The sequence below is a fragment of the Kryptolebias marmoratus genome, linkage group LG24, assembly GCF_001649575.2.
Source record: "Kryptolebias marmoratus isolate JLee-2015 linkage group LG24, ASM164957v2, whole genome shotgun sequence".
NCBI classification, from domain to species: domain Eukaryota; kingdom Metazoa; phylum Chordata; class Actinopteri; order Cyprinodontiformes; family Rivulidae; genus Kryptolebias; species Kryptolebias marmoratus.
Window position 1 is genome coordinate 1,375,583 of NC_051453.1, and position 72,089 is coordinate 1,447,671.

Consider the following 72,089-nt stretch of genomic DNA (forward strand, 5'->3'; position numbering starts at 1 on the left):
ATGCAAATCTAATGTAAATATATGTCAGTCAATTCTACAAACTAAGCACATAGAAACAAACAAAAACAAACAAAAAAACAACTGCAGCCACTGGTTGACATCCGATACTGAGTACATTAAGTATTTGCTGATCCCCATGTTTAGCCTAAAAACTTTCCTATTCATGTTGAACACAATGTAGGACACAAACAAAAAAATGTAAAATCTTCCTGACAAATGTCCCGAAAGGCTATTTGAAAGCACATTTGAACTAGTAACTAAATTTCAATCAGAACCTGCAAACATTTGTTTTTGTTCAGGCCAAATGCTTATTCAAACGCAAAACAACTTATGTTCTCTCCACCAAACACTTTATTGGGACATGAATTAGCATGGGCTTCTTCAGGCAAAGTGGTTTGTCACAATGCAGCCTGATTGGGTGTTGATTGTGTTTGCTAGTTCAACCTTAATTATCGCTGCTGTTTGGTCCGAATCTTTCCTCCTGATTACTGACATACATCACCATAAGGTTGGGAGTAGGAGCATCCTCAACAACGAGTGAAGTGCCACTGAGGTTCCTAATGATCATTTCTTTGCAGGCTGGTCAAAGTTTGATTTGATGTGTGTTTAGGGGTGTGTGTGTGGGTGGGCAGGTGGTGTGGAGGGTGTTTGTGCATGTGTAATGGAGGCATTATTGACAAACACATTTTCAGTGATGCCTTAGCATGAACCTTCCTGCTTTTGAATCAATCTTCTTAAGAATAAGAAAAACCTTTTATGTTCTGAAGTGATTGAACTGCCACCCTTTTCTCTTTTTTTTCCCCCTTGCATACAAACTGAACCTTTCTCTTTATTTCCCTCTTCTTTCTTTTATCTTTTGTAATATTACTATGCAATTTATTTTAATTTTTAAAAACTATGTGGTATATTTTTTGTCTAATGCTTAAATTCTGTGTCGTATTATTGTGGTATAAATTATCAACACGAGATACTTAAGACAGTATAATTGCCTTATAAGGCAATAGAAGATGTAGCTGTTCATTAGTAACACACTTTAAAGCTATTAATACAAATCTATTATACAACTTATCTAACATGAAAAAATGGCATTACATAAATGGACAATAGCAGGAGAAGCAAGAGGCCTTGATGTGACAATAAATGTTCCTATTTACAAGCTGCAAGCAAACAAAGAGCCTTTTCTGTCTTCAATTTTCTATGAGCTACTGTGCATGATGACATTGTGATTCTACTGTTACATAGACCCCACAACGGCAGCCTTCAGTGCTTCAGTGCTTAGTAGTCATTGCTAAATTAAATGCAAACACTAAAGTAGTTGAAATGATTTCTTTCTATTTTTTTAGTAAATGCATGACATACCTGGTTAATGCTTTTGTTCATTACCTAGTTAATTTCAGCTTGTTAGCTTTCATTAATCATCAGTAATATCCATAAACTAGTTGTCTTCTTTAAGTAAAAACTTGGTGATTAATGCAGCAATACTGTTGAGTCATTTGTTTACCTTGAAACTGCAGACACTCAGTCTCTTGTGTCTCTTCCACAGATGCTTTCATTGCCTGGCTGTACTCCACAGTCTTTAAATGATAAAACAAGTTTGTTGTGTTTCCACTTTTAGCAGTAATAGTTTACTTGCACATATTATAAGATGTGCTTCAATACAGATCTGACCTCTTATTGGCAAACATTTTACTGAGAAGCTTCGGTTTTTATGTACTGAACTGTCTATGGTGTCATGCTTGGTGGAGACGGAAACAAACCCACAATGCACACTCATACTTAAAATGAAAAAACTAATTTATTAAATAAAGAAAATAAGCAAAACAAAAGCTGACGTGACAGCAACTCAAACATAACAAAGAATCCAAGTACGTGGCAAGGCAAGTCATCAAGAAAACTAAGCACAGACGACGAACAAACAATGAACCGACAGATTGTGGGAGAAGTGACCAGGTTTTTGTATACTGAGGGTGACGAGGTAAGTGGAAACAGGTGAGTGGGGATAATGACAGACAGGTGGAGATGGGCGTGGCAAGGAAGGCAAAAGAGTGACGGAGGAGGAGTGAATACTGAGCACAAACAGGAAAAACCAAACTGAAACACTAACTAAAAACCACAACAAAACAATAAAGAAAACAAAACAGAAAACACAAAAATCCAAATCCTCACATATGGAGGCCAACGAGCTTCTCTCGCTCTCAGACACGTTTGAGCATGTTAAGTCTCATTGTTTTGCATGCTAGGGAACATAAGTGTGTATCATAAATACCATGATATCACCTCCTATCATGCAAAAAATATTGGGGATACTAGTCAGTGAACTAGTGTAAAAATTTATTTTAGGTCTGATGATCAAATTAAACAAAACAAAAAACCTGGCGCCTAGGCTGAAAAATTGCAATCACTTACTCAGTTTCTGTACCTGCCAAATCCTTTTCAGAGTCAGAGTCAGAGTCTGGGTCTGTTAATTATCACAGTAGTCAAAAGGCTAGAGACAGGGGCACACTCTGGACAGGTTGCCATTCCACTGCAAGACTAAACCAGAAAAAGACACAAGACAACCAACCACACATACACACACACTAACACACACTACCAATTTAAAATCTCCTATTACCTTAGCATGTCTGTGGACTGAGAGGGGTGATATTTAAACTTGGTTAGTTGTAACAACAGCACCAGTATGTTGAGCAAAATCCTGTTCATATTATTAAACTTTTAAGATTTGAGTAGATACCAAGTGCAATAACCCTACAATAAAAAAAACTGTAAAAGCCATGTTAATAAATCTTTTTTGTCTGAAATTTGTGATTACAAATTAAAGTATACTTTAATTATTCACTCTAGGACTGCACACAATAATCGACAGACTTGGGTTGTAAAAATTATCTCAATGACAAACGCCTTTCACAGTAAAAGCTGTAGACTAAGGTCAGAATTGTATGATACATATAAAAAGCTTGGAAAAAAAAAATATATATATATACACTCCCTTAACACAGACTCAGACATTGACAGTGGAGGAGCACATTTGTAAAAATCTAACATAAATCCCAATAATTCATAAATGACCTTGTCTTGTGCCTGTGCCTCAATCCTCTGATGAGTACATGTCACAGCAAAGGAGAGTCTAATAAGAGAAGCAATGGAAAGCCTGGCCACAGTATCCCTAAAGCAATTCTTTTGTAATTGATGTTGCAGCATAAAATGGCCCTCAGTGGGACCGGCTGATTAGGTCGGTTTTTTTGTTGCCGTCAAGCCTCTTGTCTCACACAGACAGTCACTCACCAGGTGGAATGACAGTTTCACATCCAATTATCCCATTAAGGATCATCAGATCCGTGTGTGTCCTGTTGTGTGGCTTTCATCGCCTCTGTAAATTTGTATTTGCAGATCCTTCAGGTCTGCAAGCTCATTTTAAAGTCTGATAATTGGCTATCACTTCAATTGATAAAGGTGAAACCAAACACAAAATACTGTTCATTCCTGACTATTGACTTCAGAGTCATGTGTGTTTTATTTATTTATTTATATTTTTTGTTTCTGTATTAGCTCATAGCGTTGTCTCTGGGGACTCAATGCAAACGTCTGATGCTTTAGTTACGTCTCAAACTGTGTTTAATGAGTTTAATATGATGTGTTCAGTTTATCTTTTGATAATTCAAGAAAGAAAAGCAAAAGCAATTATTTTGTTGATGCAAAAAACAACAACAAAAAAAAAACAACAATAACAAGAAAAAAACTTTACATGTTTGATATTTACGTTCACAGTATTGTTAGAAAATGTGATATAATTCAAAGAAAAACACAACATACTTAGTAAAGTTAGGTGACTGCTCATAATCCAGTGATCCTTGCTTTGGGGTTGGGTAACACTCTAAAATGGGTTCGCAGTGTGCTGTGGGTGCTTTGTGAGCAGCATTTCCATTCAAGCGTGGAACATTTGTGTTCTGTTGGGGTGTTTGAGCAGTCTTATTACCAACGTGTTGTGTGAGAGACTCTTGAAAGAATATTTCCATAATGACAAGAGAGGCAGTGTCCAATTCATTCTCTCATCCCCCATGCTGATTGTTTCATGCAGTTTCCTCCACAGTGGGTGACAAGACTTACAAGGACACATCATCCCAGCATTTTCTAAATGCACATGTGCAGCTTACATTACTGAAAGGGTGTATTATATATATATATATCCATCTTAAAATGGATGTACAAGACTGAGTTTTGATTAAAAACAGTTTTCCAGGACATTTTACTCTTCTAATTCTCTTTCACATTATTTATAAAGGGTATTACACATTTTACAATATATTTGACATTACCTAAGAATTTAACCTATGATGCATATTTAATGTCAAAACACTGAGAAACAAAACTTAGCAAGCATGAGCAGTAAATAGACAGATTTTGACAAAAACACGCTGCTGGTTCCTCCCTTTTCTTTTTGCTGTGCTGCTTGCCTGTTTGCAAAGGTCTTCCCTGCAGAGGAGGCTGTCAAGCTCACACAGTCAAGTAACCACAGCCAGTGTAGAAGTGGCAGTGATTGGCACTGGAGACTCCTCTTGGCTCTGCCTGATTGTTTTCACTCAAGCACTAAAATGAGTCAGAAGAACTTGATTTGTTTCCCCAATTTGAAAACTGACTCTTGTATTATAGCATATTACAAAAGCTACAGTTTAAAAAATCTATCAGTGTTACAGAGTATATCTTTAACATATTAGGGAGTAAACAATAAATCTCTATTTTATCAGCTAGTTCCCTCCAATAATCTGTAATCTTGTTTGTACAAATCTTTTTGGTTTTCCCCCTATTTTTGTGCTTGTATCCATAAAATTCTCCTGAAAGCTACACAGTGCTAATTAGAATTCTGCTGTCCAAATTGGCTGTAGCTAGGCAGCAGAGATAGTGCAGTTTAGTCGACACTTAACACAATTCCCTGTAATGAAAGCCTTCCTTGCTTCCCTGACAGTCAGTGTGTGTAAGTCCTATAAAAAAAAACATTTTTACTGACTGACTTTTGAAAGAGAGCCAGTCAAACTGTGGGACATTGTCTCAATTTCTGAGATGAGGGACAAGATGTTTTGAAGTCCCACGCAAGGCAGGACACCTGCTCTCCATAAGTGTGGTATCGCTCACCAGCTTTCACATGACAGCACAGAAATCTGTCACAAACAATGTGCGTGGTTTTTCTGACTGTTTCCCTAAATGTTAAGAATAAAAAGACCTTGGTATTTCAACATTTTGCCTAATCTGTATCTCAATGACAAAAAATGAAAATACTTATAGTACCACAGTTGTTCCATCTGTTATCACATGTTAAACACAGATTTTGTTATGTTTAACCCAAAGAATGAAATGGTTTTCATTCGTCACCTCTTTCATTCTTTGTCTCTTATTCTCAGCACATCCACAGTCGATGCAGTCCACCCTTCTAATGAATGGCATTCATCTAGCACAGTGAGTAATGTCATTTTACAATGCATCATAGCGGCTAATAAACTCAAGATTGATTTGTGCTTATACAAAAACACATCAGGCGGAAACCATCACATCAGTAATAAATTGATGCTGATCTGGTCGTGGGGACGGAGCAGTCAAATGCCAGAAGAGTTTTATTTATTTATTTTTCATATCGGAGGCTCCTCGGAGGAGCAATCGATCTCAGTGCAGAGCCTTTTGTTCTCCGAAGTAATAAAGCAGCGTATTGATTTATTGGCGGGCGACAGTTACCTTTTGCCTTCTCCTCCTGTTCACTGTTTCATTCCCCTGTCGGTTCTCAAGGGAGGAAAAGTTTTGTCTGTACAAAAGCCGCAGGACTACACTTTAAGTAAAAGCACATTCATTCTGACATTGAGATTTAAAATCTCTGCAAAACTACAACACACAAGGTATTGATCTGAATCAGTACATATCTTTGGAATGGGTGTTTGTCAAACTGGGGGCTTTGTCATTGTTCACAAAATACGTTGGCTGATTTTCAGTCTCTCAAATGATAAAAATGGGCCCCATACTAATTTCCACTCAGTGATAAATGATCTACTCCAGTTGTGATTTATCTTTGATTGTGTAAGTGTGAGCAGGATTTATTTGCAGGAAATGAAAGTGGCACATGTGAGAGCAGAGTAAACTGACTCAGCTCGCCTGCTCCTCCATCAATCGTTCTTCACTGCAGCCCTTTGGTTTGTTATATAAATGTTATTTAAATGTGGAGCTAAGCCATTTTATATTTGTTCATTTAGTTAGATTGTATCACCCTTGACAATTTAATATCCAAGTTATCACATTACTTTATTTGCATTCATTCAGAATGTATTTAAATTATTATCATGTGGTGATACAACAGAAAGACATTCAGCAGAATAAAGAAACTGAACATGGGAGCATTTCTCAGAAAGGTTTGCCTCATGTCTACCATAAAATTAAAGTCAATGAATGTTTTTTTTTTTTCGTTTTTGCTAAGTTTAGAGAAAGGCCACTGTCCCAATAACCAATAAGCTCCACATGATTGCAGTTTTCCAGTTACTTTCTTTACTTATTATTAGCTTCCTGATTGAACCGGAGACTTGGTTTATTTAAAATTAAAATTTTATTTTAGAAAATAAACATTTTTGATGTCCTTTTTGAAATTATATTGGTTTAAACTGCAGGCTGTATGCTAGCAATAACAAAAAAACAGTGTTCAAGCAGCTACTTTGGGCGTTCATAGATACGCAAATTCAATCAAGACAATAATTTATCAGTTTGTTATCTACTAGTTTTATTACCATCAAAAAATTAATGTGAAGAAACCTCCAGGACAAATTGAACCAAATAATGGACTTGCTCTTGAGAGTTCATTTTACTTTGGAAAAAATAACAATTTTATTTATTTTGTCTCTTTTTTAATTTGACCAACATTAGCAACGATATGCAGGTTTTCATTCTTAATCTCTAAATGCTCTGATACCCGACAGCCTTGTGAACTACTGCAGTATTATCTACTCCCCTGCAGACCATGCTGGACTTTTCATTTTGATAACCAAGTCTTTCTGAGAAAAAAATAAACAGAGTGCAGTAGTCATCTCTACACAGTGCATCTAAAGAGGCTGAATTGCCAGCTGCCATGCAGACTGTTTAAAAAGATCAATTGCATCTCTTTTTATCCATCTGTTGGAAAACTTGTCAGTTCTGTAGCCTCTATGTGAGACACTGAGTTTGATAAATGTGCGCCTTAAGTAAGCGTTTTGGGGTTTTCTTATTTTTGCAGCCTCAAGCTCAGCAATTTAAGAGAAAAACAGTGTCCACCCAAGTGTCATATTTTCAGAGCTGGAGAAGATAAATACCAACAACTACTTTAAAATTATATAATCTGCAACTGATTGTCAGCTCTGCCCTTTTCTCTCTGAAGACAAAAGCTGGATTTTTGTCTGCACTTATTATTCATATTTTTTTACTGCCCATCGAGAAAAGAACTTAACAAGTTCATGCCATCCAATATTTTAAAATCTCTGCTCTGGGGCTGAGTCAGTCAAAAAAAGAACTAAAACTCCTCTTCTTATAAGATATAAGTAATCAAAAGATGCCTTGTTTTTACAAGCTGACCTGATTCCCATGAGGTCCTTTGGAAATTCTTTATGGTAATCCAAACACAAAAGTTATTACAGTGCCATGGCTTTGGTATGTACAGCTTCTTTAAAGCTCTTTATTTTTAGATGAATTGGGCGCATAATGAAAAACACCCACCCCTTCTTTTTCACAAAGCAAGATTTTATGGACACAAATTACACTGATTAACCCTTAAAGAGAACCTCCCAGGCCTGACAGTCCACAGTCACACACAGAGCATCAAACTCAAAACACTTCATAGCAAGAATTTGCCTGACAGCTGTATTATTAAGTGATTGACATTTGCCTTGTCTGCATTTTGGATAAAGATAATTGCTAATTATCTATTATGTATAGATCGTGTCATCTGTCATGCAGTGAACTGAATCAAGTTTTTAAAAACACTACAGCAATTATGATAATTGTACTGTCTTTTCTGAGGTACAGTATATGTAGGAGTGGTGCATTCTTTTTCTCTTTTCTTTTGCTTTAGTTGATTGAGCTTGCAAATATATATATATATATATATATATATATATATATATATATATATATATAATCTCCAGCACTGCAAAAAGTGATTTATAAAAAATGTCACGGAAATGCTTTTCAAAACAAATTACAGGAAAAAAAAGAAAAAACAAAAAGATCTACAAGCAATAAATATTGACCCACCAGATCTCTGAGTTCCAATTACTTTGATTAGTTGGTTTTAATACCCCAATAATAAGGAAATAAAGACTAAATATTGTTTTGGCATCCTTTGGTATTTATGTCAGCTACATAGATTTATATGTTTGCTTTTCATAACTCTCTGGCTTCCAGTTTTGTTTGAGAGTTTTTTTTTTTTCTGATTGTTGAACTAACTTCACCAAGGTCAGCATTTGTATAAATGTTCAGCCTTGAGGACAATTTCCCCTGAAAATCAGTCAAACAGAAAATAAGTGGACCAAATAAACCTGAGTAAATCTCAAACTGAGATTTTAATTTAGCATGAATAATTGGAACTGGATATGTATTCCTCGTCTAAGATGTCTTTGAGTGACATACTACAAAGGGTCAGAGCTTCCTCATTCAGACTCTTTCTTTTGCCTCAGACTGTCATGAAAGAGGCTGGAGGCACTGCTGGAAAAAAGGAGCTATTTACAAGCAGTCATAAATTATGGCTTGATGCCTCGGCAGGAAACGTTTTTAGGGACCAGTCTGGTAATTGCACAATGAGCAGAGTGCAGTTAAACATCGTAATTATAGGCAAACTACCTTGGGATTTTTTACTTTGCAGGAGGAGGAACTGAATATGTTTTTAGACCTGCATTTTATTATTGTCTTTGAATTCTCTGTAATTACTTACACTGGGGATTTTCCTTCCCCTGGTCAAGATGTCTAAAACACTGCTGAAATGCTTTTACATAACTTGACCTTAACACATTTTTTTCTGAACAGACATAGACATTTTTTGGACAGTTAATAACTTTGGTGTTGACAGAAAGACACGACAAACTCACAAACAAAACCAAAGCTGGTGTCTCTCCATATTCCATACCTGCTCTTCTCATTCTTCTGTTAAGCACTCATTTCCTCTTTGTAATTGACACTGCTGCATTCAGGAAAAGAAAAGATGGGCTGACATTTGGTAATACATTCCAGCACTCACATCTCATCAAACGCAGCTCATCCATATACAGCCCTTGTCCTGCCTAGCTTTTGACATGAGTTGGACTTGATAGGAGGAGCAGAAAAATTGAGGTGATGACTGTTAACCTTCATAGGTGCTTGACTTCCCTGTGGTCTATAGTGTCACTAACACTGATACAAGCACCTAGATTAGATATGGCATCTTGTACCTGACATTAATAATGCTGATAGAATCTTTGACCTACTGTGCAAAGGCACAGCATTTGATGACTGACTGCACTAAAAGCCCTGAAGGTTTATGTATCTCTTTAACATTAGTAAAACATTATTTTTAAACAGAGACAAGTGTATAATTTCTGTTTTGTTATTTCTGTTTTTGTTGATTCAACTTGTTCAACCCCCTCGGCAACAGGACTTTAAGGCCTAAAGTATAAATTCTTACATGGCTTCACTGAATTTGAAATTAAATGTAAAATGAAAATCAAAATGCTCTTTTAAACCATTAATGTGACTCTCTGAGTTAAAGGTTTTAAAATTGCCTCATTGGTCTGACATCTGACATCTGCAGATAATTGGTTAAAAGTCTGCAGTTATTTGACTTGTTGCATGCTTGTAAAGACCTGTCCAAAAATAATTAAATAAAAACTGTTGACTATCCACATAGTATATACACCGAGACATTGTTTATTTATTTAATAACTAACTGAACCAAAAAACAAAAGCCTTTCATGAGAAAAAAGTACTAGATATTGCTTGTATGACCATTTTTAGAAGCAATATTGTAGTAAATATTAAGTAATTACAAACCTATTGTGCTTCAGACATTATTATAGAGGAATTTTCATAATTTGTTTTTTTTATTATTATTATTATTATTATTGCAATATTGCATCAGTTAGTGTATGCACAGCTCATTTATAGTCACACCACAGCATTTCAGGTCTATGACTTTGTCATTACAACATCTTGTTTACTTTGCTCTCCTGTTTTAACTTCAACCAATCAGATCACAAAACCCTTCAAATCCCTCTGTGCTAAGAGGAGAACACACCAATCCACTTGTGTAGGAGCTGAGTGATCCAAGCCAACTTATAGAATATATACAAAATTGAGGACTTTTTTTTTTATTATTATTTATTTATTTTAGCCTGACCAGATAGCTGTGATGGTGACTGTGTTAGAACTGCAAGAATCTCACAAAATTTATAAAAAAGACTACTACTGTGTAGATAATAAATCTACAATTATAATAAACAGATTAAAAATTGTTAAACAAATCAGACTTTTTAAAGAAATAATTTGCAAAATTGTCTTTTTTTCATTTCTCGGGAAATATATAGGCGAGTTTAAAATATTACAAAAAAAAAAGAGTGTCGAAGAATACTGCGGATTAAAAATAAAGCTCTTGTTAGCTCTTGCTTCCTTCAGTTGTTTGACATGCTGACACAGCCACACAGACATTTCTTGGAGGAACAGTTTACTAATGGTTGGTTATGTGTTTGAGTGAAACAGAAAGCTGTGTGCTGTCTGAGCTAATTTGTATTTGTTCTAAAACTGGCCTTGCTGCAGAAAGCAGCATGTCAGCAGCACAATAGCAGCAGCTTCTGTCCTCTGTCAGAGGCTGTACAGGATCTGTTCAACCACAGTTCACCGTTGTGCACTCAATGATTGTTTGACAGAGCTCAAAGCACAATACACAAGCATATATGTTTGTGTATGATAAGTGTTTACAAAGGCTTTATCTTGTAGATGTGTGTGTGAAACAGCAGATAACCAATACACATCTGCAACTACAGTGTACCTTACATGACACAGGGTAGTGCATTGACAAGAAATTAACTAAACTGAAATCAGTGTCTTTAAAATAGAAATAAGCATTTTTTCATTGAACGACAGAAATAATTGATACAAACAAAAATAAACTAAAACACCTGTCCCTAGAGGTTTAAATAATCTTGACAGCTGCGTTAAGCTCGGCTAGACTGAACTAAGTTAGGTACTGTCAAGGAAATTTCATCAAAACTCATTTGTATGTTGCAGCTGACAATCAGCACTTAGTTTGTTTTTTTGCTTTGACTGTATTTTTAAGTGTTTCTTTTTAATACATTTAAAGTGTTGAGACATTTAAAAACAATCACAACAAACTAAAAAAAACTGACAAACCTCAGATCTGTTATACCATGATGTTTTAATATCAATTTATCTACAAAATCTTGTTTTACACCACTATAATCTGGTATTTATGGAAAGTGCACTGTCACTGAAGCAAAGGAACATATAAAAATTACAAACAAACAGACAGTACCATTTTAATCAGAAAATGTCCATTCATTTGGCATTGGTACTTACAGTATAAATGAGCAGTCATATTGAAACAGGATGGTTCAACTTGATGTGGTGGTTTCTGAATTCCTACATCAGAGTTATTTTGAAATAGTTTTGAAGAAGCAGTTATGGATTTCCTCACTAAGTCAGCCCATTTTTGTATGTATCACTGAAGGTTCAGCTTCCACAAAGAACCAATGAAACTGGACGAGTACATTCTTCAGCTGTCCACAGCTGGTTGTCTCTTGATTAACCAGAGAGTTTGGTAATCCACAGAGACCAGACATATGTGTATGCTTCTGCACCACAATAATTACAGACATTCTCATCGTGGCCATTTTTTTTCTCTCTTTGAAGGACTGTTAACTGCACAGTTTGGTGGTCTCATAATCCACTGTATTGGGCAGACGTGAGCTGAAAGCCTGTAAAGAAGCATGAATGCGAACCACTTCACTGGGAGTTAGTTTGAGTCTGTGGCGGAGGAGACAGGCAAACAGGTCCAGCTTTGGTTGGCCTGGAGGAGACAGCCTATTCACCCGGTCTCGTATTTCCAAGAGTTGAAGCATGGCTGTGTCTTGTGAGCCCTGGGTATATGGGTAGTCCAGCTGCAGAATCAAGTCACGGATTGCCTCTGGGTCAAAGTGCATGCTGTAGCCAAAGACCTGGATGCTGTTGATCTTCATGTAGCCCAGGCTTTGAGCAGGATCTGTCATTTCAATGGGCTCATAATAAACACTGTCATTCACTCCATCGTGAGTCTTTATCCTACTGCGAAGGTAAATGTGGATGGTTTCAAAGAAGGTTTTCCACTTGTTGCCCAATGTCAAAGTCCAGTTATAACATTCAAAAGGAAGGTCCAGCTTGGTTGCCTGCCAGTCTGGAAAACTGTTCTCATTGACAGGGATGTACCAGCTCTCAGAGTGGCTCCCTCCAAAAGGGTTGATGTAGAGAGTAAGAGCAGGCTCCAGGGTGCTGTTTTTTGTAAGGCAGATCTGGAGGGATATTCCGAGCAGCATGTGAACCATGTTGGACTTATACTTGTTGCTCTTCAGCGTCAGCAGCATCCTTTTTCTCCACGACGGGTCAAACCAACTATTTAGTCGCATGTCGTTGCTGATAAAAATTGCATGGACCTACATGACACACATACACAAAGAAACAGTAAATACACAAGGTTTTAAGAAAAACTATAGTTATGAAATAGAACACATTCATGTCAGAGTTTTTAGTGTGATGTGTTGATAAAAAAAATAATGTAAAATGTTATACTGCTTTATCAGGCCCTTAAAAAACATTTAAAATAAAGCATATGCAAACTCACATGAACAATATAATTGTATACACAAACCTTTCACACATAAACAATGCAACTTCTTACACTGTGTGATTTATTTAACAAACTAAGCCAAAGAAGGAAAAATCAAAGTCCACAACATGATTAAGTACCTTTAAGATCCACACCTAACAACAATAACTTTAAGTCATTGCCTTTTGAGTGAACTTACTAGTGTCTCACAGCATTTTAAGCCCACTTTTCTTTACAGCAGAGCTTTTGTGTCCTGAGCTTTTCAGACGTGTGTTTATTCATAGCTGACTTCAGGTCACATCACAGCTTTTCAATCAGGCTGAGGTCTGGACTTTAACTTAGCAACTACAACAATTTGATTCTTTTCTTTACTGTGTTGTACAACTGCTGCTGTGTTTGGGACATTTTTCCTGCTGCATGACCCAATTTCACTCAAGCTTCATCTGAAAAACAGACGGCTGCACATTTGTCTAGAGAATAGTTTGGTGCATTGAGGAGCTCAAGATGCCCTGGTCTTAAAATGCAAAGCAAGTCCAAATCATCAGCTGCCCAGAAAAAGAAGAAGCTTTCTCTAACAGATGTCTAGAAGTGTACTGTTAGGAACTTTATTATTTAACATGAAACCTGTAGAGTCTTAAATGTTGTATATTTTACTGAGAATTGCAAATAATTCTGATGGAAATTAGATGGAATGTCCTGACAACTGACTTCATTTGTATTAATTTCCAAACAACCTTTATTACTGTAGAATGAGAGATTAGAAATGTTTGTGAAAAAAAATCTTAAAACTTTATTAGATTGATGAGAAACAATAATACCTTTTATTTTTTCATTCTTGGCGTAGTGTTAACATGTGTTAGTTAACCATTTTTCAGAGCAGCAAAGTGCCAGAACTGCTGTTTTACTAAATGATCACATTTGTTGATGACCAGTTAAACAATGCATTTGATTAGTAGCACCTGGCTGCTGTTTATTTACTTATTTTCTATAAAAGCAGTTGTGGTGGAGTGAGTTTTCTACACATTTTACAGGTTCTTTTATTTGATACAGACAAAAAATAGAATAGCATGAGCTCTTGTTAATATGTTCTCTCTCTCGCTCTACCTTTTAGGAGATAGTATGAACCCCATTAATTTATTGTTTTGTCTTTACATGTAAAATCTGAGATCTGAAGGTTTGTTTGTCTTTTTCTTTTTATCATGATTGTATAAAACATGATTGTGAGCATACTTCAGAAAGCTTTATGGTACTGTTTTTGTAAAGTGTATAGTATTATGAAAATGTTTCTAGCATCCTCTCAAATGTGCTAACACAGTTTTTATTCTGCACAGTGAGTTTATGAAGGAAATCTGCACAGACTCTCTTATGCATTGAAATACAACAACATTTATAAAGCACAATTAATTGTCAAGGTTAAACACATAAATTAGGTATTATTATTATTATGTTGTAGCAAAAGTTGCTAAAAACAACAAATGGTGTCTAATAAAATATAGCACAGTAAATTGCAAAACAGATACGTGGGGAAGCTATAAAGTTCTTCATTTGCCAGAAGGGTAACACTATACAATGCTGAGTGGCTCCCCAGAGCCTATCTATCTTTTTCCAAGCTACTGTTTTAAGACAGCTCAAGTCTCAGTGAGCCTGACATCATTAAAGAAAGAATAACAAAGAGATACCTCTAGCCTGCGGTCTGCTCTTTGGAGCAGGTAGCCCAGCTCCAAATCCTGGAGGTCCGTCTCAAAGCCAAGGTAGTTCTCTGTAGAGTCTGCCACCACAGGTCTGCAAACCCCCTGTGTCAGAGCAAAGCCTGGGTTGCAGCTCCCACATCTGGTGTGGTTGTCTGATGCACACGTTGCGCAGGCTGAGCCTTCCCCAGTCGAGCAGGGTGGAGGCAGCTGACATGGGTTGTGCTCATATCGGCAGCTGCAGCTGTGAAGCTCCTCGGAGAATACTCCTAGTTGGTTGTTCTCTGAGCAATACAGGAGTGACTGGAAATGACCCAGCCAGTAGGACTGAGGCCTGTAGCAGGGAATGAAAAGAGACAGAGGGAGATCAGAAGACACCTTTAGGACGAGCTGCTTTATTAGGGAGAGGCTTGGTAAAACACCTGCCTGAGTAGGCAGACAGCTGGCTCATTAAAATATAAGAAATACAAGATAGGGATCACTTCACTAATACCAATCTAGGTTATTTGCAGGTCAAAAAATATGTGGACAAATTATCTTTCATATAACCAATTTTGAATAGGTTGAATGCTTAAATAAAATAAAATAAAAAACCATCAAGTTAAACTGTTAAAGTGCCCGACTTTTTAAATAAATAAATAGAGTAAAAATATTACAGAATGTCTTTTTACTGCCTTTCTGAGATTTTATAGGTTCTTATAGGATTTTATAGTTATACACAGATTATTAGCACAGTGTTATGAAAATGAAAAGTGAAACAAAAGTGAAAAAGTGAAAAAAAAAAAGAAACAAAACGAAGCAAAAGTCTTACGAGAAAAAGAAAGTTCCCTGTGATCAGTTTGTGACATGAATATTGGAAATGTGCTGCAGCTGTAAGGTTACTTAGTTTCAGACATGCACATAATTTCCCCATGTGAGTTGTAGTTTGATTCCCTTTTGTTGCAATTTTTCTGCAATGATCCCTTTACGCTGTTATCTTCTTAACTCACTGAAAAAAAAATGCTAAGCATATACTGCTGGCTTTCTATTAGAAAGAAAACGTCTTTGATGACGCCCTATTGAGGAAACTTTATGCTAATCTAAAAATGCTTGCTGAATCACGTTTTGGGCATCTTTCCAATCTTATTGTGTGCTTGGCAGTGGGAAGAAAGCCCTAGTTCATAAAACCACTGATTTGAATAAAAAGCATTTTAATGGAAAAAAAGGGGGGGAAGCATCAATTGAACTGAAAGGATGACTCCTCTCCATCAACCATTACCTGTGGGTAAAGCATTTCACCCCCAACAGCTTCAGCAGAGCAAAGCTGTTGTCAGGACAAAAGTGCAGTTGTGCTGTTAGTTCCCTGGTGTGATTATGTACAGCCTACATGCCCCCTGCAACTCTGCTTCTGACATGCTGTCATGTCCTCTAACTTCGGCATTAAATTTGAAGAGGCAGATTAAAAATACTATTAATAAACAGTAATCATTCAGCAAATTGCAGACTGGTATTGTTTCCATAAAAATATATCAGCAGCTAATAAATGAATACTCAAGATTTGAAACTACCAATTAATTTTAGTCGTTGATTTTCTCTTGGTTTGTAAAATTACTTCTCTGTTTCATGAACACTTGGCTCTTAATCAATGAAGCAGAATTGATCATCATCAATCAGAGCAAATTGCATGTCATTTAGATTTCTGTCCCACTCAATCCCAATTTGCTTAAATATTGCTCATCCCCAAATAACAAATATTTTTGTATGGGTTTGCAAATACTAAATGCATAAATAAATGAATAAAATATAAAGAAAGAGTTGGATCTAAAGTAAAGAGTTCTTCTGTGACTAAAGGCTGCTGGAAACTTTCAGCCTGCTGCTGTTTGTCATACTCCACTTTCCTGGTGAGACATGTTGAAATTTCAGTGAGTATATTTTGATTTATTGGTTTTACCTGCATGTTGTCCTCAGTCTTCATGTAATTATAACCTTGTCTTTCTCTCCTTTAGCTGTCAGTTTACCTGTGTTCTCCAGCTGTGTTTGTGCCCAGGTTGCTTTTGTTCGTCTTTGCTGTTGAGTCGACGTTTGCTTTTCCTAGATTTTATTGTTTGATGTGTTTCCAACCATAGATTCTGTCTCAGCTTGTGAGTTTAGCCTGCCAAGATGTTTTGTATTTTTTTAGACTGTCAATTATGTGGGCTTTTTGTCTCAGAGCATTGTTTTCAATATCCTCTTTGTCTTTCAAAAGATGTGTTGGTATTTGGTCCAATAAGAATTAAATAAGTTATAATGCTGGGCCAAGATAAATATGTGAAATTAGAAGAATTTATTATCAACAAATTATATAAAGATGGCACAAAATGTGTTTAAAATTATTTGCCAATGCCATTACCTATTTTACTTTACATAAATCCTTGGGATTACCTGCCTTGGTTACGAGTGTTGAGTCTGTTCCCAGGAACTGAGACAACACTGCAGGCTTCTGGTGCCTAAACCAAGACAAGTCATTGTTTTCTTTTTGTTGTTGTTGTTTTTGTTTGTTTTTTACAACTTTGAACAAACATGAAATAAAGATTATATAGCAATTTTAATCTGTGTTTTGATTTTAATAAATCCTATTCTAAGGTTTGTTTGGGTTATCTTCAGCTAACCTGTAGTTATGCTACTATAGGCTCTTTTACAAAACAGTTCCACAAAATGGCCACAAAGTCTATTCTGTCTTTATGCTGCCTCTGGTCGGTGTTTTACTTTGTTTTTTAGTTAAGTAGGAACTACACCTGGACTGCCTGCTGTTAGTCAGTGTTTTTTCTGTAATCTCAACCCCCAGTTGGCCAAAGCAGATGGCTGCTTATCCTGAGCTTGGTTCTGAGGTTTTGTCCTGTCAAAAGGAGGTTTTTTCTTTCCCCCGTCTTCAGCGTGCGGCTCAGAATGGGACATCATGCTGAACTGAAGATCCAACACAATCTGCTGAGTTTCTTAAATAACTTTTTATTAACTGGCATTTCATAATGAACTGTACTTCAAATGGACTGAACTTTAATTGGAATGGAATCTGATTTTATTTTATTTTATTTTTTCCCCTTTGGTATGGTGCCCTGAAATGACTTCAGTTGTCAAAATTGTCTCTATATAAACAAACTGAATTAAATTAAGAAATTAGAAACCTTTCAAAGCTTAAAAGGATAATTTCAGCACAAACTATATTTACCTCAATCTGCACATTAAAATGGTAAAAATAAATGTTATGCTGGAAGTGAAAATTGTGTTTATAAATCATTACTTAAAAAACACATCTGGTATTTTAAAAAGTAAAATATTTTCTTTATTGTCATGTTAGTGAAATTACTGTTTCACTAACATAACAAGTTTCACTAGTTTTCAGTGTTGCATCTGCAGTACAGTCCTAAAAAAGTTAAAATGTTTTTTTCACTTTTATTTAGTTTTATAACTGTTTTTATGCATTTATACTAAAACAGTCAGCCAGTTCATAAAAAAATAGACATTTCAAAGCAATTAATATGAATGAAAGCAGTTAAACAAGTAAACACAAACTTAACAATACAAATTAAACTATTAAAAAGTACCAGACAACAAATGCAATATTTATTTATTTAATAATAAAAATTTCCACTCTGACATTACCAATAAAACTATTTAAACAATCTAGAGTTGAAGATTTCCTACTCTTAACACATATGAGTAGTTTCATCACTTCTTTTAAAAAATGCCTATGCATAGGAAAAATAAAATGCTTTCCTGGTTGCAGAAGAAAAAAGTAAATAAATAAAAAAGTTGTGAAACTGTGATTTGAATAACAATGTGAATCAATATGCCTAATGGTCAAATCCTATCTTATCCTATCTTTTCCTACCAACAAAAGCCGAGCTGTCTGCTGCTTCGGCTGTCTTATTTGCTCATAATTGTCACCACAGAAGAGAATCAACCCCGAGGAAGCAAAATCAATCATATATCTCTCATCAATCTCAAGTGCTGAGAACAGGATGTTAAAGGAAAAGCTTCCGTTTCTCTTCGAGGCAAACTTATAAATATTCTACTTCGATCTCTTTCCATTGTGAATCAAGATTTCCATAAAGAGAACAAAGAAATGGAAAGCATCGAAGTTGATATGACTGCAATAACAGAGATAAACACTGCTTACAAGCCGGGAATGAAACTTCCTGGCAAGTGGATGGAAAAAATCAGCTGCGTAGATCAGTGATTAATGTGTGTTTTGGCATTGTGATGCAGAGAACAATTAGGAAGCGGGGACACAGTGAGAAAAGATTGTGAAGCTGGACATCAAGAAATCTCTGTAGATTAATCTGGCAGACGATCTACACGCTGTTGCCACAGTTGCTGATGCCATTACTGCGCTGGCTGAAATAAACTGAGGCAATGTGACTGACAGCAATGGCGAGACGCATCGCCTTCTGCAAACACCCCTTCCCTAACATTACATTGCCAGGTCTACAGTTTTTCTGACAAGTGACTGTTTTCTGGCTTGAAAATCATGACCACGCAGCAACAAAGACTGAAGGAATGGTTAATTAATGGCTAATGAGGTTTTTTGTAGCGTGATGTCTTGTTATGGAAGAGGTTGAAGTAAACTAGTTATACAAATCTAACTTTAAAAAGTTTTTTTTGTTTTGTTTTTGTTCCTAACATTTTAAAACTAAATTCAGAGGTCATTTTTAGCATTATACTGAATTATATTTAGCTGCCTAAAGTAGAACAGGTTCCCCTCCCCCCTGGGGTGATTTTGTGTGGAGTTTGCATGTTTTCCCCCTGTATGTGTGGGTTTTCTCCAGGTACTCCGGTTTCTTCCCACAAACCTAAACCATGCATGTTAGTTTATTTGGTAACTAAATTGTCACGAGGTGTGAGTGAGACCTGCAACCTGTTTGAAGTATATCCCACCTCTTGACTGCTGGGGATTACCCCACAACCTTGTATGGAAAAGCAGGCAAAAGAAAAAATAATGGATAAATGCATTCTAAAGCCCCTTAGAGATGTCACGAATCTGAAAAGCCCCCACTGTTGCACAACCTCTAGGTGTGTTGTAGCCTTTTCTTGAAAGGCAAAGCTGACAATAATGTTTTGCCTGTGTCTGTGTGTGTTTATTACCAAAATCTTTCATGAACTACCAAACAAATTTTAATAAAACTTGCAGAAAGTAATCATTGGCTGTACATGTACAGCTGATTCATTTTGGGAGTCAACTGAATTTACTAAACACAGAACAGAGCTATAGTTTATTGATTTTACCAATACTGACCTAAAACCAGGTGTAGCTGTGGCTGAATGATAACAAACTGCAAACAATCTTTGTTTAACATTTTGCTGCTTGCCTGTTTTCAAATTATCTCTTGAACCATTGTTCAGTTTTTATTGAAACACTCACAGATTTTAAAATTTAATATACTTTATAACTGATTAATGTTTGGAGTCAATCCAATCCAAGATGGCCACCACAGCTAAAATTGGTCAACACAATTAATATTTAATAAATAAAATTCAGGGTGACAGGTATGTTTCAATAAATAAAGTTTCATATATATATATATTTTTTTTTTTTTTCCTTTATTATCCATTTATTTATTTCTTCGGCAGGTGAATTTAGACATAAACTTGACATAAACTGTATTCACAGGAAGGAGAAAATGTGATGAGTGAAATGCCACTGCAGCTTTGGCAGCTTTTTTTTATTTCCAACTGTCATGGATACTCTTTTTATTTATTTATTTTTGAGAAAGAATTGCAAGTTGTGACTTCATATACAATAGGTGTAGGTGAGAAATGCCAAAATCTTGCAATTCCTCAAGAGGTTGATAACAAATAAAGAACACAGTTTGCAGAACGACACACGGTTTAACTATATTAGGTTTGAAACTAAATTAAGCTATCTGACTGGCACATATAAAAGGCTTATGAAAAGAGGATATATAAAATTACAAATTTATCCCATATATGAATTAAAAGTAAATATACCAACTAGAGGGAATGAAGACATTCTCACCGCTCTCTTGGAATGTGGACTTGGGGTTGTCGATGACATCTTTTACTGAGACTAAAGAGCTTGAAGATGACTCTCTGGGCTCGTTTGGAGAGGATGTGCATACTGTTCTCCAGCTGCTCATATCGCCACTGGAACAGGCTGTCCAGGGACCATAAGTGTTGTATTGCTGACACGTTCAAAAAGTAGCTCTGGGTCAGCCTTGCATAGAAGGCTTTGAATTCTTCTGAAATTGCAAAGAAAGACTTATTTAGCATCAGTGTCAGCATCAATACAGCATGTCTAAGAACATCCAATTCTTCAGAAGAAACAGCACGGGTGGTTTCAGAGACCACACACACACACACATATATATATGCGTGTGTGTGTATGACTGAAAGAATGAAACAGGCTGTTAAAATATATTTTTGAAACAGGTTGTAAAGATAATTTTACAAGCTATCAACTCTGATGGTGATTCTGAAAAAGAAAAAAAAAGCTACACACTGGGTTAATCTTGAAGATAGATTTAGACACAAGTCTAAAAATGTAAGGCAGCAAAAGAATTCAAGCAAGATCTGCAGTAAAAAAGACAAGTATCATAATAGTTACCCTGACCTTGCTCTGCACTACTTCAAACATCAAGTATTAGAACAGCAAATATCACATCCATATTTTTTGCAAGTCTTTTCATCTGTGCTTTCAGGGAGCCTTGCATAAACATGTGTTGTTGGTTTGTTTATCGTCTGGAAACCAAGTTTACATACCAGGGCTGGAAAACTGGGACAAGTTTGTAGTGTGAGCTGTTAGAATTTGCATCTGCACATATACAAAACTTTGAAAAGAAGTGTATCCTCCACACTGATATTTCCATCTTGTGTATACAACATGTCAAGGTTGCCACATAGAGTGCACAAATCTTTAAGGCATCCATTTCCAAATCACAGAGCAGCTTTTCAATGCATTGTTCATGTGACACATTCACCAGTAAATGATAAAGATTACCTTTCAAACACCTGATCAACATATGAGCAGGTGTGCTATACTAAAGTATGCACTGAATGTAACCTTGTTTTTGTTTTATTTGCCTGTAGATGAGAGTAAAGGGGCCACAGTAGCTCAGTGGTCAGTGCTGTTGTCTCATCATCTTTAGACTGTGGGTTTGAGTCCAGATTAGATCAGGAAGAGCATCAGGCATCAAATAATTGCCAAATCTCTCATGTGAGTTTGCTTGCTGCGACAACTCCCTGCTGAGGGAAGTGGCCAAAACAACAACAACATTTAGATGAGTGTGGCATCTTTTTCTGTCAAAATGATAATTGTGAAATCTGATTTCAAACTTGAATACTTGATTGTTGCCTACAATCCAAGAACTGAGATATGACAAGGAAAGACAACTTTGAAACACAACATGTCAATATTTCTGTCTTTAAAAGAAAAAAAAAGATTTATATATATATAAATCTTATATATATATATATATATGGCCATATGTTGGCCAATATATATAGATATACACCTATTAGACGAGATCTCGCTGGGCCCTCTGTAACCACTCAGACACACAAGGAAGCTCATCAATAACCACTATATCTTCACAAAAAGCCTTTTTGCTACTGTATTAGGGTTGTAAATACTATATATTGGCAGTTGAACAATAAAATCCACTATAGCCTTGACCTCTCTCTCTTTTAGTGGTAAAACTAGCTTGCATCTTCTGCTGATAAAGCAGTAAGTTGTGACTTCTCTTGCTGAAGGACACATTTATGACGTTTTTCGGTGTCTGCAGTCTGGACACATTCCTGGCCTTGCTTCACAGGCAGCAATTAAAACATAAACTTTGAAGGTAATTGCACTTGGTAATAATTCAGGATAATGCAAATCTGAAAAGTTGGGCAAAAGAGCATCCATTTTGGTTTCACCTGAGTAATAATCACCAAGTCAGTGTGACCGAGCACAGCGATAATAGCCAAACATTGTGCTAAGAGCTTCCATTCAACCTCTGTTTCCCTGGTGATATGAAAAGCTGGACTGGCAATAAATGGGTTTTATAGGTGATTAATCTGCTCCAGACTTATTGTGAACTGCCTGAGCTGAAAGCTGGAAGGTATTTTTTTTTTTTTCAAATCTAGTTATACCATGTTGATAATTTGCTATATGCAAATAGTGATCTTGAATTCATCACTCTAACTTAGCCATTACAGATCAACAGTAAATCACTGAGTACGGAGATATATACATATAGGATTCTCAATCAGGTTTAATGGTGCAGATAAAAGACTTGAATTCATCCCAACCTTCTCTCATATAAATGATTTACATTTTAAAGACTGATTTTTCTGCATTGGGGGTGATGGGTGCAACGCAAGAGGAAGAAAGAAATCATTACACTTTTACCAGGGCTTCCTCACCTGATTCTTCAAATTCTTTATAGAGAATCCCCCACGTCTCTGTGATCCGCTCCAAACTCTCCTCCATCGCTTGGATGTCCATGTAAGGGCAGTTGCACTCTGGGAACTTGAGGTCACAGCTGCACCAGCAGTCATTGTCTTGGCAGACAAACTCCCCCTCTCCATTGCAGGCTATATAGCTCAAAGCAGCCTGCACAAAACTTTCCCTCAAGTAGTCTGGGAGGATCACTTGCAAGCCTGTAAAATCAAGCTGGGTTTAGTACTGTCATCAAAATGTGCACTTAGGGAGTGACAGTGAAGGTATAGAAGCAATATATTGTTGACTGGGCTGATAACATACTTAATAAAAACTATAAATCGGTGTGTTTGTATGCCTAACAGTTACTTTTATTTCCTTTATCCATATAAACTTTGAACAGGAACATTCATTCTTTAAGAAAAAAAACGAACAAACAAACAAAAAAAACATTATGAATAACAAAAAAGTGGTAACAATCACACAAACCTTGCAGCTGGACTTTGTTTTCAGGGCTCTGGACGAGCACAGAGCTAACAGAGTCGAGGTTGTCATAGTTACTACACCCCAGTGGTCCAGTCCGGGTCTCTGTCACCTGAACAACAATAAAAAAATAATTTTGAAATTGTTCACTGTATCTGTGTTCAGAGAATAAAATTGTGCACAGCTATAAGCTAAATTGTTTTTTGGCCAGATGAGCCAAAGGAGATTTCTTTGTAAAATGTAAATGGTTTCTTCTGTTCTGTTAGAATAAAGTAGTTTTTTTTTTACATAATCAATTCTACTTGCGAATGTAAAAGGCATTTAAAATAGAGTAAGCTCATTTTGATTCTGCTAAATAGCTTTAAAGTACTTTGCTGCACTCATTTTCAGGCATGAATGTGCTTTTTTTTAGCCACTGATTGAAGAAATTTCAATTGACTTTTGCCACAAAGACACTTTTCCACTTCATTTGCAAAAAGAGATCTTTTTTCAGCGCTCCCCATTTTCTTACAGTGACAGAGTGAGGAGCACCTAATCAGATCCCATTTTTCTCTCTTTGTGGTTGTGAGATGCCATATTTTGTTCAGTAATTTGTCCTGGTCAGGCTTGTCAGAAGCCAGTTGGTGGAAAGTGACAGATGGATGAGGCGAAACAATGAGGGTCACTTGATCAGTAAGACCATCAGAAAGGAGTGAAGCTCTCAGGTACTCGTAAAAGACAGGTTGCTATGATGCAACAAACACAGCATGCTTAGTTTTAATAAAAATTCTAATTAAATATATATATATATATATATATATATATATACAAGAAACATGAAAAAAAATGAAATTCATCTGCAAACGGGAAAGATAAAATAATCATGGTTTTATGCAGCTCTTCAGCTAAAATATTTATACCACATTTTAAAACCCATGTTTTCATTATGAGAAATTGTAATGTTTTTATGAATGTGAGGAAATGAAATACAATGCTTGGATTCCAAACCATGTGAATATTGAATCCATAAAAGGAATTATTTGATATGCCATATGATATGCCATATGGCAAAACACTGACTGATGAGCAGAGCATTCAATTTCCGCTTTGCTTAGCAGCTGCTATTCACTGTTGATACATTCTGGTATATTACAAAATGCTTAATAGGACATTATTGGCCACCTGCATCTATGCACAGCACAATGGGAAGAATAGAAGCAAAGGCAAGAATTCTGCAGAAGATTTCTCTGTGCTTGGTGTTTTTCTCCATGCTGTAAACTTATTGTCTTGGGGCCAGAAGCTCAGTACTGTACTTTGTAATATGTATGCCCCACAACAGAAAACCACATGCACCTTATTTTTTACCATAGAGATATTCTTTTATATGAATTTCTCTCATCTTGATATGGTATGTGTGTCAGTGTGTCTGATTTTAATTCTCATTTTAAGCAATTCTGGGATTTAAATATGTTGCCAAGTCTGGCACTAAAAATGGCAAAAAGAACTAAATAAAAGAAGAAGAAGTTTCACTTTTAAAATAGTTTTTAAAATTAGCACCGAACAAAAGAAAAAATGCTAACTTGGCAAAATCAACATACATTAAACACATTACAAAGATATCTGTAACAAAAACACAGCCATCCTGTCAAATACTCACAACTCATATCAGAACTATTTATAACAATGATTATTACAAATAATTCATATATCAGTAAATACAATTAGAAATTATTTACAGTTCATAAATAATAAGGCAGTACAAGTTTAAGGCAGAAAATACTTTTTTTTTATCTCCCTAAAGTGACAAAACAGGATTGTAGGTCAATGTAGAAACAATGCTTTGTCTACAGTTCGGTAAAGAGAACAAAAGATTTACACAAGCAGGAATGATTTCTTTATTATTATTATTGTTTTTATTTTTAAGTTTAATTGTGTAACACAGTACAGTTATAATGACCAAATAGAAATAAAACTCCCAATTTATAATTGGTATCAAATCATTTGAATCATTTAACTCTTATATTCTCACTAAAAATTGGTGAGTTAATAAACTGGGGTATTTAGTTTTCAGATGAGGTTAATAAGAGGTGAGTGTAACTTTGCGTGACAGGTTTGGTTTGTGTCTCTTTCAGAAGCACTTTTGTGTTTTTAATGTCTGTATAGAGTAATTAAAATAGGACAATTCTAGCACATTTTTTTTTCTTGTCTTTAACCTCAATTTCATTCCCTTCATGCTCCTGTTTGGTCTCCACCATCACCAGCAAACTATGCGCCTCTTTCTCCATCCTCAACAGCTACTATACGTTTGTCTGACTGCAGAGGAAGCAGACAGTATGTATATGAGAGCTTAATTGCTAAAAATATGCTACTTTCTGCACTGGTGAGTGCAAAGATGTCTGGACAGTCATATCAAAGCAATCAATTAGTGGAGGCAAAGAGAAAATAAATGAAAAACAAAAAAAAAATAATAAATGTAACCTTTATCCCCATTAGCATCTCTGTGTCAATGTGTGGTTTAGTATACACATAATTTTGTGTTTGTTATGCAGTTATACCCTTATTTATTTTCTTCATTTAGGGGCATTGTGATGGTAATAAAAAATACAGTAATTATACTGGAATTATACTCAAAATGAACACTGCGACATAAAAGCTTTAAGTAATAGTTTAAACAAAAATCAATAGTGAAATATTCAGTATGCAAAAAATATATTGTTATTAAAAGAGCACAATAAATCCAATGATTGTGTAATATTGTTTCCTTGTTCAACTTTCTTATCACTGTGTTTAATCTGACAGGCAAATCTTTTTTTTTTTTGACTAAAAAAGGGGGTATCACAATCTAGCCTAAAAAATATTGTAAGGTGTGAGAAAAAATGTGCCTTCACTCTTGGAGTACAGGTTCAATCACAGACTCTGTGATGTGTCATTACTTCTTAAAGCTTGCCCTGATTTCTAAAGCACACCACAATAGTAGCATTCATTTACCCCAAACATAAGCTCCAATTTGCATGGAGGCAGCATGAAAGCATTTCCTCACTAGCCTTTTCTCATTCAATCTTTAACTTGTTAGATTTCAAATTTATGCAGAGAGGTGCAATCTGTTCAGCTACCGTGAGGGTCAACGCCTGTGGAAAGGATGCACAAGTGTGAATCTGTCGCTCCTTTGACTCACTTTCCATCAGTGATGAAGGTGAATCTATGCTCTACCTACTTCCCACCTGTCAGTCACACCAGATGACTGCCTTTTGACCATGAAAGAGCAACTCTCACATTTTCTCTTTCTGCCTGTATCGACAGAAAAAAAAAGCCCTAATTCTCAAGAAATGGAACAGACAAAAGCATTTGCTGCTACTCCTCCAATGTGCCTGTCTTTACTGCAATACTTATTTCACTCTGGACAAAGTGCAGTGAGACGCACAGGACTTCGATATAAATATAGGGAGTTTGATTCATTCACTGGTACAGCCGTTGATGTCACACAGCCAGGTCCCACTGTGTCCCTAGAGCTAGAAATGTGAGAGAAGAGGGTTGCCCTCCCCTCTGTCACCCTATTAACCCCATGCTACCTGAAGGTGACAACCGGAGGCAGTAACTTGTCACCAGCCGTGTTTCTCAGGACTCATTTATCTTCTCCTCACCATATGTGCTCATCACGGAGCTTCCTGCAGACTCAATGTGCTCGTGGCAGATGAATATCATATATCATCCCAAGCAGGTGAATAAAAGCACACCTCTCTATTTTTATTACAACTATAATTACATCTCAACAAGGAAATTTACCATGAAAATAGGACATCTAAGGTAATTTAAGGGTTAAAATGATGTAACCGACATTTCCAGATGAAAACATTTCACTTGTATAGATGATCACATAAACAGGTATATTTCTGAATGAACTGCAGTCCTTTAAACTTAGGGTGGGATATTGCAACACATCACTATTCAGTGAAGTCGTAAGGTGGCACTTTCAGGTAGGACTGAAATGAAAGTCATGTTTATTAATGATGTTCAATAAAAAACAGATGGCAATATGAAAAAAAAAGGATAGGAAAGATGGAGGGGAAGAACTGAGCTCTATCTGTAATCCTCTGCTCCTCTAGAGTTGACCCATTATAGTTCATGCTGTTCGGTCAAATGGTGGTAAGTATAAGTGTTATTTTATTTACTTATTTGTTTGTTGTTAGCATTGTGCTTCATTTATAAATATTTCATGGAAATTGGTTTTTAAATGTTAGAATAAATTTACTTGTGTCTGATGAAAATAAATGACATGGATAGAAATATATTCCAAGAAGAAAAAAAGTAACACATTTTCTATAGATTTGAAGAAAGATGAGTATATAAATTACGGAAGAAAAAGCTTAAACAATGATGTAATATTGCCATTTTTTACAGGTTTAAGCCATTTAAAGCTTTCATAACAATAATATGTGTAATATTCTTGACGAGTGAGCCACGATCGCAGTAGATAAGGCTGTTTAATGATTTGTGCGTTTTATTGAGTACCAAGAGTGAAGAAAAAGCAAACGCAGAGACATTACCTTGATGGCAATGGAAGCGATCTGGATGTGGTGCAGCTTGCGCAGAGTGCTCTCCCTGTCGATGAAGTAGGAGGCAGCCAGCTGGTGCAGAGCTTCCAGCGTCACAGTGGAGGAGTTCCCAGAGAAATCGCTCACTTCGGCTTTTTTACTCAACTTCCGTTTGTCCACAAATATTGTTAAGGCCTCTTCTCCTGCATTATGAAACAAGCAAAAAAATCACATGTTTCAATGGTGCTGTTACTTTTTGAGGCTGTCCACATTATCTGCTACATTAGGGTCTTTATATATTATATATAAATATATCCTTTTTTTCTGTCTTTCTCTTTTGTTGAAAAGTTAAACCAAATTGTTTATGAGCTTAATTTCTAGCAACTGAACTCTGTATGTTCTTCACTTGGGATTTGTGTTTCTTTTTGGTGCATCTCATTGCTGAACAAAGGTCATAATGTTTTAGGACTAATTTTGCTAATTAATCTTGCTGCCTTAATTTCAAAACCCCACAGCCCTCTTCTAGGTGACACAATTGTTCATAATTTCAGATGATTATGAGCACCAGGGCAGCTAGTGAAGGATAAAGACGCCTGTGAAGGATAAAGACACTTGACCACAATTAGGATAAGTCATGCCAGCCCGAATCAGAAGCCACCGATCACAGCAATCAGCTCTTCATACGTCTAAGGGCCATGGTGCAGCAGACTGTCTATGCTTTTAGAGTTCCAGAGACACTGCACATCATCTTTCTCATTGTAATGCAGCGTTAATGCTTCAGAGTCATTTTTCAGCTTGCTGCCTTTTTTACTTGGCCGCTGAAGGGCAAACTCCTAATATCGCAATCTATTTATTAATTTCATTAAGTCCATATGTTTCTGAACACAGAGGCAATCCATACAGGACCACAGAGACAGTTCACTGGCAAGGATCCAAGGCCAACTTCTCATTCCCCTCTCTGTATAGCACTAAGCACTGGCTGAGAGCCAGAGTTCAGGGCTGCATCAGCTCAGGAAGCTGGGTTGGTTGCATTATATGCAGCCACTCACAACAACAACCTTTTCAAAGCCCTCAGGTAGGTCTAAAGTAATTGACAAGTGTTGCCCTGTAAAAGCAAACCTCTTCATGACAGGCCTGGACCTCTCTGGTATCTTAAAGTTGTTTCTTTTTTTTTGTTTGTTTGTTTTCTTTTTTTTTTGTTATTTTCTTTTTTTTTAGAAAAGCCAGAAAGCCATTAGTGCTTGTCCATTCATCATACTCTGGGAAACTAAACTTCAGGTGAGTATGACTAAGAGTATGAGTGCTACGTTTACAGTGTCCAGCCTCTTATATGTAGTCTAATCAATGAGTGTGCTTTCTTGGCATTGAATTATGTTGTGATGTGTAATTCAATTAAGTGAACAGCGGTAATGTGCTACCTCCATCTGCTTTCCATATGGAACACCTGGAAAAGCAAATACTAACTGCTTTTATCCTTCTTTAAAAATGAATATCATTCTTCAATCACATTTTTAAAAGCTGACTAGTCTATATTTATCTTCATATTTTAGAATACTCCATTGTTGTGACGTTAACTAAAGTGGTTAAAATAAATTAATAATTCTCACAGAATTGAACCTAATTATCTCAGTAGCTGCAGCTGATAAAATCTGCCAGCATCAATTTTAATTCCACTCAGCAAAACTGATGGATGATCACTGAAAGTGTGAAGGCAGCTTCTGTCTATATTTGTCTGAAATCAAGAAACCATTGTTTCAAAAATCAATATTAAATGAATCTGTCACCACTGTGAACTGACTGCACATAAAGCTGGACATAAAAGACGAATGTGTGAGATTAAGTGAACACAAAACTGTGAATAAACTCCTTTTACATAGCCCCGGTTTCCCTTAAACGGTTTCAAAGAGCCTTACAATTTCTGCTCATCATCTACTATTTTACATTCAAGCACAGGCCTAAAATAATGGTAATAAAAGAGCCAGTCAGTCATCAGAAAAAAACATAGAACTCAGTTTCTAGTCAAAGGACAAATCTGTAGGTAAAGAAGAGCAGACAGAATTGGAAAAAAAAAACAAAACCTCCAGTCAAACTCTTGAAAACAAGACGTGTTTAATTCAGTCAGTGAATGCATCATCTAAACAATGCAATCAGCCGATGCTTTGCTTTACCTCCAAGTGTAGCTGACAACAGAAAGTGGGTTCCATACTTCCTGATCAGGTTGTCAGTAATCGCCTGGGTGGTAGGCCGGCGGCCCAGAAGTCGAATATTCCTGATGAATTCGGGGGTCAAAGGTAACTGAGACTCCAGAAAATCTCTCCTTTCCACTGCTAAGTTGTTCACCTTCCATCTCCCAAACTCTCTGTTAGGAATAAGCAAAAATAGACATAAACATAACTCACAACACATCTCAGTGTAATCTAGATTTATATGACTAAAATATACCTTTCTATAGGACCTCTTTTGATTTATTCATTTTATTTATTCACATAGGCACTGTTGATTTACTGTTTAAGATTTGAAAAATGACAAAAATAAAACATTCAAACTCAAAGCAAAAAAAAAAAAGTACAAAACAAAGACAAAAACGTAGGATATATATACTGTGTATGTGTATTTATATTACATATTTTAAAAATGCTGGCTTTCAGACACTTGTTTCTAGGAAATATGCCTGCTTTATGAAAACAACAGACATTGTATTTACTTATTGTTATTTCATCAACACAATAAACAGATGACTTTAATCATTATTTCAGCCCTGAAACAAGTTTGAGCCACTTTCTGGGGCAAATAGTCCATACCTATGTGTTTGAAAAGATTAGAAAGCTCTTGACAGAAAATTGGAAGTCGGTAAGAAGTCAGAGGAGAACAATGTGAAACCTGAAATGATTATTGTTAAACAGAATGGGAATGTGCTCCAACTGCACAGCTGACAGATGTGGAGCTTAATAACAAACAGAAGCATGCATCAATATGGATAAGCAGAAGGTGGTGGAGGAAAAAACATCCTCAGAGAGAATGCATGCCATACTTGAAGGGAGAAAACAAATAGAGACAATAATAATAATGCTAATCATCGTCGTCATTATCACGGAAAAATAGAAAGTTATTTTTGTTATTTTCTCATTTTCTGACATTTGCCGCTGATAACTGCTAAACTTGACCCTAACTGAGAGTGTCACTTTGATTTTGCTTTTGATCAAAATTATTAGAGGATCACTAATTAATTATACAGTTTTAATTTTAAGACAGAGCATTTATATGTGATCACATCTGACAAATAACAGCACATAGGAGCACTTTAGGATTTCAGTAATCTAATGTACTGACTGAAGACTGACTTTTTTCACAACTTTTGCCATTTTTGTAAAAACAAAACAAAACAAAGAACAACAAAAAACCAACATACTGTATATGAGAGAAAAAAAAATAAAACTGCAATCAACGTCAGGGCAAAAGTCAAGGGAAAAAAGGGCATTTCTTCAATCAATAAAGACCTTGCAGGCATGTTCCAAGAGTTTGTGTGCAACAGTTGCCCAAGGCACAGCTCCTCAACCTGATCCTGGTTTTGGCAATGATTTAACTCATTTTAAAGTTATTCAAGCAGAAAAAAATTCTAGGTGTTTATTCAAAGATTTTCATGTAAAGTATCCTCTGCTGAACGATTTAGTGTAACCCTTCATTCCCAGTGACACACTCAGCTTAGCAGAGAGAGAGCTCTCTGTGAATTTAAATCAGCTTTTTATGTGCTTTGTTTGCCTGACATTAACCAAAACAGGGCAAAATTTAGTTTGAAAATATTGCCTTTTGTGAGGAAAAGCGAGCAAGGCCTTCATTTAAAATTCAAATTGTCAAACAACAAATTTATGTTTTCGAAAACAAATTAAACATATTCATTCTTTGTTTTGATTAAGTACAAAACTAATCAAAATTGAGGTTGGGATCTGAAACAGTACTTTTCTGTGTTAGCTCAGTCAATATTGTTTCTATTATAACTGAAAAAAGAATACAGCATTAGCCCCGTAATCATCTATATATAAACTGTCATCATGAGTAACATTGATATGAAGAAACAACTTATTGTATCATCTGTTCCTGAGATGAATCTGTAAAATTCTAAATAAGCTTTAAACACATAAATAACCTAAAGCAGAGTTAAGATTAGAACAACTGCTGAAGTTTCTTGAAGTTAAACTCTGAGGTCCAGCATTAGGTTCTAAAAGGCCAAGCATCTTTTATCAACCTATAGAGGACATGGACACCAGAAGGCTAACTACATCCATATAATAACCTTTCAGTCTCTCTACCTTTTTTATCTTTCCATAATAATTTATGCACACAAGCTGAAATGACATAATTACACTCAGCCAAGATCCCAGCTGTGTCACTTTGTTTAACTTGGTACCTCGCAAATCAAGTTGTGTTTCCATTAATGCTTAATTTTATTATTAGTAGTAGTAATTACTATGTCCTACATGTCAAGTTTTTTTTTGTTTTTTTTTTAGAAAAAAATGTTCTCAAAACAAGCAGCAATCCTTCAAAACTTATTTTATTTGCCTCAGGCTTTACCATAAAGGATATTCTTCTGAGTGAGCCTTTCGAAGAATAATGTGTTTTTGTAAGCAAGTTAGTGTAATTGAGGTTAAAGTAACTTCAGCATTTGTGTTGTTCCTTTTTATATTTAAAGTGGTGAAAAGATGAATTACCAAATGAGCTTACAATAGGAATACAAATATGCTGTAACCTTTGGAAGAAGATTTGAAAGTGGCTATTTCCAAGGCATTGAATAAACTTGATATTTGTTGCTTTAAGCCAACATGTGAGAGGCAGCTTAAAAAGTTGCAAATAAAATTGAAATGTTCCCCTGACAGTAGGGCAAATACAATCTGCCTTGCAAGTCTGTGAGATACAATCTGAAAAGACTGCTTGTCAAGTATTGTTTCCAAAGTTATTTTCAGTTGCAGTTGTTGCTACGGAAACACCACTGTCTAATATGGCAGGCTGCATTTGCACAGCGTCCATTTACCTCTGCCTACATTTTTTACAACTTTGGCTAAAAAATATATGAACAAACAAACAAAAAACTCAACAAAACAAACACACAAAGAATAAAAAATAAACAGCTGTGCAACTGAGGTCAGCTTATAAAAATATATGACTTCTTTATAGGAACTAGTTTTACAGTTTATTTGAATTACACAGCAGTAGTTTACCAGCAAAGACTAAAAGGAAACAAAACTGGATGAGAAGCAGATTTAAAAATGTATAAGTATGTCTAGAATGATAGACAGCCTCAAACACAGTTTCCGGGTCTCGGGGAGCTGATGTCCATCTCCAGCCATCACTGTGCGAGAGGCGTGGGACACCCTGGACAGGTAACAAGTCCATCACAGGGACACACAGAGACAAATGAGACAAACAACCATTCACACTCTCAGTCAAACCTGGGGACATTTTTAGAGTTACCAATGAACCTAACATGCATGTTTTTGGTCTGTGGGAGGAAACTGGAGTACCAGGAGGAAACCTACGTATTCACAGGGAGAACATGCAAACTCCACACAGAAAGTTGGGAAGAGAACCTGCAGCCTCTAACCAAAGCTCTAACCACTACACCACTGTGCCATATATATAGTAGTAGTAGTAGTAGTAGTAGTATAGTAGGAGTATATTGGTAGTAGTGGTAGTAATAAAAGTAGTGTTTTGCATTCAGTTGTTTATTCATTTTTTATGTCCTCATAAAATAACAAAAAACCCCAAATAAAACAAATAATGTATTTCGAAGAGCTACAGCTTGACCCTCTGTGGACATCATATTTCTTTTTTTTTGCATATTTTTCAGAACTTACTGTGCAACTAGAAATAAACATTTAGTGAATTTATGTGAACTCTATCGTCCAATCAGTCAAATGTTTCACCTCTCTGTTGTCAGAGTAAAAGCTTGACTACTGTAATCAGAATGAGTTGAGCAACCTTAGCTGCAGATGATGGATGGAGGGAGTGTGGCCTTTTGAAAGGGTATATATCACATTAAACCAGGAGTAATGAGGAAAGCTCGAACACGCAGATGTTTAAATGATACAATGTGTAAATCACCCTGAGCTCAAACTGCAGCAAACAAAAACAGGAAAGAGCAAGTAGCAACCATTTGACTCGTATTTATTTTCATTTTCTGTTATATAATCACAAAGCAAGTGCCTGATTCACACAATAGGCAGGGGCTGAAAGGTGTGTGGGAAGGAAACATAATGATGTTAAATGGATACGTGGTACCAGTTGACCTTTTTGCTGACACTGTAGTATTCAGACAAAACCTTTGACGAATTTCTTCCTGAGATATATCTATTGTAGCTATAAATCTTCTCCTAATTTTATGCTACACAAATAAATGACCTCTTCAAATGGGACACCATGTCTCTTGAGTTCCACTTTGCAGCATGAAAGCACAAGTTTAAAGCCGCAGCACATTCGCTGAGAAAGGAAGCAATACACCGGGAGGGAGGACCAGGTACGGAAAGTGTATTCGCAAATCCCTGCCGTCGTTCGTTTCTTCAGTTATCACTGACGGTGATAAGCTAGCCCTGTCTTATCTTAAAACCCCGATAGGCCAAATGGTTCATCCTGCAGGAAGAGGATGAAATGAAATGGGTTTCACCACAGAGATGATTTTAGGGTCTGCAATCCTTCCTACAACCAGCTAAGTCATTATTATTATCAAGTTCATTGCTTCTTTTTGCAGTGCTACATCAGTTTCACAAGTTTAATTCTCATGGCGCTATCAGAGCAGAGTTGTTGATTTTTTTTTTTTTTTTAAGTTAAAAAGAAACCCTGTTTTAAAACTGGTTCACATCTGCTCATGCAGTTCTGGAAGAATAAACAAATATGGTAAGACAGAATGCAGCATTCAACTTTTGAATAAGTTGGGAAGCAGTGAGGCTGTTTTCCAGCCCACCCAGCAGGTCACTTATCAAAGATCAGACAAACCTTTAAATAACTCAGAGCCACAGAGGTTAACTTGTTGATCAAATAAGTACAAATAAAAATATATATATATAATATAGAAGAGTTCACGTATCTGGAGGTCATGTTTCTGAGTGATGGTAGCGCAGAGCAGGAGATGAATCAACAAATCAGGGCCTTGTGTGCCGTAATGAGGGCGTTGCTCTGCTGTGTCATGGCAGAATAAGGGCCGAGCCTAAAGGCAAAGCTTTTGATTTACTGGTCTGTGTTCCAGCCCTCACCTATGGTTATGAGGTGTGGATCATGACTCCTTCTTATTTTATTTTACACTTAATAAAATGTGAAATGAAAATGTGATAAAAAATAAATAAATAATAATAATAAAATGGTTAGGTTATCTGAATGCAAAATGCTGTGAATAATACCAAACCTATGTCCAGCCTCCTGTCGGTTCAGTGGGTATGGCAGCTTTTACTTGGCAATATTCCCCTGGAACAGGTGGCTCCAGCGGAAGGCCCACATTGTGTTTGTGTTTGAAGCCATAGGATGCTCTTCAGTGAATCCAGAAAAAAACACAAACTCCAACATACAAAAATATCCATAAAAACACAAACCTGCTTTCCATTTCATCAGAGATCTGGTGATTTATTTATATATTTATTTTCATATTCAATAACAAAGATAAAAAACAAACTAGTAATTTAAGTGGTGGCATGACGTGGTGTGAATTCATTACTCCATCACAGCTGAGGTAGCTCGAAGAACTGATTCTGGTAATTCATCTTCTCCTGTCCTTGAGCATTATTAGGATTTAGGAGAGATCTGAGCTGCACATGAGGAACACCAAGCCAGAAAATAATGTTGTCACTTTCAATCCCCTCTGCCCTCTGGTCTGGAAAAAGTGAAGTGACTTTAACCAAATTTAACCAGTCAAAACTAATCATTTGTAGTTATTGCAAAAGTGACAAATATAAACCATACTGTTAGCATGCATTGATGTTCGAATGATGCAGCTTAAAGTTCATCAGTCATGTGTTAGTTTGACTAAAGAAACCTAAAATAATACATTTTATAGAGGATTTTTAATTGAGTCATGTCATTTAAAGGTGATAGTTGAGCAGCTCCTTCAGGCTTTATACAAAATGGAGATAATAAAGGAGAACACTGACATGCTCACTGTACTGATATGACTAATTTAACTAAATGTTCATCACATCCCCCAATTAGGAATTTTATTATTTATTCATTAATTTGCAGTACACACAACTATAGCTATGGCTGATAGAAGTAACCAAAGCTCACTTTTGTCCTCTACATTAATAAAAAAACATAAATAAATTGTGAAGGAATAATCTTTTTTCAAGTTTGTTGAACAACATATTTTGTAAAACATCTAAATTAAGGATAAATTATCAATTTCAGTTGCCTGCAGTAATAAATGTAATATAAGTAGAGGATACAAATTTAATAGAGCTGATTCTGAATAAAACATTTTATATGTCCTTTGATCTCTGAAAACATTACGTTTTTTAGGACAATCTGTGTTTTTAATGTATTCAATTACAGCTGAGAAAATTGGCCTTGAGATGAAGGAACACTGTTTATAAGAGAGCCTTTTCAGTACAGGGGACAACTTTCAGTTATCTGAGGGGACTTCAGGACAGCAGATGTGATGCAGAATGAATAAAATAAATAAATAATGCAGTGCTGAGATGTCAAGAAGCACTGCTAAGGAAGTATGTTTTAAAAGTCTCACCTGAACGCTGTTCAGAGCGTGTGTGAACTCCCCTGTGGCTCAGTTGTTCCTTATATTAGAAGTGACTCACATCAAACATAAACTTGCTTTCTTTTGATCAAGTCAACTTCTGAAGGTCTTGTATGTGCTTCATTTTTTTTAATAAATCAGTTCCATATAATTATTATAGTCCTGCTGTTATAGTTCATAATTTTATTGATGTACAGGTAATTCATCTGGAGACAGGACACAGAAAGATAATTAATATCGGGAGGTGAATCAAAGTTTGTCTTTGACAAGCCTAGACTAATTATTTCTAGCTCAAACTCATTACAATACATGTAAGTGTCCTTGTTGAGAAGACCTTTGGCTAATTTTAGCTTTTCTTGAACAATAGCTAATGGGCTAATAGAGTACTTTCACTTAATATGTACCTAAAAAGTGGATGTTTTTGCAGCAGAGAAAGGGGAAGAAAATATATTTCTGAAGGAATTGTAAACTACTCAACTCTGAGCTGCACAGAAACGGGAATGTGTTTGGTTCTGCAACAATACCATACAACAAGAAATATTTAAAGGTTTGCAGCCAAAACAAAATAAGTGCATCCAACTATTACTCTGACATTTGGAACAAAATTGCACAGTTCATTCTCTTATTCCATTTAACCACAATTAAACTCTGAAAACAAATATAAAAGTTGGATTACCAAGCAACCATGTAGGAGCAATATGAGGCCAGTGTGATCGTGAGTTGTACAAAAACATCTTGGGTAATGTGCTGCAGAGAGGTTGCAATCAGCAGTTCCTGATAGAAAATAAATCCTACCAAGTATTTTGAAAGCAAACATCTGGGCAAAGAAATGACCAGAAAGCACAAACTAGATAAGACATATGTGGTGTGTAAAACCTGCCTCACAAAATCTTTATACGTGAGTGATAAAACTTGTGTTATACTGTCTTCAACCTGACCTAACCTCTGTAATCTCAAGGAACACAAAAAGTCTGACCTGTCAGCCAAGAATTTACCAGCTATAGTCAACTTTGCCCTCTAACGTAGAAAGAAGACGGTCACCACACATGAAGCATTTTTAATACCTCTGCTTATAGAAAACAGACAAGGTCTTCTATAACACATTAAAAGATGACAGCAAACTTTACACTTCAGAAAGTGCTATGCTTGTATAGAAGATGCCAATAAAAAGAACCAATCTCATCATGTGTCCATATGTGATCCTGTGGCAACTCTCCCATATAATACACATTACTGAGGTGGGTCCGTCACACATTCTTACACAAAAAAGATGCAGCTTTTCTTTTTTTTTTTTAATTAAAGGCAGTTCTTTGATGATTAGTTTCCCCTCGCAAGTTAAGATCAAGCTGAACTCCCTTTTGAAAGAAGAAAATGCAGACTGACTTGTCACTTGTGCTCCTGAAAATGTGTGTCTGCAGTAATCTGAGACCGTTAGACGTTAGGACGTATCGAACCTTAAAAAGGTGAATCATTACTACATAAAACAGCAAGGCCAACAAAGACTCACACCTCTAACTTTTTTTGTCTTTTTGCTGAGCTTTTTTTTATTCTGCTGACTATTGTTGGATGTTGAATCTTAATATGCTTCAGTACTAAATACATTTGGAGCAACAGGAGTCGACAAGCATTACTTTGGTGTTTAGTCCTTTAATCATTTTGTTCTTGAAATATTTCATCGAAATGTTTTAAATTGTAAAAGTTTCTAAAACTTCATTTTGTGGTTGTACACTATAATTAACCTAAACTTGAAATATAACTTATATTATTACAATACCTTAAAACAATATTTTACAAACCTAAACTGAACTTGCTGTAAGTGATTGTATTAAAGCTAAACTAAAATAAATAAATAAAACCTTAAAAGCAAACATCAGTATTAGAAAGATGTGCTTGCTGCTCAGATACCAGTTTAGTTTTCCTTTAAGACTGGCACTCAGACACTGGTGTGCTATTTAAAAGCCAGACAGAACAGGTAATGTTGGCACAGAGCATCACTCTCCCTTGAGAACCTTTCAACCTGTTTTTTTTTTTATAAAAAAATCTGCCGAATTTACTTGTGAGCCAGATCCAGGAGTGAGCAACCAAAATTATTACCACATTTCACCCTCCCCGGCACTAAAAGAAGGCTATTATTTGCCAAAACAGAAACAATCCCACAGCTGTCTGTATTGGTTTGTGAGATTGAATGGGACTGAATCCAACTGAATTCAATTTGGGGAGATTTACAGGCTATTTACTTTTTAGGTTAGTTTTTCCTTTTAATATCAACACTATTAATCAGTGCCGCATTGTGGTAATCTAGAAGGCTTCAAACACAACCTTGCAGCTGACAGAAGCCTCTCAGGGGATTCTGTGATAATGCAGAGTAATAAGTACTAAGAGCTCACTAATCACTTGGCCACATGATAAGACTATTAATCTTGCCGCCCATGCAGCTCAGCTCCAATGGACCACTGCCATTTGCTAGAGAAGGAAATATTAAAAAGCTCTAACACGGCTACTGATCACAGAAGCTATAAAACATCCTTGCAATGATCCATAGATGTCAAGAACCCTGTCTATCCATTTCCACAAACTCAGACAACATCCTCCTTAGTGACAATGGAAATGATTCATGACACAATCTTCACTAATATGCTTGTGTTCCGATACCTTAGACTGTGTTGCTGTCATGACAAATCTTTTCTTTTACAGCACTAATCAACACATGCCATTTGACCACATGATCAGGTGAATCCAGAGGCTTCAGGGCAGAGCAGAAAGTGATATACAGCCAGCTGATAGCAACATACATGCATGTAATACACTACAGTTCTGTCTGGGTACGCCAGATTGTGTGAACCTTTTGTGCATGACAACACAGGCCAAATAATTCAGTCTGCCAACCATTCAAGCAAGAAAAGCCTCTTGAAGAAATCATGTATGAATGGAGAAAAAAAAAAGATATTGTTAGAGGAAACAAAACAAAAAAAACTTTTCAAAACAGAGTGGAAAAACTAAAGTAAAAAGCTTTGAGGCAAATAAAAAAAAGAGAGAAGCAACACATGTTGAACATGCCTGTCTGTACTTTAGTTTTTACTTGTTGTCAGATACACAGACATACAGAATGTTTGAGGCTAATTCAGCTATTAATTCAATAATCACAGCTGAAAGTACACTTTTCAAATTGAAAACCTCTCAACTTACAGTATGTATTTACCTCGATGGAACTGAAACTTCTTTACAGTTCTTCAATAGAAAGACGATAAGAACTTTTGTCTGGCATTAAGGTTGAGGGGGATTCTATTTATTTATATAAAAACGTGTCCATACATCTACATTGTGATTTTATTCATTTATCATACCCACTTCATCCTGTTCAGGATTGTAAGGGGGTCATGGCAACAATCTGTTCGAGAGTCCACCCTGGACAGATTGCCAGTCTACCAAAGAGCCTTTCCCTTTATCACACATCTCTAAATGTACATCAGTGAACTGATAATTAACATGTGGTGAGTACAGAAAATATGCAGTTTTATAGAAAACATAAAAAAACCCACTTAATATAAAATAACATATATATGAAAATATTCACATGGATTATTTGCTCAAGGACTTGCATAAAAAGTTATCTATGGCATTAACAGAAAGGAAACTAGAGCGATACTAACTGCATAAATTCAGGCTAGAATTGGATATATCTGAGGTCCACTGCCCTTCAGCAGCAGTGGATCCGAACAGTTAAACAGAAACTAAGGTAACTGCACTCAAAATAATAGTCTGACATTCTAGGCAATCGCCCACACTTCCCATTATTGTGAAGAAGTGTAAAATTATGCAAAATATTTTAACTTAACAGTGTGTGTCACACCATTTTTTTCTTTTAACTGTTCAAAATGCATGAATAAAAAGATACCGTCAATAAATAAAAAAATATTATGACTGTTTTATACAAGCAGCTGTTTCAGAATCAGAAAAATACTTTAATAATCCCAAAGGGAAATTAGGTTTGATATAGTTGCTCCAGCAAAAGAAAAAAAAAAGAAAAATTATATTAGCTGTACAAAAACAGCACTTTTAAAATAGGTCATACAGTAAAAATAATAATTTAAAAAAAGTTTAATTGAAGAATAAACCCAAAGTGCAAGGTTTCACCATGCAAAGTATATATATGAATGATGTATTTGCAAGTGTGTATATATATATATATATATATATATATATATATATATATATATATATATACGTATCTAAACAGGTGGAGTCTGTTAATGAACATAGAACATAGATTTGTGCCCAGTCAGAATGATATTGGATGGACTGAAGGCATTGTCCATCTGTCTGTCAAGACTTGCTAGTGATTAAAATAAAACACGTAATTTTAAGTAAGCATATTGTAAATATATAAACACAAAGGTACACTGATCTGATTTGCACACTGCTGAATTATCAAAGTACAACTTCAGTGATGGTTTGATGCAAATGTGGGAGATTTGCTAAGTGCATAATGGAAGTGGAGTGATGATTTGGAAGTGTAAATACAGTGAAAAGTGCCTCATCATCCCACACTCATAACTCACCTGTAGATCTTGTATCTGGTGGAGAAGCCCTGCCGATTCTTCTCCACAAAGTCAATGTACTCTGGAGAGTGGTGGAAGGGTCCTTTATCTGAAAGGAGCCAGTCCAGAGGTCCCCCAGGTTTGTCATTAGGGAGGCTGGATGCCACTGCTGTTGCTGTTACACCAGATCGTAAACACACCCAGCAATGAAGGCTGAGGCTGATGATGCCCCATAGAGCCATCAGCGATGGAGAGGGGGAGGGATAGAGGGCAGTGGTGGTGGTGGGGGCCGTTCAGCAGACAAATACACTGGTCATTAGCTGGCTCCTCCACTGGGATAACAGGGGGACCTTCATCACCTCAATGGCCCCCAAACACCTGAAAAAGACACAGCATTAAGGATAAAAGAAACACACCTACATTTACTGAGGAAAACACAGAAAAGAAAACCTGACAATATTTCAACAGCTTTATGAGACATAAAGAATCAGAAAAAAAAACAATGGAATAAATAAAACAGAAGCAAAAACTGATGACAGGTCACAGCAGTGTTGTGTGGGTGAAATGAACCTTAAACAGGTTTTGTTTTTGGGTGTGAAATAAGAGTATTTAACAAAGAAAATTGAGTTCAGATCAATTTTTCGATAATTATTGGTTCCAATCAGTTAGGTTTAAAGAGCACCCTTAATTTCCGTATATGGAAACACTTAAGGCTGAAATAGAATGACAGTAATTAGCAAGAATATGATGAATTCCATACTAATTGTTTTTTAGTTTTGTTTTTGTTTGTTTTGTTTAATGATACCATCTATCATTTTATTCAAAGTAAACTTAACCAAACCAAACAGTTGATCGGTATATTATCACATAAAGTGTTGTACCCAGCTACTCCACATATGCGTTGCATTGACCATTTCTGACTAACAAATAAAACAAAAACATTAATTTCATGTAAAAATAAATTTAAAAAAAATCACAGCATGTTGAAGTAAAAGACAATACAATGTATTGTGATCCACCTTTTTCTGACAAAGTAAAGCCCTTATAACTAAAATTAATTACTCATGACATTCATTACTTCTGGTGAAGATTTTAATTCAGAAGTCAAAAAAATGTAGACATTTGAACTCTGATATGACAGTTACAGTATTTTATGGAAATGTTTATGAACATTTTCTTTGGAAGAAAAGGTTCTAAGTGAAAGAAGTTCTGATTTCAATGGTCATCCCCCCAGGATGAATAATTACTGTTATCATTCAGTACTTGACTATAAAACTACATCACATCTAATTAGACCAGTGCTTACATGCAGATTGTCACACCACTACCCATGTATACTACTCAGACTATATTTGTTCAGACTCTTTTCAGAGCTAAGGTTAGCCTCTACTTTCTTTTCGAGAGCTGTCAGTCAACTCGTGGGTGTTTGTGTATGTGTTGGGCTGCTGTGAGTCCCATTACAGTATTCTGATGACAATCTGTCAAGTTAACTCAGCCATGTGACTGCATGTGGGTGCAGCGGATTTGAAAAATCACTACACTCACAAGACAGTCGACAGCACGGGCACAATGTACAACAGCTGGTGAATCGAGGGAACAACAACAGGTTTAAAATGTTATATCACAGAACATTATCTGTTCATTCACTGACAGAGACAGGCATGGGGTTAATTATTGAAAGTTAAGCATGCAGGAGAACTTTAATTTAGTAGTTTTAATGAGATGAGATCAGCTAGCAATTTGGAAATTGATTTCAGTCTGACACAGCTCCCCAGACTCAGTTTGTCAGATCCCAGTTGGTGTGTGTGTGCGAAAAAGTGCGTGTGTAGTTTTGCACATCTGTGAATTTCAACATAATCTACCATTATGCACTAATGTGCTATTAATTAAAAGATAGCAGAGTGAAATGTCCTTCATGACATTTTTCTTTAAATCACACCTTTCAACTAAGGTACATCTAGTTTTAAAAGACAAACCTCTTCATATTTCTTTTTTTTCACCAGGGCAAGACTTAAATTAAATCCTTATGGGCACGTCTAAATTAAGTTACACGTCTTAAATTGTAAGTAATAATCTTAGCTGCTCAGGCATTTTATATAACATTTTTCATTCTGCTGTTTTTACAGTACACTGCCAATATTTGACAAACTAATCTCTACTTTTAGACTCAGTTATTTTTTCAAGTCTTGTGTGAAACCGAGTCCTAAGGAAAGCAGAAACTCAAATTTTAGAGCAGTGAAACTCAGATTCTGCAGTCAGTCACATCAGCAATATGTCTGTCTGTATGTATGTCTGTCTTTCTACTTGATTTGGATAAAACTGTGAAATGCAATGCAATGGAGCTCTTTTCAGTTGACAGAGAATTATTCATAAAAGTGAGGAGATATGTGACAGTTTGTGGTTTTGTACTGTTACTATACAGAAATATGGTGCACTCATTCGATTCCTCTTTAGTTTAGTTACTCCACTTGCCCTGGTTGCAAATGTGAATTCATGTTGAAAATATTCTCACAGTGAACAACCAGCAGAGATTTAAAAGGCAATGCTAACTCATTCAGCCTGACTCAAGTCTCCAAAGTGCACTTTGCAGTTTGACCATGTGAAATTTAAACTTAAGTCTAATGAATAACTTGAGGTATAATACTGGACAGAAATGTGGTGCAATTATGCACATCATCTCCAGTTGCCTTTTACATTGTTTACTGTGGATGCAGTGAGACATAAGAGTGAGTACTTCAGCAGTTGTTCATATTCCAGTGGTACTGAATAGTTTATCTGCACTGAGACAGAGAGCACTCTGTCTTCCCAGCATTTCTGTTATCTTTTGCCATTCTCTTTGTGTGAGCTCAAGCATTTTACTCTTTTGTCTACATCCCTGTTTCTTCAGCTGCTAAGGGCCACAAAGTGAACAGATACACTTTATGCAGTTTGACAAAATATGACAGTTATAGGCGATGATCTTACAGTACTAGCTTTAAGGCTATGTAAGGAAAAAATGGTCTTGAGTTTATGCTTGAGTGAAATTAGACACACGATCAGCCACATATGCTTTGTTGACTGTACACGTTCGCAGGTGGAAACCTTTCTTGTTTTGCTTTGTGCATGTTGTGTACTGAGAGTGACCTTGCACAAGGGGGAGTGTGTGGCATGTTAAGATCAAAATAGAGCACAGAGGTCAAATTAGAAAGCTCTTTAATCCTATCATTCCACAGGCAGCCATCCAAACGCTGATGCAGGAGAACACTGGCACTTCTGTTCGCTGCATGGCCTTCTTTCTCCTTTTCATATTCTCAGTGTATTTACTGTTATCTCTTCCTCCTTAAACAACCCACGCTCCTCCTCTGCATTCTCAAATACCTCTAAAACCCAATTTTGTGTCACATCTTGCATAATTTACACACTTTCTGTGACAGTTCTTCCAGTAAACATTTCATGCTGTCAGACTGGTCTGTGCATGTCCTATTATTCACGTTTTCACCCAAATAAAGTAATTTACTGAGCCTTTATCAGCTCACAGCGAGGCATCAGTCGTATGTCTTTAAATTTTGTGATACCATTATGTCACATTTGCAACCTTATGCAAAAAACTGCTTTGCACCAAACAATGTTAAAATGCTCCTTGAGGCAGGAAATCCCATAACCTAGAAATAACATTTCAAAGGTTGGTCTATAGAACAGGAAGGAATTTCCATTTGAAGGGAGCAGAGCAAGCACAAGGGTTCCTGTAGATCCACTCAAATATGATTTTGCACAACCTGTGCCAGTGATAGCCCAAGGCTGGTTGGAAATACTGTATAAAATGAAAGCTCTTTTTTGTCAGTGCAAGGTCCTCTCAGTGGAGTTGTGATAACATCACAAATGAAGAGAAAAAAGATTTTCCAAAGATGAATGTAACAAAGATTTTCATCCACTAAGACAAAAGCAGATGCAAAGAATATCATTAGAAAACAAGGCATGATGTTGTATAAAATATGTTTAAACAATCAGTGTCTGCTATTTTCCTATGTATTTAAAGTCTTCTTGAAAGCTGTTAACACACACTATCAGAAATATTTTCAGAGGAGAAAAGTAATCACAATTTTAATTTTAGAAATGAATCTGTTTAAATAATGTGTTTTTCCAGCTCTGAAAACAACTTCTTTGTGGCCCTCAAGGCTTTGAGCCACTCTTTGGCCAAATTGACAGGCAGCATGTACACCTATACACAAACCCTTCGGCCTTGTCATTTGACAGACAATTGTTTTTCATATGTAAAAAAAAAGCCCTAGCACATTTGCACTGGAAACAAATGTTCTTTGGAGAAGCAAGGAAGCACAGAGATTGCAATTTATCTTTGAAATGACACCTATGACAAGGTCTTGTTTATTTCTGCAGGGAAGAAAGATCCATTTGGACGTCTTTCTTGTTCCGACAGTTCAATAGTGAGAGGGGGTGTTAAACAAATGGCCATTCAAGTGAAGCACAACAAACAGTGGATCAGACTCTATGACCCTTTTACGCCCACTGCCCATCATTATGAAAGGTTATAATCAGTTTGCATGGCTAAACATCTAATATTCCAACAACAAAGTTATTTAACAAGCCATCTGTGATGATTCCCATTATATGCAAGCTTTAATGTTTTGTCATCACTTGACCTAAAAGCCCAGTAGATCAATGGCCGATCAAAGAGCCCCTGTTGTTAAATTGTTTTTCAGGCTATCCATATAATGACTTTGATATTGCTTCATGATGTATATTTGAAAGCTGTTTCTAAGAACAGTTTTCTGTCCATTTATTTAAAGCTTTGATTTGGCACCAGCATATTCCAAAACATTTAAAGGGAATTTTATTATAGTAACTTCCAACATTCTTTGCCTGTTTCAAACTTTATTTACCTCAGGGCTTTTTCATATAAGAACATTATCTTTGTGAAACAATATTTTTCTTGTAAACTGCACAATTTCTAAAAATGATTTTATCCTTACAGAAAAAAACCCACTGTAGTAACTATATCAAGCTGGTATAGTTTGTATGGTTCTTGGGAGTCGGTGGGGGGGGGCATGGAATAACAACTTTCAAACATATTTTGTTCATGCAGTTACTTTACAAATTGTACTTTTGCTGCAAACGTATGTGGGATGAAATTGTATGTCAAAGGACATGGCATGCTGAACAAACTGTAGCCATCAAAACACAGTTTCAGACTGAAGAACAGCAAAAAATCAAACATGGCCAGAAATGAGTCCTATCTAAAAAAAAAAAAAAGTCTTACTTCAGGCAAAATGTTTTAAAAGAAAGTCAATAAAGTGATGAGACGTTGAGCCAAAGGCATTTTTTCATTACAAGCACTACTGGTTGTTACACAAAGGCTTGACGTGCACAGCATGAGGCTGGCATGTCCTCCAGCTATTTGAAACATCTGTGTGAAAATCACTGTCTTTGTTGTAACATTTTTACCCTCAATGATCAAGACAGATGGTAAAAAAAATACTGTCCTAAAACTGCAATTGAGTTCCTATAATTCAGTATCCAGGGAAGAAAAACATTTCTGCAAACTCCTATTTCTATGAAGTAAAAAACAAACAAACAAAAAATACAAATCTAAAAATGCTTGTTTTGAAAACATTCGATTGATTCACAGAGTGCCTGGGCTCAATTAACAAAATTGCCTGAGTCAAGTTATTATCTTCATTGATTTTGACAAAGTGAACATCCTAAACACATTTTTGATGGGGCTTTTTTACTTATCAGCTAGGTTTGTGTGATAAATAGATTTAGGTCTTCACTAAATTTTGAAGCAAGTCTTTTTCTGAAGCACCTTCAGTGTCTTTGTGAGACAGCCAGAATTACATGTTTCCTCTAGAGATATGGGCTTGGCTACTGACTGCAGTGTTGGATCTTAACTCTCACACTGTCTTCTGGAGGGTACAGTGAGCTTGATGAGATGTGGGAACTCCCACGCCTAATCTTTCTTGAGAATTCAGCAGCCGTTTTCTTTGGAGACTAGGACAAAACAGAGCATTCAGCCCCTAAACATCTGCTCACTTATTGGAGGTTGCCAGCACCATAATGGTCACCTACCTGAGCGTTGTGTGTGTGTGAATGTATCTGTCTGTGTGTGGCCATATCCATGACTGGAACACTCACCACAGCAGATCTTCTTTGTTGGCATGGCAATGTGCAAATTGAAATGGGCTTTTTGGGGTGATGTCTCACACTTGGAGTGCATTTAAAGGGAAACAATGGTGGGAAATGAGATGGTAGGTAGGTGGGCACTTTACATGAAGGGATTTAATAAAAATATTTCACTTTAATTTCTTTTTTTTTTTTTCCAACAGAATCCACTTAGTAAGTTGTCTGCAAGCCAACCCTTAAACCATCCTCAAAGTAGGGAAACAGGAACTGATAAACTTTACATCTTCCCCTCCGTGCTGACTAATGAGGTTTTTGGCCCTAATTAACCCAGTTATCTTCCCTCCTACAACTGTCAACAATACCTCTCATACCAGCACCAGGGGTAAAACACAGCCTTTGTGAAATTATAATATGACTGCCAGTTGCACTCATCCGGCTGTCTTACAAATAATACAAAGGATGAGCTCCTGTGGTGTCCTGGGAAGAAGACATCAAAGGCAAGAAATGTTGCGATAAAACGCACATGCAGGCTGATAAACACACAATTACAAAGAGACAAACATGCATTTGTAATCATTACACATGGAAGCTCAAAGCAACAAGACATGAACAGTGATACAAAGCTGCTGCGTGGAGGGTCAAACCAAAGTGTGTACTCTGTAGAGAGTAGATGGGGGAGGATGTGTTTTCTGCACAAACAGTTGTGCAGATATTTCTCTGTGGGCTTCCAAATTATTTTTTGAACTTCTGAAGTTGTTGTGGATCCAATTAGTATTGGAGCTTTTCCAAACTTTTTTTTTTCCCTAATAACTCAAGGAATAGATAGTGGCCAGCTGTTTAAGATTCAAGCACGTCGATCTTTAATACCAAAGAGACACCACTCTTCAAGTTTAGTTTCTTTCCCCTTGAAATTATTAACTGTGAGCTTTGATTTAGACTACATTGCTCTCAATATTGACTTTTATTCTAAAAATCCTATTTGCACATATATTGATAAATGCATTGACCTTAATAGTACTACTAATAATTTTAATAAAATGCATTTTTGCCCTGCCAAGAAACATTTTATGGAAACAAAAACATTTGTTTGAAATATTTTTTTAATAAAGATGGGTGTGGTAGTCATTTGAAATTAAAACCCTTTAAAAACCTCCTACCAACTCAAAGAGTTATGGGAATTTTAATTAGAGGTACACCTCCTGCTTCCCAAGACAAGACATGTATCGTATGGGAACCATTGCTGCTATCCATCAAGAGTGAGATAATGTTGTTTTTCTTTTAGCTGGTCCCTTTGGCTGGGGTCGCCACAGCGAGCTAACTTAGCATGAAAAATTTGGCAACTGCCTATAGCAGATGCCCTTCCTGGAACAAACCTATGCTCGAACCTGCAGCCTCGGGACTACAAGACTGCAGCACTGACCACAGAGCCACCAAAGCCCCGAGAGTGAGTTAATACAGTTAGCAAAATATTGTCTAAAAATAGTAGGAAAACCTTGTCTTGAACCAAAGTAACTTGTATAGTTTAAAGGTCACATCAACCACAGCCAGCTAAAAAGCAAATCCAACAATCCCATCCAGGGTCACTGTAATTCAAGATAACTCTACAGTTAATGTCATGTTAGAAAGCCATTTTTAAATGTAAGTAAATGCCATTAAAAAGTGCAACCACAATAGTGAATGCAACACTTGAGCACCATTACCCCAGACAACACAAACTGTCTGTAACCTAACTTGAATGTGACCTTCAGCAGTGTGTGGAGCGCTCCATCTCGTGAGCCAAACTTTTCATAACTCTGGTCTTTTCACTGACTTTGGCAGAGGTCGTTTTAGCCAAAATACATAGTTACATCCACAGAGAAGACCCAGGAAGGCCACCTCCAGCTGAATGTCCTACAGAGGATACATGCAGCCACATAAAATGAACATGCAGCAAAGCTGGCTGCCACAGTGTAGAAGAGACAAGCTGGAATTACAGCATGCACAGCATTAATGAGGCTTTCGTTTCTGATAAAGAAACAATTAATTCTGCATAAAGCAATATGTTTTTTTAATAAAAATAATATTCAGAATCTGTAATGCTGTACTGTTTAAAAGTAAAAAAAACAACAAAAAAAAACAGACAAAGCAAGTGAAAGTGTTTCTTCTTGAAAGTCAGCGAACAGCTGGGGTACCCAGATTAGGGAAAAGTACGAGCATAAAGTTATGTATTAAAGATCGGTTTGCTCAGTATGGTTGCTACCGGTAAAGAGAAGCTAACAGTTAAGTTCTGCAAATGAGGAGTGAGATAGCAAAGAAAACAATAGTATTGTTTCTTTTTCTACAAATCCAGAATGGGAGTTTAGAGTGGCACACTTTTATGTTTTATTTAGGATGTAAAAGCATGTGGCACTGAGTACCATGTGCTTTTGAAAGATGGAGTCTAATTCTGGTCTGCTTATAAAATGGCAATACCTTTTTTAAAAATGGAGAAACCTTGACAGCAAACAACTCTCAGGTCAACCTGGAAATGCATGAGTTGAAAAAAGAAAAAGAAAATAAAAAGAACATAAGCAGGATGGAAAATTGACTGAGACAAAAAATGAAATAAAATCAAAACACACAAAAAACTACTAACTTCTAACTACCATTCCACAAATGGATTATTCATTATGGAGGAAGGACAACAAATATTGCTCACCTCAAACACAGCCATCAGAGCTACACTTCACTTTGTAAACCAAAATAATGCTTTTCATCTCCTAAAATATGTCTAAAATAATGTGTAATTTTAATTCCTGACTAACAGTTTCATTATAGGCACAATGTTTCCATTTCACACTGTCAGACTGTGGTATTTTTATTTACAAACTATTTTAGTTTCAAAATAAATAGGTGAATTTTTTTATTTTATTTTCATTACTTGGATTTTAAACTACTCACTTGTGTGATTTTATATGGCTGCATATCACCGAGAGGCAGAGAACATACAGAAAGTGACACTTCTATAAATCATAGTGAAACCCAAATAGATCTCTTCCACTGGTGGCCTTGTGCAAACGTAGACAAAGGGTGATCTTAAATTACAGGGAGAGATTCCTTTCTCACTGTTCTCTCTCGCTTTTGCAATTTTGTCTGTCCTTTTTTACAACAGTCACCACCAGAAAACCAACAAATGTGGTTACTGTTAGTCAAAATTAGTCTAAAAAACATTTATATGGCTTGTTGCTGTTTTGCTTTGTTAAAATCTATTACACCTGCCTGCACTTGTATTTTAAAGCATGCCTGCAAATTTGCTGTAAGAGTAGTGTTGTGTGAGTGCTCATTATGTGCTTCTGCAGAATATCTTCAGACTCAGCCATCAGTTACCAGTTGCCTTAGAGAGAGATTTTGACTTAATGCTTCAGTCAGTCTTAATCTGACTGAATTTATTCTAATGCTCATGCTAGTCTCAAATTCTTCAGTGAGAACTTTTAGGTTTTTTTTCTCTCTCCTTTTGATTTTCTACCTTTACTCCCATTCTTCCTTTTTACATCTTGCACTCTCTTTTTGAGATTTTACATTTAAGTAAAGCTCTGTAGTTTGCTTATTATCATAAAATAATGGGCTGTGGACGCTAAACATATCCTCACTATGCTTGACCCTTAAAAAGAACCTGCAGAGACTATTTGTTTAATTGTTCTTCCATTTTTATACCAGCAATTTATCTATTTTTTTTTTGGTTTGGCTTTAATTTCATTTCTAGTTTCCAACTCCCACTTTTAATCAAACAAATTTTGATTAAATATTGTACAATATTTCACAATGGACGTTCATGATGATGGGAGCTTGAAAGCATCCTGCACAATACACTGACCCATTTATCCCTAAAAAAAGCATTTTACAGAGCATTATTTGTAGCTTACAATGACTACAAGAGGAGGATGGCAGAACTTTTTTTGTTTGTGTGTTTGTTTCCTACTTCCCTCTCTTCACTCTCCAGCCATCAAATGTACAAATGATGCTGCACCCGGCCCTATCAGTTACCCAACACTAAGCTGTAAGAACAAGGAGCCCTCTCAGGCATGTAATTCCTGCTGCTGGCATTAGTCTAAAAGCCTAAAGATGCTTCTCCGCTCAGTCACAGTTGTCATGCAAAAGTATTTTTTTCAAGCTCAATTTGTCTCTACTTATGCATACAGTAAGTCAACCGAAAAGCAAACGGATTTTTTGCTACCCAGTCTAGAAAACAAACAAACAAACAAAAAACAGTCGTACGAAGAATAAACACAAAACTACTTAGCTTCAAACTGGTATTCTAATTGTTGAAATGTGCAGAATAAGAACATGTGTGGACCTGTTCAGTTCTTTTTCTTTTTTGAGGTCCAGAGGATGAACAGAAGAAGAGGAATCTATCTTTTCATTAGATGAGACAATGTGCCTTTCAGGCGTAGACACAGTCAGGTTCACTGGTCTCCTGGGATGGATGAGGACACTTCAGAACAGAGGCCCTGTTGTGGCCTTGTAAACAGTCTGAGGCTTTTTTGAGCAACACTAGCAACTTCCAATGAGAATTACAGCAGTGAATCACTCTTTTTTTTCCCCTTTTTTTTCTTGTCATGAGGTCCTGCAACAACAACAACAACAAATTTCCCCGTCACTGTTCTACTCAAGAGAGTTTCTGTGATGCTGGTTAAATATAAAGATGAATCTCAAATACAGCAAACATCACCTAAGCCAGCCTGCTGTTGTGCCAGTATGATTGCATTTAAAATGATGTTTGCTTTCTTTGGGGGCTTTTGGCTAATTATCACAGCCTCCACTGATGATCTCATGAGGGTACCCTGATTCATGTTCAGCCTTTGAGGGTGACGCTTAAGGGTGAAACATATAATTATCAAATCAGTGGGACTTTTTTCACCCCCTATTTTTACCCTTGGCTAAGAGCAAGCTGGTTTCTCTTCCTTCCTGGCACTGGCAAGCCCAGCTATGTCCACACATCAGTGTTAGAGATCTGATCCTCTGCAGGCGAGAATGCCAATACACCCCAAGGAATATAGATTAGAAATGTTTTTTGGAAAAGGAAGATAAAGGCTGGCAGTGTTAGTCAGAGGGGGGTGGGGGGATAGGTAGATGGGCAAAAGGAAAGGATAATCTGTGCTCACACAGACAAGGCATGAAAAGCAAAGCATGTGTTTATGTTTCTCCAAACCTAAGCAGATACAGCTGTTTGGATACATGTGCATTTATGATACTGTCGTTGTGAAATACAGTACAGCATAGATGAGGTCAAGTTCCAGAAAACTGAACATCAGGCAGCTGTTGAGATGATTATGGTACTTTGAGAAATTCAGGGTAAAGATAATTGCAAGAACTCACCAGGGTTTGGAACAGCAAATAAAGTTCAACTCAGTATGTCCCATTCTCTTGCAGAATCTCGGAGCCCCTTAGCTACCGGAATGCCAGAGAAACTCATTTCACAGTTTGCTGGGGTTCAGAAGAAAGTCCGATAAAAATAAATAAATAAATAAATAAAATAAAAAAAAGAAGGGGGGAGAAACGGAAAAGGAGATAAACACTACTCCAAAAACTCTTGAGCACACTCCGAAAATAAGAAAAAAATAAGCGATTTGTTAAGGAATGCTCCTCCAGACAAAGGGATGGAGCAGGCTGGACCGTTCTACACCAGTGAGAAACTTTAAAGAAAGGAAACAGAAAAAGAAAACTGTCAGCTTATCCCAGAGCAGATCGAGGGTCCTAGTTGAAGTGGAGGCTTTGACCTTTCATGCGATAATGACTTTACAAAATGAAATCATCCAGCAGGAGACGGAGTCTGGAGGAGGAGAGAAACGCGTGGAGCGCACGGGAGATGATGACGATTAGAAAATTAGCCTCAGTGCGTTTCGCTTTTTTTCTCTGCCAGAAATCCTCAGCATCAGACAGATGTGACGGAATGCGGCTACCAAGACGTGGACATCCCACGAAGACTGTAACAAAAATCCCGTTGCGGATTCCGCCTGTGCCCCGTCTTTCGTCCCGCCTACTCCGCGCCGCTGTGGAGGAGCGCAGGATCCAGATCCAGATCCTGTCGGAGCTGTCGGCAGGCGCTCAGCACTGAACAGCTGAACAGGCATGAGCGCCTCAGCTCTCCTCTGCGCACCTCTCTCACTTTGTCACATGTTTAAAACACAAGTAGCTCTCTGTAATAGCTGCCAAAGGAGGGTGGACTGACGCGGACGGCGTGGCGAGAATAATAACAAGCGGTTTTGTGAACAGTCATCTCGATTTTTTCACTTTAAATGGAAGGCTGACCCGCGATCGAAATGACATTGCATTAAGTTTAATATACCTCTTTCACTGAATCACATTTTTAAAGACTTGAGCAGTAAAACCCCCTTTAAGCGTTTTGTTGGTCCACTCCAAAAAGCTCCCCCAGAGAAGATGTCAGCATTTAAGTCCTTATCTGTTGGAGCTGTCACATTAGTTTGAAGAGAGAGAAGGTGTTGAGCATAATGTCTAATCCTCTCCGGTCATGCCTATGCATGAACCGTGAGTCATTAAGCCGCAGCGCAAAGGCAGCCCTGCCTAAATCACCATGCAGCAGAGATATGGCCACTGAGTGAACGAATGGATGCTGGCATTTTCATAATGAGCATGACAGCACACATTATAGCAGCTGGGATCAGCGCTGTAACCAGGCACATGATTTCATTTCAGATCGTATTGATAAAAATAAGTCACAGGCATATAATGTAGGATTTGAATTGGTCAAGAAGGGCAGTCTTATTGGTTCTCATTACCTCACAGGAATAATTAATTTGGAAGAAGGTTTGAATTAGGAGAGACCGTCTATGGCTGCAACACTTTTCTCTACAACTTGCTCCATTTTAGAGCATTCTACTCCTGGGTAACATTAACTTGTTTCCCCCAACCAAACATTCAAAGAACACCGTTCAAAAACACTGTTGATAGTTGATCATCTTGTAACACTTTCCTTAAAAGTGTTACAACCAGCCCCACTCCTGTCAATCATTGTTTAACTAGCTGTATTAGTACATTGCTTTGGAATTAGCAAGGGGGGGGGGGTGCTTCATGTTTTACTAGGGAAACTGTAGGTTATTCTATTTTTTTAATCAAACAGTTTTATCTGCAATAGTAGAAGCACACAAACACATACATACATATATTCTTAGTTAAAAAATACATTCTTAGCTAAAAAAAATGTTTGTTTTTTTCTGCCAAAATCCCTGGGAAGACATCCACACAGACTGCACCATATGGTAATGTGGAGGAAGAGAAGGACACTGAAATGATCACATGACTTCTATGCTAATTTGTAAAATTAATGGAACTGGAAATGGAGTTTTCCCAATGTTACAACTATATCTGCTCTCTCCTACATCTCAGAAACTGTTTGAATCTTTCATTGATATGAACATTTTATTTGACAGGTAGGCCTGTGGATAAAACAGGGTTTGAGTTTTTTTCTAGTTTTCATTAATTTTCTATAACCATGCACAAATGCAAAACACAGTAATGGAAAAACCCAATGAGATATGAGATGAGAAATGCGAAGAAAGGTGGCGCATCATATACAATTCACAGTAGCGGTGTCTCTGGGTCACTTGCTAACTCATTATTTTGCAGAGGCAGAAGACAACGAGACTAAAATCTACCCAGAAACGAATAAAATTAATCTGTGAGAGCAATCGGGTCTCAGAGTTGTACTGGCACAGCAGCCTCAGTATGGTGCTAATTAACCCAGTTCCCCGCCTGTTTTCAGTGTCCGTTTAGTATGCTGTGGCGCACTGGAGCTGTCCGTGGTGCTGAAGTTGATTTATGTCGCATCCCAGCTGAGATTTGCGTCTGATACAGCGTGACACAGTCTCCGCTTTATATTAGCAAGTGTCAATTCCTATCAGAACTGTGGCGCAAAAAAGTGACATAAAAAAAGAACTACATCGTTTATTCAACTATTTCCTTAAGTGTTTTCATCCATCTGTTTGCCACGTTAGAAAATGGCAGCCTTGTTCCCATCACAGCCCATTTATCATTCATTTTAAGCCCTTCTAGCTTGGTGGTTGTTGTTGATAAGCTTTGGGTGATCACTGTGTTGAATAACCACCACACTGATCAGAGTGTCTGGGATAAATGAGCTTCTGAATAAGGGATTCAAGAAATCTAACCTATAATGCTTATAATGCTCTTCTTACATAATGTTTAAAACAACTGTTTGTGCTTGCTTTTCAAAGCAAAACTTTCTTCTTCTTTTTTTTTCTTCAGAAATGTTAAATTTTAAAATTAGATTAAAGGCCTAGCATTCCTTGAATGAACGCATACAGCTTGCTGCCTTTTATGTCACAGTTTTAAATTATGATCATCTTAGAGAAATTAAGTTGAGAAATGATTGCGTTACAGCTGCTTGGGTCAAACCTTAAATATAACAATATATGCAATATTGGGATTTCTTGCATGATTTGTTAGTGTTTAAGTTTGTGTTGTGAATACTCTAAGGTACTACCACACCAAATTCTACCCATATATCTGTAAAATTCAGAGGTGTAGCCATTTTTGTGTAGGGTAAAGTTTATTAGCTGTAGCAGCCATGTTGAATTGCAGTGACTCTAAAGGTAATTAGTTGAAGTATACCAAGGATTTCTTTCTGAGAGTTTCATTAAAATCTGTTCAGTGGATCATGACATAATTTTTCTAACAAATAAGGAGAGTTGATTCTAAAAAGTTAATGCCAAGGTTTAGAGAAAATATGTCACACAATTTATTGGGCTCAACATATGTCCTGGAGATGGTCCTCAGCTACTACCACATCAAATTTTAATTCATTATCTTTAAAATTGGCTGAGTTATAGTCATTTTGTGTTTTCTAAGTTCAGTTGCCTCTTGTGGTCATCTGGATTTAGAATGAGTCTAAAAGTTAATCATTTGTAGATGTCAATCTAATGATTACTTTTTTGAATCTTTCAGTAAAATCCACCCTACTTGTTCATGAAATATTTTGCTAACAAACAGACAAGACTGATTTCAGTAATTTAAGACAGTTTTTAATACAAATCAGTGAGCACTCAAAGTATATTGTGGGGAACAATCTCAGCTGTTAACACACTAAATTTTAAATCAACATCTTTATTATTGGCTGAGCAATACATTTTTTTGTTTTGTTTTCTGAAATCCGTTCACTGTGACGGCCATCATAAATATGATTTAGTCATTTATCTTAACTCAAATATTATTTTCTTAAAGTTTCAATAGTGCAGACAAACACAGACACTGGAAAACACATTATCAGTCTGATTTTGCCGGCGGGCGATAATAGGGACTTTGTTTTCAGCCATCTCCTTTCTCTACCTTGGCCTTCTTGGCTATGACCCACTAAGTACTGTAATTGTATTGATTTCACTATCAAGTATTAATGACATCTATTAGCATATTAATGAGTGATGTTCATGGAATGGATATCCATCATGTATGGTGGAAGTGGAGCAACCCAGTGGATTTACTGCCTCGGTGTCTTAACGAGCAAGGCTGTGTAACTAATTTACACCTTAAGCACAGTGTCTTTAGAGAACCTAGAAGTATCTAGAGAGCACCACGGTCATTTAAACTGTGACTCTGTGGATGAGTACAGAAAATGTTCCAGCATAAGGACTGTCACTTTCATGTTTGGCCTCTTTTATTGCCATCTTTCAGTTTGTCATGTCAGCTTATTTTTCAAAAATAAAAATAAAAGGGGGAATTTAGTCACAAGTCAAATAAGGTATAAAGCTTTTGGAATCTTTTGCTTTAGATATTTTAGTCAAATGTTTGAACCCAACACACAAAAGACGTGTCTGATTTTTTGTCTTCCCTCTTTTTTTCTAACATGTCATTCTTTGTCTTTCCAAATCATCAACTGACTGGCTGACTGTCAGACTCCTGTGAACTCTTAAGGTAATTTCACTACAGTCACACACAAGCTGACTTCCCCTTTAATTTGACCTTAGCTGTCTTCAGTATCCCTCAGGCAGCCATGGAGGACAGTTGATTCAGATAACTCTATTCCACTGTGCCTGTGAAATGAATTTAGGTCTGTTCAACTAAGGACCCATTCATTTTGGCTCCATTTCACCGTCTATCATCTCCCCCAGAATACCATCACACCAGCAGTTATCTATTCTATATTTAAAACAGGTAGGATTATTTGGTGCTTGGAATGAATATACCTCATACTTCATACAGATTACCTCAAGCTATCTCGAGTTTCCCCTCTTTCTATTGCTGCACCACAGATTCAGTATTAGAATATAAACCAGAGGCAGCAGTGTCTTGCCCTGTTTATTACAGTATATGCTTATCTCTGCAATCCCAGGACAAAAGGTTCAAAAACAGGAGGAAGTTTTGAACAGCTCAGAGAGGTTATTCAACTTTTTTTTCATTGTATGGTAAATGTATTTATGTTGCTTTCTACCTAGACTTGTAACAAAGATGTTGCCATATGCATAATACAGCCTGGTAAGAACGAGGTACAAACCTGTTATGAACCAGGTATTTACATGTCACCTACAAAGATCGGACTGTAATATGACGGGACTTGCAACCTTTTACTTACAGAGTACATACCTTCTACTGACCTGGTAAATACCATATACGTACCAAGTAACTAGCAGGTACATGATCTGTTAGTACAGGGTAGCAAGTCACTTCATAATACACTCTGGTCCCCCTAGATACCAGGTACTGGTAGGTGTGAAGTACCTAACTTACTGGGTACAAACCTGGTAGTTACCTGTCACGTCCCTACAGGGACGTACCTACAGGGACTAGGCTGCAATATGAAGTGTTGCTTGGTTCTTACTTGGTATGTAATGGGCATGTACCTGGTACACACTGGGTATATAGGTTTATAATATGTAAGTACAGGGTAGCTATTCACTTCATAATACAGCCTAGTCCCCATATGTATCAGGTATGTACCGGCCAAGTACCTGGTGTGTACCAGGTAATTATAAGGTGCGTACCAAACTGTATTGTGTATTTCTACAAAGAAGTTTTGCACTCAACTTTTAAGTTTATTCAAACATGTTTTTCCCCCAAATAGGTATTAAAAAAGACTTAATTGGAGTTTTCATAGATAATTTTTTAATCAATCACAAAACTCCAATAATACCATAACCAAGTTCAATGCACTCCAGAGCTGTAGTTATTATGGGATAAACAACAATCTGTGTAATGGCCAACACAAGGCTTAATGATGACCCTGATGAGAAGAGGAATTAACGTGATACCAGAGGCAGAATCATCAAGGTGAGATAACCTTGTAAACAGCAATACTGTGATAGCAATCAATGTTTTTATTGGTGATATTTATCAAAGTGTGGCAACATTAGTGCTTAACAGTGTGGTTGCTAATTGTGTCGGATAGTAGTAATGATATTTTTTTTCCTCTGGGGGTTTATAGTGTAAGCTGCTTTTGATCAGGCTTTAGTAAACACAGATCGTAGTCACAATGTCATGCAGATAGTTTTCTATAAAACACCCACCCCTCCATTGAATCCTGCAAGCACTGGATGCTGAACCCCCCCTTGTTACATTTTAACTCATAACTGGAATTTAAAACTATCGTTACTGAAGTAAACTTGTAACAGTAAAGTTAAATTGCTGGACCCTTACATTAGCTGCTAAATCTTTAACTATCTCTTTAATTCATGCATCTGCCATTAAGTCAGACTTGAAATAAATATTTAAAACTTCAACCTTTGCTGTTGCAGTAATATGTCATTTTAAAAGACAAGTAAAAAAGAAATGTAAAACACTAAACAATGACAGCTTAATGTACATTGCAAATGGCATTTAGTAAATACTTTGTAGCACTGCAGACATGTTCAGTTATTTCTTTTACAGAGAAGTTGTGAATGTGAGACACCATATGGACACATCATCGGGCCTTTATGTACTAAGTATGTAACCATAGTGTGAGCCTGTCATTAAAAACCCAACAGATAGCTGTAAGATTTATCTAAAATGATGCACTGCTGTGAATGAGAAGGCTACAGCTTCCACATCACCCATCCATCACGTATAATGTACTGCAGATAAACTCCTCGGCAGCAACAAGCTCTTGCTGAGAGGCTGACCTCGTTGATGAAAGCAAAAACTCCCCCACGGCCATCACAGCATACACAGCCCCCTCTTTTCAATACAACCGGCAGCCCTTGTCTGTGTACAAGGGAACTCATATCAACGCTATTACTTGTTGGGGGTGGCGTGTGTGTACACTGACAAGGAAGAAAAAACACACAATTTGTCTCCACATGGGTTGGAGAGTCCCTCTACAACAGCACTTGAGGGTGAAGTCAAAAGGCCAATCTCACATTCTGCAGCTGGAGGTACATCTGTACCAGTCTGCACCAAACTTATTCAAGCAGCACCTGATCTCATTTCACACGGGCTGAAAGAAATTGACTGTTTTAGATGAATAACAAAGATGAGATGATTTTTTGTCCAATTTTTAAAATATGACAAGCTAAATTAAACTATCAAAAAATGTTATTCATAGACAATGATTTCAATAACTTTAAAAATGAAGTACCATTTAGAATTTTGCTTTCCACAATCAACAGTTTTATTTTTTATACAAAAGTTTCATGTTAAACTAATTCATTCACAAACTGTTTTTTTTAGCTTGTCCAGGTGATCTTTGTAAAATATGAAATGTTCTGCTTTGAGAGAAGTGCCTTTTATTTCTGCTGCCTCAACATCAACACTGATAATATCAGAGTTTTTTTTTTTTTTTTTTTTATGAGATCCTTGTGATCCTTAAAATGAGTCAAAATAGCAGGGGTTCTTAGCTGTTAGATGGTTCCTTTTTAATGTTGTTGATTATTGCACACCTTTCTCTAAGAATTATATTTTTTGTTTGTTTGGTTGGTTGGTTTTTGGTTAGCATTTCAAATATACACAGTTTTTCTGTCCATAGATTGAAGCTCTTAAGACACAGATTTCAGGATTTTTTTTTTTCTTCCTCCACTGACTAGCATTGACATCTTTTTGCAAAAAGCCCTAATTACTTTTGCACTTTTTATCAGGGAACTTCTTCAAACAAAAGTTGTGTATGTCAGATTTTATTGCAACTTTTTTCCTGAAATAAAACAAAGTGCCCACTCACACCCCATTGCCAACACTTGCTGGTATTTTTAACTTAGATGGAACTGCTGAGTGTTTTCCTCAATAACTAATTAACAAAGCAAGCACTTTTACTCATAATTTTACTATTCACTTTTTCCCATTTTACTTTCATAATGTTAAGCATAAAAGCCTATCACTTCAAAACGTTTGAGAGATAAAGTGAGGAACACTCCTTTTAAAAAACTATATCATTGGTACACTATAAATAAATAATCTATCACAGCATACAACATTACTATTGTTCAATTGAAGGCCAGTTATTTTCACTGAAAAACAATATTCTGAAACTGAAAATTTTCAGCTCACATTTTAAATATTTTCCCCCACTTCTTTATTGGCTTCAGCAGCTCTGTGACTACCAACACTGCTGAGATCTACTGTATTTTCCTGGGGCCACTTAAAGTTTGATTTTTCAATTCATAAGAGCAGAGAATTTGCTCACTTTATAATAACTGACATCTGAAGTCTTATTATTATTATTTTATGTTTTTGCACAATTTGTTTTATCTATGATTTTGCCTTGTAATTTGCATAAAAAAAAAAACTCTAAATTGTGACTGAAGACTGCCGGGGAGTTGAGATTTTATTTCAGTTCATTCTTCTCATTCCATCTTTTGGTTTGTTAAAAAATAAAAATAAAAAACAAAACAACAGGAAGCTGAGTGGAAGTCATAGAGATAAATTCTCAACCTGTGCTTTGCAGGGGATTGAGTGCTGGGGGAAACGGACAACTTAAGGCATGTGAAGTGACCCGGTCCACATTACCCCTGTCACTATCTGTATTTTCCAGCTTGGCCTGATAGATCCATGGGCCCTCTGCTGACAGAGATAATATAAAGGCAGAGAGAAAGACTTGTTTTGTGACAGCATTGGGATAAGCAGTGAGAAGTGGGGAAAAGCAGAGATGGGGGGGGGGTGAAAGTGCATGAGTCAGCGGTAGGTGTTGTAACAATAAAATTTAATTTACAGCAGGTTTCAGACAAATCTTTAAGGTCTGAGGCTGCAGATTGAGGTAGTTGGACATTTGGAGGACATTACAAATTGACACACTATTTTTTGGGTGTAGTGAATCATTCATTACTCCTACTACTACTTAAGCTGTCTAAGCTGTGATGAGTTTGGCACGGTGTTGTCCACTGTTCATTTATCAAAGATGAACTGGCTGGGAGCGTTTCCGTCCATCCTGCCTTTGAGTCCACCTCCGCCATTAAAAATGTCAAAAATAACCAGCTCAGGAAAGGATGCCATGAATCTGCATGTTCAATGTGACATTTATATGTCAAGTGATATAAATGATCAATATCATGGGTTAAACCTGAGATGAATTTCACCAGCCAAAGATTTTACTATGGTTAAAAAAAAAATATTTACAAGCATATAAACCAAAAAGCAGAAAGGAAGAAAGACACATATGATTATGAAGAAAATGTGAGTAATTTTCTCAGTGCACTTTAACTTCTAATTAAACACACACTTATTAATATATAGCTACATTATTGCTTTTATTGTTAAAATAACTAGCCCTAACTACTGTTATAAAGAAATTAGTTATATCATTACCATAATACACTTGTGTCTGTCAAAATGTACTCCAATTACAAAGAACATAGAAGAATAGATTTTAGCAGGCGTGCCAAGGCTAATTAGTTTTAGTTTGACTGTCATTTTTCATTGATATTCAAAACAAAAGAAAAGGTTTGGATGTGGTTTAACTTAGACATAATTGGCATCAACTCAGACCCAATATAATTTTAATATTAAACCTTCACACTTTTTTTTTTGGTTTTATCATGTGTTTCTGACAATTAATTAATTCAAAACCTAATGAAGTTTAAAATTTGAGTTAAGCTAAATACAAACTGAACTCTTTTGCTCTTTAGCTGCTAAAAATTGGATTGTTTGCGTCGTAAACAAAGCAGGTGATCGTCAAACAGGTCAATAAAGTTGCAGTCTAGACAGTTAGACGATGGGTTGAGACTCACTGCAAAGCTTCCTAAAGCTGTAAAAGACTGAAGAATAAGTTCATAAATCTCTCTAGTTTCCCCAACCACCACAAAGCCCCTTCATACTATCTCAGTGTGTTCACATAATAACAAATATATATAAAAGGTGAGTCTATCTTACAAAAATTTACAAATATGAACAAAATTTAATCCTCATATTGTGTTCTATTAAAATGTCATTGTTTTAAATAGTCTAAAAGGTAAAAAAAAATAAAAAGAGAACATCAAATGTGTGCAAAATGAGTGTGCATATGAGCCAAGATGTGAAGAGAAAAGCCATTATAGGCTGCAGGTGAAGTTCGGTTACTGACTGGGGAATGTAGACTAACTGGAAACAACAAGGGCCTCACATTCCAAGAGCAAACTGACCCAGACTGAACACTGCTGCAGGACCAAACAACTTTGTTAGAATTAAGACAGAAATAGATGTAGACAAGTGGACCTGGGTATATCAAAAGTGACATGAATGCAAAGGTATTTGTTGCTCCTGGTGTGATCAACACTGTGATCAACCTTGGACAGACAAAAAAAAAAAACAGTTCCCTATCAGGTGGTGTGTCTTCAAGTTTGTTTGGTTTTTTTTTCTTGAGGCCTCAGTATCAGAGAATCATTATTACATCTTTGTTACACTCTTGGTTTTCCAGATAAAATAATGACTGATGATTAGAAATAAATGTGTGAGACAGAGGTCTAAAATTGACTTCATAAGATGTACTAATTCCTTCCTACTGGCAGAATCACAGCACTGGTTCAATCAAATACTGTTTAAAACCTTTCCTGTATTTTTGGTACATGAAGTCTTCAGTCATTTCTTGGATCATGACACAATGAGGAGAGAGGCCAGGAACCTGACATGGAAGATGCTATAGAGAAGAAAGTGTCAGAAGTTTTGAACAACACAATATGACCAAGAGACAACCAATCTGGAACAATTTAGAGATGAGAAAGAGAGCCCTGTTGAGGTTGCAGTTGCACTCTGTACAAATAATGGGGATAATTCTTAGTATCCATCTCCAACTGAGAGGAGAGGTTGGTTTTCAGCTGAAATACAGTTCATATATTTACAATTACCACCAGGTACAGTCCAACAAGTGGATCTGTCACACAAAAAACGTAACATTTGACAAATTGGTATAGTTGGTAATACTATTTTTTTTTAAACACGTGGTATTATTTTAAACTGCAATTCTTGGCCTGTCTTTTTTCCACTGAGAACATAATGTATGTTATTCTGTAGCCCTATAAATGACTTAAAATTGTTTGATAACAAAAATGTTTGATAAACTTTCACAGAGTAAACTGTGATAAATCTGTAAATGTGTTGTAGTCAAAATAACCCATACATTATGAACACAATGAGAGGGTTATTGGAAAAAAACAAGGGACCATCTTTACAATCTGACTCAATGTTGAGACAAGTTAAAATTGGTGATCACCCTCTAAATAATGGGTGGTTGATGGTAAAAATGTTCTCTTGACCAGTTTTTTAATAGAACATTGTTCCATACACATAATTACAATGCTGCAAAATGATAATTTGGCTTGCTTTAAAGGCATAATTTCATCGATCAACTTTATTACAGGTTGCTTGTCTTTTTAGCGTTTTGCAGAACATTTACTGAAAAACTGAGCTGAGGCCAATCCTCGGCATTGTTGTTTTATGCCCACAACAGGCGAGGGATTTAGGGGCCCTTTAGAAACAGTGATTGACAGCCATGTTAAATTACAGGGAGCTACCAGAAGAGGCCTCTTCCCTTGTGGTTTGACTGGCTGTATTTTTCCATGAATCTGGTGCAGGCATTCCCCTGTTTCACAGCCCTAATTTAATAGTCCTAAACACCCTTGTGCACTAGGTGCAGAACAAAAACCAAACATTGTTAATGCCAAGTTAATTAATAGAACTCCAGCTGTTTGGGCTTCACAAAGACAAGCCATGCCAAAAAGGTAATATTCTTTTCTGCATGTTCTATTTTGACAAAATTCCCTCAGTTAGTGGGTGCATGCCCTCTTAGTTTTAAAAGGGCATGCACCCAATGGCATATTTTTTTTCTTTCCTTTTTTGCTTGGCTCTTTGGATTTTAAATGCTGACACATCTGGGTGGAATATTTAGACTTCCATTCAACAAATTGATTTAAGAAACATTTTTGTCAAACAAAACACAAACAGTTACAAACCAACAAGCAAACAAAAATGCAAAGACACTAAAAGCTTATTTTTTTTCCTGTATGAAGACATAATGACACTTTAAATTGTCTATCATAAAACAGATGAATAATGTTTGTTGTGAAATGTAAATTATTACAAAGCAGTGTTTGACAGAACTCAAATGTTGACCAATAACAAGGAAGGTTAAGGATTCCAAAAGTGCTTTAATAACCACACTGGGACTTCATCAACTAAACAAACAGTCTGGTAACAGGACATGGCTAAGGTGAGCAGAGGATCTTATCAAGGAAGTGAAAAGCCCAAGGAGTGTAAGCACTGGGGAGGTGATTACTGAATGCAGAACAGATGGGTTGATTATAGATTGCAGACAGATGGGAAAACAAGGCTCATAAAAGAAAACAATGGTAGAAATCTTGGCGACAAAATAAATTTAGAATACAATGAAAACTTAGGATTAACCATACCTATTAAGTGTCAAGTAACAATAACAATGGACAGATGGCATGCAAACAAGCTGAACAACACTGAATGTGAGAAAAAATAAGAAAAATTATTCAAAAGTTTAAAAAAGTAAAGTTATTTATAATCTTTTTTTTTGTCCATTTTATTTTATTTTTTGTCCTTCCCACATGAGGTTTAACCATCAGTATTCAACATAAATCACTGAATTTGCTCCTTTGGTAATTAATATAAAAAATGTTTGATTATTTCATGTCTTTAAACTATTGATGCAATTGCTCAAGGCCAAAAAGATAGAAGTACACACTTTCTGCAAGAGGCCAGATATAGGGACAAAACTGAATGCCTTACAATGTCTATGTTTTGTTGTGATATTTCTGCACAATTGCACAAATATGATGCATTTTATATATATATATATATATATATATATATATATATATATAAAAATAAGAGTCAGGTGCATTGGAATGAGCAGTGAACCCAATGCTTATATTTTTTAAATTAAAGAGGAAAAGCAAAAAGCTGATGAGGCAGCAAAATCAAACAATAACAAAATCCAGGGCATAGCATAGTCTAGTATTAAAAATAACAAGGCAAGACACAACAGAGTGTGTGAGACCAGCAAGTAAATGGAGGAAATGACCAGCTTTTAAAACATAGGGTAATTAGGGGAAGTGGGCACAGGTGAGTGATTACAACTAGGAGCAGCTGATGATGGGCGTGGCAGGAGAACAAGAGATAAACTGAGGAGAAGTGAATGATGACAATTTGATTTTTTTAAATTATCCTGAAGCCCTCCTGACTAAAGAGAGAAAGAGAAGCCCTTGTAATTTTGGGTCAGTTTGACCTGAAGGCCACATGAGGGTTAAGACCTCAGTGGTGCCTTGACTTTCATAATTGGAGCACTCAGTGATGTGAGCTCCAAACTGGAAGTATATACATACACACACACACACACACACACACGCATCCACATACATTTTTTTTTTTTTTTTTTTTGCATGGCCTCTTCTCCCTTCATTGTATGGCCAGAGTAATTGGAAAATAGATACCAGCATGTTTTCATTGGGCACAAAGCCTTATCTAATTCAGTTTTGAGGCAAGATAATTAAAGGTCAAATGACTGACCAAAGGAGTGCATCTATTTGCAACGAGCCTCCCTCTGATAAAACACCATGTCACCCAATCGTTTAATTGACTTTGCTTTATGTGCATCTCAGAAATAGATTGTTGGGGTCAAGGTCATACATAATCCTGTGTCTGCACATAATATCACTTAAATAAGAGAAATCAAGCAGACTTTTAAAAAAAAACAGATCCCCCTGCTGGGCCATAATGCTTCCAGTGAAACAAATACACAGAACTCACCTTTTTGTGATGCTTCATATTTCATATCTGGTCAATGTCCTGATCTGAAAAGGCAGGTGAAATTGAGAAATATTGCCTTCAGTATGGAAAGTGTGGTCATTTAATGGCTCTGAAATATGTAGGCACTTTTCCCAGTAAGCCATGCTTGCTATTGATTCCCATGGGGCTCCGTCAGTCATGCCAATAACTCCACTGTCACACAAGTTATTGAGAGCCATCGCTCAAGCCTGACACTAAGTCAGGAAGGGACAATAGACTGTGGAGTCTTTATCTTTCCAAATTGTTTTATTCAAGCATGTGCACTATTGAGACTTCTGTGTTCAAAGTGGCTGCAGAAACCACTGTGTGAACTCACAAAAACACTTCCAGTTGTAAAAATTGAACTTTTTCCTTTTTTTTTGTTTGGGGGGAGGGAGTAAAACTTTATACTCTGACAGAGAGACTGGTTTTCACAAATATCCACACAATGGGCAAAGAGCTTATGAGCATTAAACACAAGCTACAAAAAAAGATTAGCTCGAGTACATTACATAGCTTTAACTTCACAGACCAAGTAGCTGTTTGCTGCTGCTTCAAAAAAGCACCGAATACGTCACAAGGAGAAGTTACATCATACTTTAACAGTAAGAGCTGGTTTTAATTAAGAGCTAAATTACTTATTCAATAGTGTTTGTTGTTGTTTGTTTGTTTGTTTTGTTTTTTTGTACAAACAAACCCATATATACATTTAAGTGTACATACACATCTTTGTGTTTTCTACTGATCCAAAAACTCAAAGATTACCTACAAAACAGTATCATGGAACAGGTCCCTTCTGGCTGACTAAATAACTTGAAACATAGATAACTAAAGTCTTTTTTTTTTTTTTTGCATTAATCAAAGACATTCCTGCTAAGAAAGAAACAAAGAAGTAAAAAAAGGACTCACTATGCTGTAACTGAAAATGTCAGCTGGAGTTTTATGAAAAAAAAATGAAAAAAGAAATGGTCCGGAAAGGATTTGACCTTGGCAAGGTAACAATTCTAATTACTCTGCAAAAGATTAAAAACCTGCACAAAAATCTGCAAAAAACTTTCATCACAAAAGAACCCCATTAGTGTGAGTATCAATTATTCACATTTGAAATGTGTTTGTTTGGTCAAAACGTTTGAATTTCTGAAGATGAATAACATTTGAATTATGAAAGTGAATGTGTGTAGGTCAGGATGTGTTTGAAAGTCACTTTTAAAATAATTATTTCATGATTTGCAAAAAACATGTTGCTGACATGGTTTTAATAGTCCTGGGTCAGTGAGACCCTGGTATCTTGTGGTGCTCTGACATTAGAAGACCAAACAAGATGTACTGGTAGTCTTTGACCCAGGTCTTATTCAAAAGTTTGTACAAATGTCATCCACATATGCTGAAGGCTTAAACAAAGAAAGCTCAACTTGACAAAATAAATATATAAATAAATGCTCAAAGACCATTTGACGGCTATGCATAATGATTGTTTGATTTTTGCTCTACTTGTGGTTCACTATGGGAAAACATTTGGCCATTGTCTGATTGGTTTGCTAATGTCAAAATTGCTCTTTCTGTCTGATGTTAAATATTCAAAAGGGATTTTCTGAAAAATCTGTTCATTCATAGACAGGATCAGTTTCAGGGTTGTTCTGTTCAAGTTGTTAGACAAGATGGTTTAATCTCGACAACAAGAAAAGCAACTTTTAACTCACTGCTAAAGCTTCGGGCTTTAGGTTTAATTAGTTAAGGATCATTATTCTTTATTGTGCTTAAAACAAACAAAAAGGAACGATTTAAATGACATACTGAGAGGTAGCAATGGCATGTAGGAATCCGATGCAGGCCAGGCTACTAATAAAGTAACTATAATACACTAAACTATTTAAAACCAAGGAAAACATACATGCATACATGTAAATACTAAACTGAAAGTAAATTATCTATCAACTGTCTCACTTAAAAAAGAAAAAGCTAAACTGTCTCTAGATCTAAAATGTGTAATCAAACAAATTAGAAATAAAATTTTAGTATTATTATCTTGAGTCTGGTTCTTGCAGAGTTGTCTTCCTGTTTAAAGGAAGTTGTTCTTTTTACTTGTTGCCTCTGTGCTCAGGATGGGCTACTGAGCTGAAAGGACATCTATTGGTTTCCTTAGATCACTTTTTATTAATTGTCATTCTGTAATATACTGAATATGATGGTATGGTATCAAAATCGCATCTAATTAACTGTTTGTAATTGAATTAGATTCTTGACTGCCAAGTGATGCCTTATTTTGTTGTGAATTTGTGTTATAGTTAAATTGAACTGAATGGAATTAACACTACTTCACTGCCTCACTGCTTTTTGGCAATTTTCAAAAACTGATCAGTTAAAAAAATGAAAAACTAAAATGTTGAAAAGTTTTGAAAGAGAAATTGCAGCACAGAGTGTGAAGTGTTTGCTTGGTTATAGACACTGAAAACTCACCTCAAAGGAGCTAATAACAACATACTTGTACTCGACACCAGAATACCCCAACATGCTGGTCTCCTTGACATGCCAAGAACAGTTTTAATGGGAAAGATGCAATAAAAATGTCTATTTTGCTGTTTATTGCTTTAAAGTCCAGTAGACTGCGGGATTAAAAAAAAAAAAGCAACCATATTTGTTTGAAAATATGTTGCTTTATTTTGATCTACTGCATGCAGAGTTTAGGATTCCCATTAGTTTTTCTTAAATTGAAATAATATATCTTCCTGTTTTCCATTTTTCTTTTAAAAATGCACAGCAGGAAGGCCTGAGGGACGTAGCATTCTGTTTTCAAAAGCAAGCAATGAGGAAAAAAGAGAAAGATTATAGTAAATTATTATTTTTCAATAAAACCATCTCCAACCCTGTGACTGATGTCCTTTACTATTAAACCCTTTGAATAACTGAAGATGGGGATACTTAGATGTGCCTGAGTGCAGTGGCCATGGAAATCGGGTCTGGAGGTTGAACAGAAAGGATGCTCTTGTGAACTTGATTTACATGCTAAGTAACAGACTCTACCGGGTGTTATAATAGCATCTCCCCTGACAGGAAGTTGTTCATCTTTCGGTTATTGTTGTCTGAAAATGTGGCACAACTGCACAAAATCCATCCATCTATCTGTCCGTCCATTCATTTTATTTAACTACTTATTTTTTCCAGGTTGCAGGGGAGCTGGTGCTTAATCCTAGTGCTTTTTATTATTATTATAATTTTAAATGTATTTATTTTGATGTACTAACTATGTCATTGAGTTATAAAATGTTTTGCTGAAAGTCTAAATTGGTTTCTGCAACTGTAATGACAGTTAAGAACTCAAAAGCCGGAAAGAGGCTTGTGCTCTCAGAACAAATTAATCCCAATTAACCAATATGCAGTACCCAAATTGATTACTGCTATTATGAGAGAAGACCACAAACAGAAACTATAGACAAATCCGGAAACAAACTGTTGTTTTTACTCAGCTATCTTAAAATCAATTTTCGAGCCTGGGTCCATTGTAAGAATATAAAATACCTCACCTCCCACAACTTGTCTTTCATTACTGAACTGCAGATGCACAGTGGTAAATGCACAGTTGTACATGAAAACTGAGTTTCTGCCTTTTTTTGTCACATTAACTAACTTACTTATACTCAGTTAAGCCAAGGATCCGAAATATACATGGAGCCTGCATGAAATGATCTACGGCTGTTTTTTGTCCCAGCAGGGACCGTCATTACCACGGACTCCTGCTCAGAGCCTCAAGCCTTAAACAGTTTTTAAACTGCAAATGCAAAAGTGGGAAATTAAGAAATGTCAATCACTGCCTGACACAATTATCAAGGGGTGTCAATTGGAGTCTTAAACAGCCTGTGGGGATTGGCGGTTATGATGGCAGTGTTTCGTCTATACTGTCACACTCTGAGTATCAACACATAATATGTTCATCCTTCTCACTGAACTATTCTTGCCCAGGGTGATTCCCAGCAAGCCAAATCCTTGTGTCACCTCTTTTGCCTAAAATGACAGCAGGTAGATATTAACATGAGTGTATGATTAAAATAACAGTAGAACTTCTTGCACAGAGTCCAACAAAGATGTGGAATGTTAGTGAATCATACTAAACTTTAGAAAGTAAGATGTTCTACTTTTTTCAGCACCTTTTGCAAACTATGCTGGAATGTGATAAAATAATGACCAACTTCTGAAACTCTGCTGTACAAATTATATTATAATGGCCTGGATATAAAATACTCTGGATTGTGTTAGTTTTGTAGCATTGTATAGTTACCCACAACATGGAGATTTCCATTGTGTTATTTTTTTGGGAAAAGGTGGGCCTCTTTCACAGCTGGACATGGTAATAAATTAGGAGAAATAAAAATATGTGTCAAAAGCCAAAATATCTATTTCCACCTTCCTTACTTAAGGCTCGTAAATAAAACTATACATTATGATCTGGAATATTCCAGCATAAGAATTAAGTGATTCCACAAACAATCATGTATTAGTTATCATTATTCTTTGTAACTTGTTGCAGTGCAGGTAATGGCTTTTTCACATGGCTGCATATTGATCTGCATACAAACACCTGATAAATGTGATGTGACAAAATATTTCCTTGCTTCCCTGTGTTGACAAGGACCTTATGAATGCACCATTAAACAACAACCCCTTGCACAATGACCTGTGAGAGGTTTGTTTTTTTCTCTTCTCAGTTTTAAACCTGCCTTGGATTTCAAAATATCAACAACAAGAGATGCTTTAAATTGAAATGCAGCACAATACAGGAGTGCTAAACAGAAGTCTCCAAGTCTCCCACTGTTTTTTTCTTCTTCCTTACAGCCAGTCCTATACTCCCCTGTCTCAGCTGTCTCTAATTAAGGGCTGCCTCATTATCCTTAATGTACTAAGGCTAACTCCTCAGTCACTTTTGTGCTGGAGTCTCTGAGGCTCAGAGCAACAAAGGAACAATTGAAACTTAAAAAAAGAAAAGAAAAGGGAAAAAAAGCACAAAAATTAAGTTGATGGTTTCTTCGTATTTGTTTGTTTGTTTTGTTGTTATTTTTGTTTTAGTTTTTTTGTGGATATCTGAAACAGATTTATAGATGATTGTTAAGGGAATCTTCTTTAAAGTATTTGCTTTAAACAGATTGTTGTTGACCGTCATCATGTCTGTTCATGACCGTCTGTTAGTCAAATATCTCATGAACCATTAAAACCACACATTAAAAAAAATAGTTCTACTGGTGTTTCTGTTATACGTAAAAAATAGACTTTCTAATGATACAAAAGTACATGATATACGCATAGTTTTTATTAGTACACCTAAAGTAGTTAAACTAATCATCTCCATGGCTGTTCAAATCTGAAATGAAAAAAATGCAGGAAGATCATGAATCAATTTATCCTTCTCCTTCTCATTGTGATCAGCTGCTCAAAACATAACAATGCCCAGATTCTGCACAACACAAAGTCTACAGAATAAACCACATTACTGAATTTTATATTTATTTATTTTTTTTAAAAAAAGGATACTAACTGTCGTTTGGGTACAGATCACTAAATATATCTTTCTTTCATTTATTTTATTTTTTTTGTGAAATGTCAACGGGCAACTTTGTCAAATGTCTTTAAATTTCCCTGCTTGAAAC

The 72,089-nt window shown here is 36.3% G+C and overlaps 1 protein-coding gene across 1 annotated transcript; it reads right to left on the reverse strand.

The window, feature by feature from the left end:
• Positions 1–11,384: 11,384 nt before the first annotated feature.
• brinp3a.2 (bone morphogenetic protein/retinoic acid inducible neural-specific 3a, tandem duplicate 2) lies at positions 11,385–53,582 on the reverse strand. Its single transcript, XM_017429090.3, has 9 exons — positions 52,636–53,582; positions 41,206–41,562; positions 30,090–30,280; positions 27,934–28,124; positions 23,417–23,522; positions 22,912–23,148; positions 20,525–20,747; positions 14,524–14,866; positions 11,385–12,671 (listed from the first exon to the last, which is right to left on the reverse strand). The coding sequence occupies exons 2-9, from the start codon at positions 41,424–41,426 to the stop codon at positions 11,901–11,903; spliced, it is 2,283 nt and encodes a 760-aa protein (XP_017284579.1). The 5' UTR covers positions 41,427–41,562; positions 52,636–53,582; the 3' UTR covers positions 11,385–11,900.
• Positions 53,583–72,089: the final 18,507 nt, after the last annotated feature.

Excerpts from the sequence above, each read along its gene's own strand:
- brinp3a.2 (XM_017429090.3), bottom strand. The coding sequence starts at position 41,426 with ATGGCTCTATGGGGCATCATCAGCCTCAGCCTTCATTGCTGGGTGTGT. Across the intron at positions 28,125-30,089 it reads GTTGTCAGCTACACTTGGAG|GAGAAGAGGCCTTAACAATA; the intron begins GTAAAGCAAAGC and ends TTCATAATGCAG. Across the intron at positions 12,672-14,523 it reads GAGCAGACCGCAGGCTAGAG|GTCCATGCAATTTTTATCAG; the intron begins GTATCTCTTTGT and ends TGTGTCATGTAG.